We start from the raw sequence: 72089 nt of genomic DNA, 5'->3' as shown, positions 1-72089 counted from the left end.
ACACACATGTATCTTTCCTATTCTTGCTGATTCTTTGCTTTAATTATTCTCATTAATTTGCCTTGCTATTACTTAACCTCCTCCCATCTACGGAACTCTTCCTTGTCTTCTTCCCACACCACTTGCTCCCTTGTCCATCCAACCTCCATCCTTATTTCTTTATAGATTTTGGAAGGTGCTATAGCCTTCATGATATATATGTAATGCTGTCAATTTAACCCATTCTTGATGTAAGTAGATTTGCATAACTCCAAACCCTCCTGATCCTCTGATGCTTCTGAGATTATTCTTTCTCTGTGCTTAATTTTGATAACATTAATATTATTTTTAATTAAACTCTGTTTATTTTATATAGGAATACATACCATATGTTTAAGATTGACATCCTCAGTAGAGTAGTTGAAAAGGAAGATTGAAACAGAGTTTAATTAATCCTTGTTAAGTTCCTTGAAGCTGATATTTTATATTTGTTCATATATATTAAATTGTCTATTGAGTTTGGGTTTGGTTGATAGAAAAATCTACAAGTTTATTGAATGTTCAGTTTTTCTCACTCAATAATATGAATGATTTCACTAGATATGGTATTTTTGCCCATTTGAGCTAGTTCATTTTTAATTATATCTTTTTAGTCTCAAAATATATGCAAAGATAGTTTTCAACATTCACCCTTAAAAAATGTGTGCTCAACATTTTTCTCCTTTCCTTCCCCTCATTCCCTCCCCTAGACAACAAATAATCCAATATGTGTTAAACATATATACATTTCTATACATTTCAATATTTATCATGCTACTCAAGAAAAATCATATGAAAAAATTTAGGAAGAAAACAAAAAGCAGGCAAACAACAACAAAAAAAAAAGCTGAAAATGGTATGTTGTGCTTCACATTCAATCCTCTTCTTTCCGGATGCAAATGGCTCTCTCCATCACAAGTCTATTCAAATTGGTCTGAATCATCTCATTGTTTAAAAGAGCTAAGTATAAGAGTGGATCATTACACAATATTGTTGTTGCTGTGTACAATATTCCCTTGGTTTTATGCATATTATACAGCGTCAGTTCATGTAAGTCTCTTCAGGCCTCTCTGAAATCATCCTACTGATGATTTCTCATGCAACAATACTCTTCTATAATATTTGTATACAATAACTTACTCACTCAATCCCCAATTGATGAATATTCACTCAATTTCTAGTTCCTTGCCACTACAAAAAGCACTGCTACAAACATTTTTCCACCTGTCTCCTTTTCCTTTTATTATGCTCTCTTTGGGATACAGAGACACTGCTGGATCAAAGGTGTACAGTTTGATAGCCCTTTGGGTTAAGCTCTCCTGAATGTTTGGACAAATTTATAACTCCATCAACAATGTATTAGTGTCTCAATTTTTTCACATCTTCTCCAACATTTTTCATTATCTTTCCTGGTCATCTTAGCCAATCTGAAAGGTGTGTAGTGTTAGGATTACTAGGTGAGAACTGAGGTTTTCTGGACAATTACAAGGTGAGAACTCAGGTTGACTTGATAGAGGGGGCAAGCTCATTGGCTGGGGTGGTTCTTCCCAGAAGCCCTTGCATTATCCCACGCCCATTCTCTGGGAGGATAAAAGACACAATATTGGGCCTGGAGAGCAGATCGGCCTGGAGAAGGATAAGAGCTGGAGGAGATTCAGAGCCAGGATTCAAAGAGAAAGACTCTGCATTGCATCAGGCTTGACGGGGCTCTCTGCAGGAAGGGAAGTCACTTCTAAGGACAAGAGTTAACAGCAACTACCTGGAGACAACGGTTCACTACAGGAAGAAGAATCTGTCTGAGAGATTTGAGTAGACACAGCAGATCTCTTCCCAGAGAGCGATCCGGCAGCTTCTGGAGACGTCAGCTCGCTACAATTGGCGCCCAACGTGGGGCAAGGACTTTTGCTTATCCTGACAAGAGGAGCTAGACCAGACCTTCGCAATTTGGCGCCTGAACAGGGACAGACACGTCCTGATTCCAGTGGAAAAGCCTCCCATCCAGATCTCAGTCTCTCTAACCCAGAACCGTGAGTAACGAGGAAACTTTGTTAAAGATTAAGTGAACGTGCTAATAGATAAATAAGGAACTTGTTAAGGGCTAAACCAGCAATCTCTTATAGTGAAATGGGGCAAACACCTTCTGTTCAAGGAAAATGTTTAGAGAGCATCATCAAGGTTATGAAAAGCCAAGGCTTGATTATAATTTTAGAGGAGATTACTGAACTTTTAAGAACTGTGAAGGTCATATGTCCTTCTTTTTTAGCTTTTAGGTAAAAAAAGGAGAATCTCCCCCTTTCTTTTGATTTAGAACATAGGACAGTCATGATCTTGAAACATAAATCCATCAATATGGGAAGTATTACACATAATTACATAAATTACATAAGCACATAGTAACATAGTAACATAATACATGCTAGAAGTATATGACAAATAACATAATCAAATAATCATAAATCGAAAATTTATAAATGTCCATAAGTCCATTGTCCATTAGTCTCATCTTGTGTGAGGAAGTCCAATGATTCCTGCTGGTTTTTAAAGTTCTTTAACAGTCTTCTTATTATCCATGCTCTTTCAGTGTCAGATGTTTCTTAGATATTCTCCTTTATTTTGAGGTCTTTCTCTTTTTCTGTCTCTCTCTGATGGACAAGGCGAATACGACTCGTTGGCACCCATCTGATTCCTTCTCCTGCTGAGGAAATACAAGCAAACCCTCTCTCCCAGGCATTTAACCTATCTAATTACCTTCTATTTACCACTTTCTAAATCTCTTCTCATCATCTGGCAATTACATTGGAATTGTTTGCACTGGACACAGCCCTGTTGGTTTAAAAGGCCTGTATTCTCCCCAAGTGTAATCCATTTTTGCAATCTGATTGCCTTTTGGCTCACTTATCAGGTAATCCCTTTCTGCCATGTGATTGCTTCTCTGCTGATTGATTAAATCAGAGTCCTGGCCTTCTAAAGGTTCTTTGGGTGTAACATCAGCTGCCATCATGCCCCAAGTCTTTTTTGCCTGGGGCCCTGGACCTGGGCCCCTCATCCCATTTCCCTGAATTATTCTACACTCTGATGCCCAATGGAGTCCTCTGTTGCATTTTGGACATGGGGTTTTAGGTCTTCTTTCACCCTGTCTTCTCACTGTATCTCCATACCTACACTGAGCTCTTAGATGCCCAATTTTTCCACATTGAAAACATCGCCGAGTTTCTCTAGAAGGCCCTTGCCAGGAGGGACCCTGTCTTTCCACATTCATCATTGTCCGGGTGTAAAAAGCATTTGTTCCCACTGTAGCACAGCGTCTTATGATCTCCTCTAAAGGAGCATCTTTGTCTAATCCCCATATAATTCTTTTGCAAATCTCATTGGCATTTTCCTTAGCCAGATGTCTGGTCATTATTTCTGTAGCTGAATTTTCTCCAATAGTTCTTTTGACAGCAGTTTGCAAACGTCCCACAAAATCTGCAAAAGGTTCATTGGGACCTTGCTGTATTTTAGTGAAAGCCTCTCCACGATCTTTCTGTCCAGGAAGGACACCCCAAGCTTTTATTGCAGCCTTAGCAATTTGTTCATATATTGTCATGGTATAATTAATCTGTTCCGAATTCTCTCCGTACTGACCTTCGCCAGCTAAGTGCTCAAAAGTGAATTGTGTGTTAACTCCTATTTCCAAATTGCATCTGACTTGAATTTTACATAATTCATGAAATTCCGCAAGCCATAATAAATTTTCTCCAGGTTCCAGACATGTCCTTGCTATGGATTTCCAATCATTCGGGGTTAGGACTTCATAAGACAAACCATCTAGTAACATTTTGACATAAGCTGATGTAGCCCCATAAAGGGTACAACCTTTTTTCAAATCCTTAATTTTATTCAAATCTAAAGGTGCATATCTTCTCCTTTTATGGCCTACAGAGTCAATCTCTTCAATCACAGGATATGCATGTATAAAATCACTTATATCCTGTCCTTCTTTTTTAGCTTTAACCAATGCTTTTTCTAATCTTGTCATAGGCTTAGACTGCTTCACAGACAATTCTGTTTGTGTTTCTGCCTCTTCCTCTCCTCCTTCTTGCTCCACCCATGAAGGGTTAATTGAGGGAGGAGATGGGAGGTGCTCCTGTTGCTGTTGCTCAGAATTGTACTTAACTTCATTGGTATCTGATTCATCCTTTTCACCTAGTTTAGTTGACACTTCCCCATTTTGCTCCTTCATCTCTTCCTTTAAAATAACATTTTTTAAAGCCATTTGGATTAAATTGTAGGTATGAATTGTATCTTTGGAAACTGAGTTTGGTCTGGAACCAAAGGGTAAAATGTCACAAAGGTAATTGTACTGTTCACCTAATTGCTCTCCTACTAATTTCCACTCATCTGGATCCAATTCTTCTTCCAGAGAAAAAGAAGGACATATGACCTTCACAGTTCTTAAAAGTTCAGTAATCTCCTCTAAAATTATAATCAAGCCTTGGCTTTTCATAACCTTGATGATGCTCTCTAAACATTTTCCTTGAACAGAAGGTGTTTGCCCCATTTCACTATAAGAGATTGCTGGTTTAGCCCTTAACAAGTTCCTTATTTATCTATTAGCACGTTCACTTAATCTTTAACAAAGTTTCCTCGTTACTCACGGTTCTGGGTTAGAGAGACTGAGATCTGGATGGGAGGCTTTTCCACTGGAATCAGGACGTGTCTGTCCCTGTTCAGGCGCCAAATTGCGAAGGTCTGGTCTAGCTCCTCTTGTCAGGATAAGCAAAAGTCCTTGCCCCACGTTGGGCGCCAATTGTAGCGAGCTGACGTCTCCAGAAGCTGCCGGATCGCTCTCTGGGAAGAGATCTGCTGTGTCTACTCAAATCTCTCAGACAGATTCTTCTTCCTGTAGTGAACCGTTGTCTCCAGGTAGTTGCTGTTAACTCTTGTCCTTAGAAGTGACTTCCCTTCCTGCAGAGAGCCCCGTCAAGCCTGATGCAATGCAGAGTCTTTCTCTTTGAATCCTGGCTCTGAATCTCCTCCAGCTCTTATCCTTCTCCAGGCCGATCTGCTCTCCAGGCCCAATATTGTGTCTTTTATCCTCCCAGAGAATGGGCGTGGGATAATGCAAGGGCTTCTGGGAAGAACCACCCCAGCCAATGAGCTTGCCCCCTCTATCAAGTCAACCTGAGTTCTCACCTTGTAATTGTCCAGAAAACCTGAGTTCTCACTTAGTAATCCTAACAGTGTAGTACTAATTTAGAGTTGACTTAATTTGCATTTCTCTGAAAAATAGTGATTTAGTACATTTTTTCATATGATTAAAATTATTTTAATTTCTTCATTTGAAAATTGTCTTTTCATGCACTTTGATCACATCAATTGGAAAATCACTTGTATTCTTATGAATGTGAGTCAATTCTTTACATATTTTACATATTAGGCCTTTATTAGAATTTTTGGAAATATAAACATTTCCCCTGTTTTCTGCTTCCCTTCCAATCTTGCATGCATTAGTTTTATTTGTACAAAAACTTTTTAATTTGTTATAAATTATTATCCACTTTTGTATTTCATAATGTATTCTAGTATTCTTTGACTAAATGCCTTTCTTCTCCACAGATCTGAGAGATAAACTATCCTTTGTTCTTCTAATTTTCCTATAGTATCACTCATTATGTCTAAATCATGAACCCATTTCAGATTTATGATGATATTGGGTGTTAGGTATTGATTAACACCTAGTTTGTGCCATACCATTTTCCAATTTTCCCAACAATTTTTGCCAAATAATGAGTTCTTATTCCATTAGCTGGGGTCTTTGAGTCTATCAAACACCAGATTTCTATAGTTATTGACTATTGTTTCTTATGAACCTAACCTGCAGCACTAATCAACAACTCAATTTCTTAGCCAGTACCAAATGGTTTTGAGGACTGCTGTTTTGTAATATAGCTTTAGGTCTGTTACATCTAGGCCACCTTCATTGGCATTTTTAAATTAGTTCCTTAAAAGTCATGACTTTTGATCCTTTAGATGAACTTTATTATTTTTTTAGCTTTGTAAAGCAATTTCTTTGTAGGTTATTTGCCATGACAGTAGATTATTTTTGGAAGTATTGTCATTATTTTAGCTCAGCCTACCCATGTGTTCTTGATATTCTTCCAGTTTATTAGATCTGATTTTTTTGTGGGTAAAGTGTTTTGTAATTGTGTTTATATACTTGCTGACTTTATCTTGGCAGGTAGAGTCACAAATATTTTATATTATCCAAAGTTATTTTAAATGGAATTTTTCTTTGTATCTCTTACTGCTGGACTTTGTTGTTAACATATAAGAATGCTGATAATTTATGTGAATATATTTTGTTTCCTAAAACTTTGCTAAAGTTGTTAATTTTTTTCTAATAGTTTTTAAACGTGATTTTCTAGAATTTCTTAAGTATAGCATCATATCATCTGCAAAGAATGATAATTTGGTTTCCTCATTACCTACTATACTTACTTTAATTTCTTTTTCTTGTCATTTTTAGAGATAACATTTCTAATACAAAATTCAATAGTAATGGTGACAGTGAAAACTTCTTTTACCCTGATCTTATTAGGAATGTTTGCATTTGTCTCCAATACATAAAATGCTGAATGTTGGATTTAAATAGATGCTACTGGTCATTTTAGGGGAAAATTCATTTATTCCTATGCTCCCTCGTGTATTTAATAAGAATGAGTGTTGTATGTTGCCAATTTTTCTTCTGCATCTATTAAGATAATCATATCATTTCTGTCAGTTTGGTTATTGATATAGTCTATTATAATAATAATTTTCCTATTATTGAATCAGCCCTGCATTCCTAGTATAAATCCTATTTGGTTATGGCGTGTTATCTTGGGAATAATTTACTGTAATCTCTTTGCTAATTTTTATTTAAGGTTTTTGCATCAATATTCATTAGGGAAATTGGTCAATAATTTTCTTTCTCTGTTTTGACCTTACCTGGTTTAGATATCAGTGCCAAAACTATGTCATAAAAGGAATTTAGTAGGACTCCATCCTTCCCTATTTTTCCAAATAATTTCCATAGTCCTGCAATTATTTTTTTCCCTGAGGCAATTGGGGTTAAATGACCCAGGGTCACACAGATAGGAAGTTTTAAGTGTATGAGGCTAGATTTGAAGTCAGGCCTTCCTGACTTCAGGATTGATTATTCACTACTCCACCAAGCTGCCCCTGGAAGTGATTATTTTTTAAATGTTTGGTAGAATTCATTTGTAATTTTAGCTGGCTCTGGAGATTTTTTTTTAATAGGGAGTTGATTAATAGATTGTTCAATTTCTTTTTTTAAATGATACTATTTAAGTAATATATTTCTTCCTCTGTTAATCTGGCCATATATAGATTTGTAAGTATTTATCAATTTCATTTAGATTATCAAATTTATGGGCATATATTTAAGTGAAATACCACTTAACATCATCTTCCCAAATAAGGATGTTCTATTCTTTTTTGGGACCATCTCAATTCAGACTTTCATCACCATTACTACCTAGTTGGCATACTGATTATAAGGGTCTGCATTCTTTTTCTCTTCTGCTTCATTTTCCCTTAGCTATCTTCCAGATCATCATACATATTCTAACTCCAATTTTGTCCATTCTCAATCTAGTTCCCATAGCAATGTCAACAGTAAAATATTTTCTACACTTAAAGCCTTTTTCATATTGTTCTATTGATAACTCTACCTTTAAAATCCCAGTGATAGGATACTGGTATCATAGCACATGCAGCTGAATAAAGTTAGATGAAGTCAGCCAATTCAACTGATTTACTAGGTCTTCTACAAATATGTTATATAATTGCACTTGGGCCTCACTACTGAAAGGAAATTTTAATAGTATTTTATTTTTCCAAATATATATAAAGATCATTTTGAACCTTCATCTTTCTAAAATTTTGTGTCCCCATTTTTTTCCCATCCTCCATTACATATATATCCCTTTTCCAAGGTAGCAAGCAATCTGATACAAGTTTAATATGCCCAATTCTTCTAAATAATACATTCTATATTCCTCATGCTGTGGAAGAAAAATCATATGAAAAGAAAAAAAAAACAAAACAAAAGAAAAAATACCACAAGCAAACAAACCAAACCATCTAAATAAAAGGTTAAAATTATATCTTTTGATTCACACTCCATCTTCAAAGTTCTCTCACTGGATGCACATGACATTTTCTATTAGAAGTCTATTGGAATTGCCTTGAATCATCTCATTGTTCAAAACAACTAAGTTTTTCAAAGTTTATCATCATAAAATCTTTTTATTGCTCTGCACAATGTTCTCTTGATTTTGCTTTCTTCACTTAGCATCAGTTTATATAAGTCTTTCCAGGATTTTCTGAAATCAACTTACTTATATTTCTTATAGAATAATAATATTTCATTATATTACATTAATATACCATCACTTCTTCAGCCTTTCCCCAACTGATGGGCACTTACAATTTCCAGTTCCTTAGTACTACAAAAAGAGCTGCCACAAATGGTTTTGCACACATGGGTCCTTTTTTTGAATAATGTTTGTGATACAGACACAGTAGATATACTGCTGAATTAAAGGGTACAAACAGTTTTATATTTCTTTGGACCTAGTTCTAAATTTCTCTGCACCACAATTCAACCAACAATGCATTAAGGTCCCAGTTTTCCCACATTCCCTCCAATATTTACCATTACCTTTTCCTGCCATTTTAGCCAATGTGTGAAGTGGTACCTCAGAGTTGTCTTCATTTATATTTCTTCACTTAATAGTGATTTAGAGCATTTTCATATGACTAGAAATGGCATTAATTTATTCATCTGAAAATTGTCCATTCATATCTTTTTGACCATTTATTACCTGGGGAATGTCTTGTAGTTTTATAAATTTGAGTCAGTTCTCTGTATATTTTAGAAATGATGAAAAAATGCTTTTACTTCTCACTAATTAATATTCTATTTATTCCTCACAGAGTCCATTTCAAACTTCTTGTATGATATAGTAGATAGGGTACTGGACTTTATGTCAATAAAGTCCTGGCTTCTAATCCCACCTCAATAACCTAAACTCTTTATGCCTCATTTTTTTTCAGTTAAAAATGAAAGGATTAGACTCAGTGAACTTCAACATTTCTTCTAGACCTAAATCAGTAGTACTATTATTTACCCTATTCAAACTTCAAATATTATTATTTCTTCCACTCTCTAACCTGATCACAGTACCTCAACATTACTGAATACACAAAGACCATTCATTGTGAGTTTCCTCTTCTCTTAATCTCAAATTCTCCAGAAATCCCTATTCTCATCTCATTTCCTATAATTGCCTGTCATCTTGGCAGTAATAACCCCTCTAAATTCACATATATTTTTCTCTTTCTCTGTATCCTTCACACTTTTTCCAATCATTCTCCATTAATTATTTATTTTATCACTTCCAAAAATCATGATCATATCTTTACCTTTCATTAAAATAGAAAAGCTAAAAACTTCAATAAAATATAATATATGATATGCCCAATTTCTTCCTCCCTCTCCTTCTCTCTCTGCTTTCTTTCTCTCCCTTTCTCTCTCTCTCTCTCTCTCTCTCTCTCTCTCTCTCTCTCTCTCTGACTCTCTTAATGTTTTTCTGTCTCTCTCTGTCTCTGTGTTTACACACACACACACACACACACACACACACACATATATACATACATATATATATATATATATATATATATACATGTATGTATACATGTTTTTTCTTCAAAGCCAAACTCCTATGAAAAAGCTGCCTATATTTCTTCCTTCCTCTTTCTCTTCCAAGTAGTTTAATTCATTGCACTGCAATTTTTTCTCCATTTGAAGCTATACTTCTTATAATTATAAACATGATTATGAGCTTTCATTCTGTTAAATTTATTATTCATTTATCTACAATTACACATGAATTCAATGGTTTTTAAAATTTGAATTTCAAATTTTCTTCATTCCTCCATCTTGACCCAGCATCATAGAGGAAGTAAGCAATTCAATATGTGTTATACATATGTACTCACGAAATTCATATTTCATTATTAATCATTTTTGAAAGAAAACATAGCCCCCCTAAAATGGCAATCATAAGAAAAACAACATAAAAAGAGCAAAGTCTGCTTCAATCTACATTCAGGCACCATTAGTTCTTTAACTGTGGATGGATAACGTTTTTCATCTAAAATCTTTCAGAGTTGTAATGGACCATTTTATTACTAAGAATAGCTAAGTTATTCACTGCCAATCACCTTATAATATTTCTATTATTTTGTACATAGTACATTTCATTTTGCATCAGTTCATGGAAGTCTTTCCAAAATTTTCTGAGAGTATCCTGATCATCATTTCTTATAGCACAATAGTATTCCATTATAATCACATTGCATAATTTCTTCCAACCATTTCCCAATTGAAGAGCATCTCTTCTAATTTGTAACTGCCCACCTCAGAAAAGAGCTGCAATAATTAATTTTCGCACATAAAAGTTTGTTTCCCTTTTAAAAAAAATCTCTTTCTGGATATAGACCTACTAGTGACTCTGCTAGGTCAAAGTGTAATTACAATATTATAGTGCTTTATGCATAATTTAAAATTACTCTAAAATAATGGTTGAATCAGTTCACATCTCAATGATTCTATTTTTCCACAACCCTTCAACATTTTTCATTTTCTTTTTCCATCCTATTAGTGAATCCATCCTAATTAGTGAATTAGTGGTTGTTAATCATTCTCATTTGTATTCCTCCAATAAATAGTAATTTAAAAACCATTCTCATATGGCTTTAGATAACTTTGATTACTTTATCTGAAGGCTGTTAATATCTCTTCTTTATCCACTGGAAAATTGCATATATTTATATTTGACTCAGTTTTCTATTTATTTGAAAATTAAGGTCTTTATCAAAGAAATTTGCTTAAAATATTTTCCCCAGAGGTAGAACCAAAATGGCATAGAGTAGACCGGACTTTTTGCCTGAGCTCTCCCTGGCTTTCCTCAGAATCAACACTAGATCAGCCCTCTGAATGGATTTTGGAGTGACAGAACCCACAAATATTTATTTTCCAGCATAAAATGTCTTTTAAAAAAAAATGAGAGCAGCTAGGTGGCACAGTAGATAGAGCACCAGCCCTGAAGTCAGGAGGACCTGAGTTCAAACTTGGACTCAGACACTTAGCGCTTCCTAGCTGTGTTAGCTCAACAACAACAACAACAACATTAATAATAATAATAATAAAAGATTAAGCATAAAATTATCTTGGAAGGACTTCCAGACATGGAAGGAGGGAAGTTAGCCCAGCACAGGTGCTGCATGGGGAGGCCCAGGGTAGATAAATACAAGATGGGGACCCATCTGGGGGCTCTTAGCCAAAATTCAGCAGCATTGCCTACATTGTCCTTTTACAGAAGGCCAGTGGATTAGCTGTGAGAACCCCAACACAACTACAGAGGTCAAATTGTGATCTCATGAACTCCAGCCTAATAGACAGGACTTGGCCAGCACAAAAGTGAGCACCACAAAGTCCACGTGAGAAACCCTTATTATATTGTAGAGAAAGTTTGGGACAATCTCTCCTATACCACAGGACCAGAGTTCAAACTTTAAAAAGAGAAAAAAAGCAAAACAGAAACAATCACAGGCAACTACTACAGCAATAGGGAAGAAAAAACATAATTCCAGAAAAAGATACCAAAGACAAAATGCCTCCAGGTGAAACCTCAAAGGAGGCTTTCTGGTCTCAAGCTTGAAAGGTTCTCTTGGAAGAGGTCAAAAAGGATCTTTAAAAGAGAGTTAAAAGAACAATGGGAAAAAGAAATGAGAACTTTTCAGGAGAGTTTGGGAAATGAAACAGAAAAACTGAGAAAAGAAAATAACTTAGACAAGGGTAAATCTGCAACTATATGAGTAAAACTATAAAGCACATTCCACACAAATAAAATCAGATCTAACCAATTGGAAAAATATCTAATGCTCTTGGATCGGGCAAGCAAATTTAATAAAGATGACAATACTACCTAAACTAATCTATTTATTTAGTGCTATACCAATCAGACTCCCAAGAAACTATTTTAATGACCTAGAAAAAATAACAACAAAGTTCATATGGAAAAACAAAAGGTCAATAATGTCAAGGGAATTAATGAAAAAAAATCAAATGAAAGTAATCTAGCTGTATCAGATCTAAAATTATATTATAAAGCAGCAGTTACCAAAACCATTTGGTATTAGCTAAGAAATAGACTAGTTGATCAGTGGAATAGGTTAGATTCAAAGGACAAAACAGCAAATAACTGCAATAATCTAGTGTTTGACAAACCCAAAGACCCCAACTTTTGGGATAAGAATTCACTATTTGACAAAAAATTGGTGGGAAAATTGGAAATTAGTCTGGCAGAAAATAGGCACTGACCCACACTTAAGACCATACACCAAGATCAGGTGAAAATAGGTTCATGACCTAGGCATAAAGAATGAGATTATAAATAAATTAAAAGAGCATATGATAGTTTAGCTCTCAGACCTGTGGAAAAAGAAGGAATTTATAGAACTAAAGAAGAACTAGAGGTCATTATTGATCACAAAATAGAAAAATTTGATTATATTAAATAGAAAAGTTTTTGTACAAATAACACAAATGCAGACAAGATTAGAAGAGAAGAAATAAAACTTGGAAAATATTTTTACAGCCAAACATTCTGATAAAGGCCTCATTTCCAAAATATAAAGAGAATTGAATCTAATTTATAATAAATCAAGCCATTCTCCAATTGATAAATGGTCAAAGGATATGAACAGACAATGCGCAAAGAAATTGAAACAATTTTTACTCATAAGAAAAGATGCTCCAAGTCATTGTTAATCAGAGAAATGCAAATTTAGACAACTCTGAGATAACACTACACACCTGTCAGATTGGCTAGAATGACAGGGAAAGATAATGCAGATTGTTGGAGGGGATGTAGGAAAATTGGGATACTGATACATTGTTGGTGAAATTGTGAATATATCCAGCCATTCTGGAGAGCAATTTGGAATTATGCTGAAAGAGTTATCAAACTGCGCATACCCCTTGACCCAGCAGTGTTACTACTGAGCTTATATTCCAAAGAAATTTTAAAGAAGGGAAAGGGACCTTTTTGTGCAAGAATGTTTGTGTCAGCCCTCTTTGTAGTGGCCAGAAACTGGAAACTGAGTGGATGCCCATCAATTGGAGAATGGCTGAATAAATTGTGGTATATGAATATTATGGAATATTATTATTCTGTAAGAAATGACTAACAGGATGATTTCAGAAAGGTCTGGAGAGACTTACATGAACTGATGCTGAGTGAAATGAGCAGGACCAAGAGATTTTTATATACTTCAACAACAATACTATATTATGGTAAAATCTGATGGATGTGGCCCTCTTCAACAATGAGATGAACCAAATCAGTTCCAATAGAGAAATAATGAACTGAACCACCTACACCCAGCAAAAGAACTCTGGGAGATGACTATGAACCACTACATAAAATTCTCAATCCCTCTATTTTTGTCCACCTGCATTTTCGATTTCCTTCACAGGCTAATTGTACATTATTTCAAAGTCCGATTCTTTTTGTACAGCAAAACAACTGTTTGGACAAGTATATAGATTTTAAGTTATTTAAGTGTATGTAAGTTATACTTTAACATATTTAACATGTATTGGTCAACCTGCCCTCTATGGGAGGGGAAGGAGGGGGAAAATTGAAACAAAAGGTTTGGCAATTGGCAATGCTGTAAAATTACCCATGCATATATCTGGTAAAAAAATTATTAAAAAAAAAGAAAAAGAAAACAATTTACAGATAGATTTTAAAAATTGGACAAACAACTCCTTGGAAAAAAGAATTGACAAAATGGGAAAAGATAAAAATTCCTTAAAACATGGAATTAGTGAAATGGAAAAAAAAATCCAATGAACAAAAGAAATCATTTAAAAGTATAATTGCCCATGTGCAAAAAAAAAGGTTTAAGAAGTTAACTGAAGCAAATAAATCACTAAAAATTAGAAGAGGACAAATGGAAGTAAAAGACATATAAATAGATGGACATATGAAACATCCATAATCAGTCAAACAAAACAAAATGAAATGTAATGATATAAAAAATGTAAAATATTTTAAGAGAAAAAGCAACTGACTTGGAAAATAGATTCAGGACAGATAATCTAAGAATTATTGGCTACCTGATATGATTAAAAAAAAGAGGCTGGACAAACTTGCAAGACATAAAATAAATATACAAAAATCATTGGCATTTCTATTTGTTACCAAAAAAGTCTAGCAGAAAAAAGATAGAAAGAGAAACCCCATTTAAAATAAGTGTCCATAGCATAAATATAAAATTTTTGTTCCTCAATGACTAGCCTAGTTACTGTCACATACCACATGCTCATTAATGTCTTTATTTATTTATTACCACTACCATATAAATTGCATTTAGCCTTTATTAATGTTGATAAGATGGTGGACCTAGGAAACATTTCCTGGGTACTAATATTTATTAATAGCATTTCTCCTTTTGTAGCATAGAAACAATGGAGCCCATTAGCTAGATAAGAAAACTATCTTATTAAAATAAGAAGTCTATAATAATATATTTCCTTTACTGCCACAACATATACTTTGCTCCCTTAAATTCACAGTTGTTTTCTCCTGAGTTGCTTTCTTAATCCATCTTTTCAAGTGTTTACATAAGGTGAGTCTCTTCTACTCAGCTAAACTACATTGGCTATAGGTATGGCTTGGCTTTGCTACTCATGTAATTATTTTATTATTTTTTTGAATTTTTCCCCCTAGTAGTCATCTAAGAAACTCCAAGTTCAAGTTCTTCATCCTGAGGTGTTCAGAATGTTGTCACTTAGTTTTGTTTCATTATTATTTTTTTGTTTCTATTGTGAATTCTAACTTTGTCATCCACTATTACTGAGAAGGCAAACAATTTGATATAAATTGTATCTATAGTCTCTCTATATAAGCAGTCATGCAACAATTCTATATTAGTTATATTGTGGAATAAAAAAATACCCAATTCCCCTACTTTCCCCTGCACAAGAGAGAGACAGAGAGAGAGAGACAGAGAGAGAGAGAGAGAGAGAGAGAGAGAGAGAGAGAGAGAGAGAGAGAGATAGTTAAAAAGTTAAAAATACAATGCTTTGATTTTCTTTCACATTTCATCAGTTCTTTCTCTGGAGGTAGAAAGCATTTTTCTATCATAAATCCTTCAAAATTGACTAAGGCTATTATATTACATTGAATAGCAAATTGCCATTGATCATGATAAAATATTGCTCTTACTGATTTCACCCAGTCCTTCTCCATTCATTTTGCATCAGTTCATGTATGTCTTTCCAATTTATTATTGTTGAGTTGTTTATTCTTCAAAGCATCCTGCTCCTCATTTTTAGAACACATAAATATTCCGTGATAATCACAGACTATATTTTCTCAACCGCTCTCGAATTAATGGGCACCCCTTCAATTTCCAAACAGAGCCACTATACTTTTATGTATATAGATACTTTTCATTTATTAAAAATATATGTCTTTGGGATATACACCAATATTGATATTTTTGAGTCACAGGGTTTTAAAGTCTTTGGCTATAATTCCTTTTTTTTTTTTTTTTTTTTTTTTTGCTGAATCTTTTCATAACTACACCAACAGTGCTTTATAATAGGATATTAAGAGAATCTCTGGGATTCTCTAAATATACTATGATATCATCTGTAAAGAGTGGTAGTTTCCTCATTACCTATTCTAATTCCTATAATCTCTTTCTCAAGTCTTATTGCCGAAACTTGAATACAATATAGAATAGCAATGGTGATAGTGGGCAACCTTGTTTCACTCTTGAATTTATTGGGAATGGTTCCAGTTTATCCACATTACATGGATACCACTGACTATTCTAAGGAAAATTTCACTTATTCCAGTACTCTCAAGTGTTTTTTAATAGGAATGGATGTTGGATTTTATCAAATGCTTTTTCTACATCTATTGAGATGATCATATGATTTTTGTTAATTTGGTTATTAATATGGTCAATTATATTAATAGTTTTCCTAATATTGAACCAGTCCTGCATTCCTGGTATAAATTCTACTTGGTCATGATGTATTATCCTGGGGATGATTTTCTGTAGTCTTTTTGCTATTATTATATTTAAAAGTTTTGCATCAGTACTCATTAGGGAGATTAGTCTATAATTTTTTTCTCTGTTTTCAACCTACCTGGTTTAGGTATCAGTAACATGTTTGAGTCATAAAAGGAATTTGGTAGGATTCCTTCATTCCCTATTTTTTCAAATAGTTTATATAATATTGGAGTTAATTGTTCTTTAAATGCTTGGTAGAATTCACATGTAAATCCATCTGGTCCTAGAGATTTTTTCTTAGGGAGTTGATTAATAGCTTGTCCTATTTCTTTTTCTAAAATCGGACTGTTTAACCAATTTACTTTCTCCTCTGTTAATCTGGGAAGTCTATATTTTTGGAGGTAGTCATCCATTTCACTTATGTTAGCAAATGTATTGGCATAATGTTGGGTAAAGTACCTCCTAATTATTGCTCTAATTTCCTTTCCATTGGTGGAAACTTCTCCCTTTTCATTTTCAAGACTAATAATTTGATTTTTCTCTTTCCTTTTTCTAATAACATTTACCAAAGTTTTATCTATTTTGTTGCTTTTTCATAAAGCCAACTCTTGATTTTATTAATTCAATAGATTTTTTTATTTTCAATTTTTTCAATTTTATTAATTTTTCCTTTTAATTTAAAATTTTTAATTTTAGTATTTAATTGGAGGATTTAATGTGCTCTTTTTCTAACTTTTTAAGTTGCAAGCCTAATTCATTGACCTTCTCTTTCTCTATTTTATTCATGTAAGCCTCTAGTGATATATAATTTCCCTTTATTAACAATATGGCTGTTTCCCAAAAATTTGGATATGCTGTCTCATTGTTGTCATTCTCTTGGGTGAAATTATTAATTGTGTCTAAAATTTCCTGTTTCACCTATTCATTCTTTAGGATGAGATTATTTAGTTTCCAATGACTTTTTGATTTATTTATTCCTAGCTTGTTGTTGAATGTAATTTTTATTGCATCGTGATCTGAAAACAATGCATTTACTATTTCTACATGTTTTTTGTTTAATTTTGAGGTCTTCATGTCCTAATATATGGTCAATATTTGTATAATATCCATGAACTGCTGAGAACAACGTATACTCATTTCTGTCTCCATTCAGTTTTCTCCAAAGATATATCATACCTAATTTTTCTAATATTCTATTTACCTCTTTAATTTCTTTCTGATTTTTTTTTTTTTGTGTTTGTGTGGTTTGATTTATCTAATTCTGAGAATATAAAGTTGAGATCTCCCACTATTATAGTTTTGCTTTCTATTTCTTCTTACAACTCTCTTAACTTCTTCTTTAGGAATTTATATGTTATACCACTTGGGGCACATAGCTTTAGTATTCATATTGCTTCATTGTCTATGCTACCCTTTAGCAAGATATAGTTTACTTCCTTATCTCTTTTTAATTAGATCAATTTTTGCTTTTGCTTGATCTGAAATAAGGATGACTACTCCTGCTTTTTTTACCACTTTTTAATAAGGTAAGAAAAGTTTCTCTGTAATCCATTCTATTGCCATTCAGTTTTCTCCAAATGTCTATCATACCTAGTTTTTCTAATGTTCTATTTACTTTTTAAATTTCTTTCTTGTTTGTTTTGTGGTTTGATTTGTCTAAATCTGAGAGTGCAAGGTTGAGATCTCCCACTATTATAGTTTTACTGTCTATTTCTTCTTGCAATTCTCTTAACTTTTCCTTTAGAAAGTTAGATGCTATACCACTTGGTGCATATATGTTTAGTATTGATATGGCTTCCTTATTTATGCTACCTTTCAGCAGGATATAGTTTCCTTCCTTATCTTTTTTAACGAGATCTACTTCTGCTTTTGCTTGATCTGAGATAAGGATAGCTACCCCTGCTTTTTTGGCTTTACCTGAAGCATAATAGGCTCTGTTCCAACCTTTTACCTTTACTCTGTATGTATCTCCCTGCTTTAAGTGTGTTTCCTGTAGACAACATATTGTAGGGTTCTGCTTTTTGATCCAATCTGCTATCCGTCTCCGTTTGATGGGATCGTTCATCCCCTTCACATTTACAGTTAAAATTACTAATTCTGTATTTCCTGCCATCGTATTATCCCCAGATTATGCTTTTTTCCCTTGACCCCCCTGATCCCCCTCCCCGATATTTAATTTACAGACCCCCATTGTGACACACAACCCTCCCTCTTTTTTTTTTTTTTTAGGATCCCTCCCCCCTCCCTCCAAGTCCCTTCACTTATTCTCCTTTTCCTTTTCCCTTTTCCTCTCCCCCCTTTTAATGAGGTGAGAGAAAATTCTCTGAAAAACAAATATGTTAATTATTTACTCTTTGAGCCTCTCCTGATGAGAGTAAGATTCACAGGATGATTCTCCCCCTCACTAAGTTCCCTCAGATATGGTGTATTTTCTATGTCTCTTCCTGGGATGTAGTTTCCCTCTTTTTATCATTCCTTCCCCTTTTTCTGAACCGACCTCCTTCCCTTTACTACACCCCCCTTTTTTTCTTTTATATCAGTAAAATCAAATTATCCTTGAGTATTTTTTATATACCCACAACAGAGTTACAGTTCTCAAGGGTTCTGTGTACCTTTTTCTGTTTCTCTTCAGTCTTGTGGATGTAGATCAAATTTTTTGTTTAAGTCTGGTTTTTTTTCTTAGAAACATATAGAATTCCTCTGTTTCATTGAATGACCATCTTCTTCCATGGAAAAAGATGCTAAACTTAGCTGAGTAGTTCATTCTTGGTTGCAGTCCTTGATCTTTTGCCTTACGGAATATCAGGTTCCAGGCCCTTCCATCTTTTAATGTGGAGGCAGCCAGATCTTGGGTGACGCTTATTGTGGCACCTTGGTATTTAAATTGTTTTTTTCTAGCTGCTTGCAGGATTTTCTCCTTTGTGTGGTAATTCTGCAGCTTAGCCACTATATTCCGTGGTGTTCTTATTTTAGGGTCTATTTCAGAAGGAGTTCGATGAATTCTTTCCACATCTACTTTCCCTTCTGTTTCTATTATCTCTGGACAGTTCTCTTTGATAATTCCTGTAAAATAGAATCTAGGCTCTTTTTTTGGTCATAGTTTTCGGGAAGTCCAATAATCCGCAGATTATCTCTCCTAGATCTATTTTCCAGGTCTATAGATTTTCCCAGTAAGTATTTGACGTTGTTCTCAGCTTCTCATTTTTTTTGTTTTGTTTGACTAATTCTTGGGTTCTCTGTGAATCATTCATTTCTATTTGTTCCATCCTGACTTTTAAGGAGTTATTTTCTTCTTTCACAGTTTTTAGTTCTTTTTGTAAATGCCCAATTTCGTTTTTAAATGAATTATTTTGCTCTATTGAATTTTTTTCCATTTCCTTAATTTTTTTTTTTGAGAATTATTTTCTTTTTCCAATTCAGAAATTCTATTTTCTTGAGACTTTTTTATCTTTTCCAATTCAGAAATCCTACTTTCCTGTGTTTTTTTAACCTTTTCTAATTCATAAATTTTGTTTCCCTGCATCTCCTGTGAATTCTTTATTTTTTCCAACTCCAATTTCAGGACGTTGTTATTTTCTATCATAGCTTCCCCTTCCTTTCCCCATTTTTCTTCAAACTTTCTTAACTTTTTAATAGCCTCTTCTAGGAGAGAGTTATGTGATGGGGGGCAGGAATCGTTCCCCTTTAGGTTGTTATCTGCTGTCTCTCTACTGTTAACTTCCTCGGGGTTGGATACCCGCTCCTTCTCTGTATAGAAGGAATCTATAGTTTTTCTGGCTTTTTTGCTCATATTTAAAAAATCTTTTGGGGTCTGTCCCTGTGGTAGGAAATTATTTATTTACTTCTTTACCAGCTTCCTCCCAGACCGGATGGATGCAGCGGCTCCTGCACCTGAGCTAAGATAGAGCTCTGGGAGAGAGTTCCCCACCCCCTCCCTGGAAGTGCCTCAGAGGTGATTAGCACTACTGTGCCCGAGGGCGCTGAACAGTAAAGACAGCACAAAGCCCAGCCTACGTGTCCGGGTGGGGAGTGGATGTCTGCAGCAGGTGACATGAAAAGCCCCTGCGCTCAAACTGGAAGTGTCTGCCAGAAACCACGGTCCCTAGTTCAAAGGTTCCGCTTCTCTGGGACTTCCTGGAGCTGACTTCCACTCCCTCCAGCTAAACTAGGCAGTGTGTGTTGCCTTGGGCCATATCCACCCACTTGTCAATCTCTTAACTATTCTCAGGTGGTAGCTGAGGCCACACCCCCTGGTGCCGAGATCTGCTGAGTCACCTCCAGGATCCGGGGAAAATCTAATCTGAGTTTTTAAAGTATTTTGGCTTTCTCTTCTGAACTGCTAAATAATTAGCAGAGAAGAGCTAACAGCCTGTGCCAGATTCCTTTATCTCAGTGGCTTCTCTGATCCCAGAGCCCTTCCCAGCGCGATGGGCAGAGTATGCTAGCACCCAGCCGTCTGTGCTGGCCTCTCTTCTTCCTCCCCTGGGGACTGACCTTTTCTGTTGAAACTCCAGATTCTCTTCAGCTGGTAAGTCGTGCTTCCAGTCCTTGTGGTATCTATCAGTCCTGGGCTTATTTTGAGACTTAATTTATCTAATTGGTTGTGAGGGAGTGAGGACGTTCACAGAGTCGTGTGTTTCTTCTCCGCCATCTTGGCTCCGCCCCCTCTGTAATCCAAATATGTCCAATATTTTCTCTTTGAGTCAAATCTGATGAGAGTAAGGTTCACATAATGATCCTCCCCTTCCCTTAATTCCTTTAGATGTAATATGTTTCCTTTGCTTCTTTGTGGGATGTAATTTCCTTCTTTTTATCTCCCCTTTTCCCTTTTTCTGATACAATCCTCTTTCCACTTCTACTTCCCTTTTTCTATATTATAACAGTAAAAATCAAATTATACACACACTCTTTATATATGTCTGAAACAGAAATACAGTTGTCAAGAGTTCTTTTTTATCTTTTATGTTTCTCTTGAGAGTCCCATATTTGGATGTCAAATTGTTTGTTTAACTGTGGTTTTTTCATTAGAAATAAATGGAATTCACCTGTTTCATTGAATGTCCATCTTCTTCCCTGGAAAAAAATGCTCAGCTTCTCTGGGAAGTTTATTCTTGATTGCATTCCAAGTTCTTTTGCCTTTTGGAATAGCATATACTAGGCCCTTTGATCTTTTAATATGGAAGCTAATAGATCTTGAGTGATCCTTATTGTGGCTCCTCAGTATTTGAATTTTTTTTCCCTGGCTGCTTGTAATATTTTTCCTTAATCTGATAGTTCTGAAAATTAGCCACAATATTCCTTGGAGTTTTTATTTTGGGGTCTCTTTCAGAAGGTGTTAGATGAATTATTTCAGTGCCTATTTTACCTTCTATTACATCTGGGCAGTTCTTTTTGATGATTTCTTGTAAAATAGTATCTAGGCTCTTTTTTTTTTTCATTATAATTTTCAGGAAGTCCAATAATCCTCAGATTATCTCTCTTACATCTATTTTCCAGGTCTGTTGTTTTTCCAAGTAGATATTTAACATTTTTTTTTCAATTTTTTTTTTTTTTTTTTTTTTTTTTTTTTTGCTTGACTGATTCTTGATGTCTCAATGAATTGTTCATTTCTATTTTTTGGTTCTGATTTTTATTGAGTTATTTCTTCACTAACTTTTTTTCCCCTTCTTTTTGTATGTGTCCAAATGAGTTTTTAAATGAGTTGTTTTGCTATATGGATTTTTTTTTCATTTCACTAATTTTTTAATGAGTTATTTTCTTTTTCCAATTCACAAATCCTATTTTCCTGGGAGTTCTTTTATCTTTTCCAATTCACAAACCCTACTTTCTTTGGGAATTCTTTATCTTTTCCAATTCACTAATTCTGTTTCCCTGGGAGTTCTTTACCTTTTCCATTTTACATTTCAGGGAGTTGTTTTCTTTTTCAAATCATTCTTTTAATGAGTTACAAGCCTTTTCTGTACTTTCTTGCATAGTTTCTCTTTCTTTTCCCCATTTTTCTTCTAGATCTCTTTTAATATATGTTATAATTTCTTCTAAGAGTTTTTTGTGATGGGGACCAAGTTAAATCCCCTTTTGGGGTTTTGTCTGCAAAATGTCTGCTATTAGTCTCCTCGGGGTAGAAAACCTGCTTTCTTTCTGAATAGAAGCTATTTATAGTTAGAACTCTCTAGGCTTTTTTACTTGTCCTTTTTTTTTTTTTTTTTTTTTTTTTTTAAGCCCTTGGGTCTGTCTACAGGACAAGGAGTTTCTCAGCTTCCTCTACAGACAGGGATAGAAGAACAGTAGCGGTCATGCTATTGTGCTGTGAAGAGCGGCCCCCTGCTGCAAAAGTATTCCAGCTCTGGGCAGAGCCCCTGCTATGCCGGAAGTACTACTGCCTTGGGAAGAGCCCTACTGTGCAGATCAGCAGCTGCTCTGAGACAAGCAGCTGAGCAGCAGAAGTGTCACTGCCCTGGCAGAACCCTGCTGTGTGGATCAGCACAGCTGAACTGTGGAAGTGTGACTGCTCTGGGCAGAGCCCCACACTGTGGACTGGAGCTGTGCAGCTGCACTGTGATTGTGCTGAGTCACTTCTGGTGCTGGGTGGATGTGGCCAGGTCCAGCTTAACACGGGGTTTTGGGGGTACACCTCTACCCCTGGTGTTTAAGTAACTTCTCTGATGATCTACTGCTTTGCAATCAAAGCAGAGCACCAACCTGTGGTAGAATCCTCCCTACAAATTCTCCACTCATGGAGATCGTACCTGCCCCTGGTCTGCTCAGCATGGGCTAGCCTCTGTGCTCTGTCTCCCTGCCTGTGCTGGCCTCCTCCCACCTGGTCAACACAGACCTTTTCCAGCAATCTTCCACTTTATCTTCAGCTGATAATCTGTTGTACTCCCAATATTAGTGGATTTTACCAGTAAGCACTATTTCTTAGGCAGAATTAGGTTACAATCTTAGCTCCACCCCTGATTTCTTTTTGATATTTATTTTTTATACATATCTTGAGTTTTATAAATTGAAAACTAAATTTTCTATTTTTGTTTTATTCATCAAGAATGATTGAAATCTCTTTGTTTCAACATTTATTTATTTATTTATTTTTTCTTGAAGGATATGCTTCAGTTTTCTGGGTAGATAATTTTAGTTGTAATCCTACCTATGTTTTTCTACAGAAAACCTCATTCTAAGACCTCTGATTCTTCTAAGTTAAAAAATCAGGTCTTGTAATGTGGGGATAGCTTAGAGGAGTACCTATCTTTACGGTACCTATGAGGCCATATCTTTACCCATATCCACCTGTAAAACAAAGACTCTTAACATTTTTGTGTGCATGTCAAAGATTTGACCATCTGCTGAAATGAGTGAAGTTCTTCCAATAATAATATTTTAAATGACTTAAATGAGACAAATAGAAATATATGGGAGGCTAATTATATTGCATGCATTCATATTTTATTTATTAGCTACCCCTATGTCCATTTGTATAGAAATCTATAAAATTTAATGGATAATGATTTTGAAAAGAACAGCTAAAAATGATTCAAATATCACTCTTTATGATATTCTTCATCTACATAGTCACTAATAAAAATTTTGCCCCTTTAAACTGAAATACAATCTAATAATCTAATGTCATGTTAAGTGACTTGAATCAGATTATAGATGGTAACCACTTTAAAAACCTGAAAGAATTATATAAATACTATTTATATCCTACAACATTAGATGAATCATAGTATGTCCTACTAAAATTTGAGATTGGGAAATTCAGATTCATGTTGCATTTCTAATCATGCAACTTTTTCAGCATTTGAACAGTTCATTTATAAGGTAAGTCATAAATTGGGATCTTTGCTGCTAACAAATTCACATATACGTCAAGTGTTTTGCACTTCTCCCTACTAGAAGGAAAGTAACATAAGGATAGGGTATATGACTTGTCTACACATTTCATATCTTATATTATCCAAGACATTGTTCAAATCCATAAATATTTTTTCTTTTTTTTAAATTATAACTTTTTATTGACAGTACATATACATGGGTAATTTTTACAACATTATCCCTTGCAGTCACTTCTGTTCTGATTTTTCCCTTCCCTTCCTCCACCTCCTCCCCTCGTTGTTACATAAGTTATAGTATATCCTAGATACAATATATCTGTGCAGAACCAAACAGTTCTCTTGTTGCACAGGAAGAATTGGATTCAGAAGGTAAAAATAACCTGGGGGGAAAATGCAAATAGTTTACACTCATTTCCCAGTGTTCCTTCTCTGGATGTAGCTGTTTCTGTCCATTATTGATCAACTGGAACTGAATTAGATCTTCTCTTTGTTGAAAATATCCACTTCCATCAGAATACATCTTCATACAGTATTGTTGTTGAAGTGTATAATGATCTCCTGGTTCTGCTCATTTCACTCAGCATAAGTTCATGTAAGTCTCTCCAAGCCTCTATGTATTCCTCCTGCTGGTCATTTCTTACAGAACAATAATATTCCATAACATTCATATACCACAATTTACCCAACTATTCTCCAATTGATGGGCATCCATTCATTTTCCAGTTTCTACCCACTACAATGACTATCACGAGCATTTTGGCACATACGGGTCCCTTTCTCTTCTTTAGTATTCATTTGGGATATAAGCCCAGCAGTAGCACTGCTGGATCAAAGGGTATGCACAGTTCGTTAACTTTTTGGACATAATTCCAAATTGCTCTCCAGAATGGTTGGATTCGTTCACAACTACATCAACAATGAAACAATGTGCCAGTTTTCCCACATCCCCTTCAACATTGATCATTATTTTTTCCTGTCATCTTTGCCAATCTGATACGTGTGTAGTGGTATCTCAGAGTTGTCTTAATTTTCATTTCTCTGATCAATAGTGATGTGGAACACTCTTTCATATGAGTGGGAATAGTTTCAATTTCATCATCTGAAAATTGTCTGTTCATATCCTTTGACCATTTATCAATTGGAGAATGATTTTATTTCTTATAAATTAGAGTCAGTTCTCTATATTTTGGAAATGAGGCCTTTATCAGAACCTTTAACTGTAAAAAATGTTTTCCCATTTTGTTGTCTCCCTTCTGATTTTGTTTGCATTAGTTTTTTTTTTTTTTTTTTTTTTTTTTTTTTTTTTTTGTACAAAGGCTTTTTAATTTGGTGTAATCAAAATTTTCTATTTTATGATCTCTAGTTCTTCTTTGGTCACAAATTCATTCCTCCTCCACAAGTCTGAGAGGTAAACTATCCTATGTTCCTCTAATTTATTTCTGATCTCATTCTTTATGCCTAAATCATGGACCCATTTTGATTTTATCTTGGTTTATGGTGTTAAGTGTGGGTCCATACCTAATTTCTGCCATGCTAATTTCTAGTTTTCTTAGCAGTTTTTGTCAAATAATGAATTCTTATACCCAAAATTGGGATCTTTGGGTTTGTCAAACACTAGATTGCTATAGTTATTGACTATTTTGTCTTGTGAAACTAATTATTCCGCTGATCAACTAATTTATTTCTTATCCAATATGAAATGGTTTTGCTGACTGCTCATTTATAATATAGTTTCAGATCAGGTACAGTGAGACCACTTCCATTTTATTTTTTTTTTTCATTAATTCCCTTGAAATTCTCGACCTTTTGTTCTTCCATATGAATTTTGTTATTATTTTTTCTAGGTCATTAAAATAGTTTCTTGGGAGTCTGATTAGTATAGGACTAAATAAATAGATTAGTTTGGGGAATATTGCCATCTTTATTATATTCACTTGTCCTATCCAAGAGCACTTACTATTTTTCCAATTACTTAAATCTGACTTTATTTGTGTGCAAAGTGTTTTGTAATTTTTCTCATATAATTCCTGACTTTCCTTTGGTAAATAGATTCCTAAATATTTTATGCTATCGACAGTTATTTTGAATGGAATTTCTCTTTGTATCTTTTGCTGTTGGATTTTGTTGGTGATGTATAAAAATGCTGAGGCTAATCCATAAATATTAAAAAGATAATATATACAACATCCTTAGCAACACCTTAAAGTTCTAAACATGAGCTAATATTTATAAAATTATAGAAGCATCAAATACATAATGAATATTCATTAAATTGAATTTTAATAGAACTTACCATAACAATTGAAATTTATGGGAGAGAAAATTTAACAATTCATAAAAAGATTTCTGATTTTTTTAATAGTGTGCTGTGCATTGGCACATATTCAAGATTATATAGATTATCTATTAAGTCAAAATTTTACTTCCATTCTAGTCAATACATTGTAGACAAAATGGCAAGCTGTTTATGAGTCAGAAATGAAGGGCTGACAGCTGATAAAGGTCAAACACATTAGAACTTACTTTCCCCATAGGAAAGAGCATATTGAATTTAATTGTATTTGTACTTCATATATATTTCAGATACATAGGACTGAATTTACAATTATTTTTAATTATTCCTTCTCCCTCATCTACTTCATGTAATTTGGCAATTAAACCTGCATTACATGAATTTATTTGCTTTTCACTCAAAGAAGCACTTTACTAGCTCATTTCCCTTTGCTTTTTAAACAAATTATTTTATTAGTTTCCTAACTAGTCTCTGTCCCTCCAATATTTTTTCTCCAATCCTTATTTTTTTAAAATTTGCACTTAATTTCATATATGTGTGTGTGCATACATATCTATGCAATTTTTGACATATTTGTAAAACATTTGAATGCCATTTTCCCTTCCTCATTTCCATAACCCTCTCCCAATAGCAGCAAGCAATTTAATCTAGGCTATACATGTACAATGTACAATCATGTTGATATATACTTACAAATTAGTTACATTGAAAACAAAGAATAAAAGGGGGAAACCTTTAAAATCTAACAAGCAAAATTTGAATATTGGATTTGAATTCAGAATCCATAATTCTTTCTCTGCTTGTGCTCAGAATTTTCTATCAGGAATTTGTAGGAATTATCTTGGATCATTGTATTGCTAAGAAGACTTAAATCAATCAAAACTAATCACTGCAAAATGTTTCTGTTTGCTAAATTTATTCAGCTTCAGTTCATATAAGTTTTTCCAGATTGTTGTGGAATGACCCTGCTCATTATTTCTTATAAAACAATATTATTCCATTAATTCATATGCCTTAATATTTTTAATCATTCCTCAATTGATAAGCATCCCTTTGATTTCCAATTGTTTTTCATCATAAAAAAAAGTGTTAAAAATATTTTTGTACACATGGACCTTTCTCTCCTTTACATGATTTCTCTGGGATATAGATCTAATCATGCTACTATTCATAGATCAAAAGATTTTCCCAGTTGCATTCTCCTGTTAGTCCTAAATTATTCTCTCAAGAATGATTGAATGACTACACAACTCTACCAACAATGTATTTGTGTGTCAATTTCCCCACATTTTCTCCAATATTTATCATTTTCCCTTTCTATCATATTATCCTATCTGATGAATATGCGGTGGTAGGTAACTCAGAGTTATTTTAATTAACTTTCTATAATCAATAGTGATTCCAAGCACTTTTTAATTACACTATAGATAGCTTTGATTTTTTCACCTGGAAACTACCAATTCTCATCCTTCGCTTATGAATTGAAGAATCACACACACACACACACACACACACACACACACACACACATATATATATATATATATGTATTTAAAAATGATATTTTTATCAGGGATATATGCTATAAATATTATTTCCCAGCTTTTTATTTTCCTCCTAATCTTGATTGCAATTGGTTTTCTTTCTGTAAAAGCTTTGTTTTAATTAAATAATAAAAATGTTATATTTTGCTTTTCATAATGTTCTCTATATCTTGTTTAGTCCTAAATACTTCCCTTTTCCACAGATCTGACAGATAAACTATTTCTTGCTCTCTTAGTTTGCTTACAGTATTACTTATTACTTATTACGTCTAAATCACATACCCATTTCCACCCTGTTTTGGTATAGCATGAAAAATGTTTGTATGCCTGGTTTATACCATTTTATTTTTTAGTTTTCCCAGCAGTTTTTTTTTTTTTGTTGTTGTTGTTGTTGTTGTTGTTGTTTGTTTTGTTTTGTTTTGCTTTGTTTTTTGTCAAATAGAGAGTTCTTATCTCAGTAGGTGAAGTCTTTGACTTTGTCATTCAGTATATTGTTGGTCTCTTAATAGCACCTTTGTGTCCCTAATTCCTATTCCACTGATACAGAACTCTGTTTTTTAACCTCTATCAAATAGTTTTAATAATTGTTGCTTTATAATATATAAGGTAAATTACCTTCCTTTGACTCCCTCCAAATTCCTTTGAGCGATTCTTCAATATGATTTTATAATTATTTTTAGCTCTATAAAATAATTTGGGAAAAATTTGATTGGTATGACACTGAATAAGTAAATTCATTTAGGTAGAATTTTCATTTTTTTTATACTGGATTAGCTTACTTATGAGCAGTTGATACTTTCCTAACTGTTTAGATCTGACTTTAATTATGCAAAAAGTATATTGTAATTGTGTTTATACAGTTTCTGATTTCTCTTAGTAGGTAGATTACTAAATAATTTATATTGTTTAGAGTTATTTTTAGTAGAATTTATTTCTTGCTTTTGGGCTTTGTGGCTCATATGAAAATGCTGATGATTTATGTGGTATTAATTTATATCTTACAACTTTGCTCTTGTTTAAAGAATTTTAATTTAATTGATTCCCTAATTATACCATCGTATCATCTATAAAACATGATACTTTTGTTTCTCCATTATGTATTTTAATTACTTCCATTGCTTTTTCTTCTCTTATTGCTAATGCAAATATTTCTAGTAGTGTATTGGATAAGAGTTGAGTTAACAGGCATGCTTATTTCACCTTGGATCTTATTTGGGAAGGCTTTTAACTTATCTTCATTATATAAAAGGCTTCTTGAGGGTTTTAGAAAGCTGTTCCTCCTAAGACCTCTGAGATTCACTAAATTGAAAGAAAAGGATGATGAAAATGTTGGAAAAGATATGGGAAAATTAATACTCTAATACATTGTTAATGAAGTTGTGAAATGATCCAAACATTCTGGAGAGCAATTTGGATAGCCAAAGAGCTATCAAATTATGCATATTCCTTTTACTGGGTCTATATCCCAAAGAAATCATAAAAATGGTGAAAGGACCCATATGTACAAAAATTTTATAGTTTACTCTTTTTGTGTTGACAAATAATTGGAAAATCAGCAGATGTCAATTAATTGGGGAATTGCTGAATAAATTATGGTAAAGGAAGGTAATGGAATATCATTGTTTTAATATTGATGAACAGGCTGATTTTAGAAAGGGCTGTAAAAATTTATATGAACTGATGTTTTGTGAACAAGCAGAACCATTGTACATAGAAATAGCAAGATTGTATGATGAACAACTATGACAGACTTGGTTCTTCTCAGCAGTTCAGTCTTCTAGGAAATCCCAATAAACTTTGGATGGAAAATGCCCCTACATACTGAGAGAGAAGTATGCTGGAGATTGAATATAAAATGAACACATATTAAGTTGATTTTTTTCTTTTTTTTTTTTTTTTTTTCTTTTATGGTTTTCTTCTTTTGTTCTGAATTTCTCTCCCAACATGATTCATAATAAAATATGTAAATAAAAATAGAAGTACTTGTATAAACAAACAAAAAAAGTTTTAAATAGGAATGGGTGTTGTATTTTGTCAAAATATTTTTCTGCCTTTATTGAGATACTTATATTATTTCTGGTAGTTTTGTGATTGGTTTGGTCAATCAGATTGAAAAATTTCCAAAAATTGAATCACATTTCTATTTCTGGTATAAATTCCACTTGGTTATGATATATTATATTTGTGTGATATAGTGTGATAAATTGTTACAATCTCTTTGCTAATGCTTTATTTACCATTAGTATATCAATTATGGTTAAGTTAATTTGTTTTATCATTGTTCTCCTCCATTTAGCTCTTCCTGGTTTATATAGTAGCATCATTTTGTGTCCTAAAACAAATATGGTAACAGTCCTTCTTTGCCTGATTTTTTAAAAAAATGATTCATATGGTATTGGAATTAATTTTTCTTTACATTTTTGGTTGATTCACTTATACATCCATCTAAACCTGCAGACATTTTCTTAGGTAGGTCCGTGTTGACTTGTTTAATTTTTTTCTAAAATAAAAATATTTTCTTTCCATTTCTATTAATTTGGGCAACATTATTTTAATATTCATCCATTTTACTTAGATTGTCAGATTTGTTTTATTTAGAATTACCTCTTCTCTCTAAAATTCCCTCTTGATTGTTGCCAAGTGCTCTCTTCATTTTTTATGCTGGTAATTATGTTTTTTTCTTTCTTTTTGTAAATAAAATTAACCTAAGTTTGTGTATTTTATTGGAAATTTTCATAAAACCATATCAGTTTTATTTATTCATTTAATACTTTTTTACTTTGCTTTATTAATTTTTTAGATTTAAAAAATTACAACAATGATTTGAAAACACATTTCTCTCAATATATGTATACATATTTAAACAATTATCTTGCTACACTATAAAAATCAGACCAAAAAGGAAAAAAAAAATGTGAAAAAAATTAAATGCAAGCAAACAACAACAAAAAGAGTGAAAGTGCTATGTTGTGGCCCACATGTAATTCCCATAGTACTCCTCTTCTGTTAGCCTGGGCACTCTATATTTTTGTAGATATTCCTCCATTTTGCTTAGATTATCAAATTTATTGACATGTAGTTGGGCAAAGTTCTCACTTTTCATTTTTGAGTCTAACAATTTGATTTTCTTCTTTCTTTTTCTAATCAAATTAACTAAAGGTTTATTTTGTTGTTTTTTAAACTCTTAGTTTTATTTATTAATTCAATAGTTTTGTTCTTTTCAATTTTATTAACCTCCCCTTTTATTTTCAGAATTTCAAAACTGGTATTTAATTGAGGGTTTTTAATTTGTTATTTTTCTGACTTTTTTAGTTGTAAGCCCAATTTATTTATATTCTCTTTCTCTATTTTATACAAATAAGCATCTGGAAATATAAAATTTCCCCTAATAACTACGTAGGTTGCATCCTACAAATTTTGCTGTATTGTCTCATTATTGTCATTCTCTTGGATGAAATTATTGATTTTGTCTATGATTTGTTATTTTACCCATTCATTGTTGAAAGTATTTTAAATTTTATTTAATTGGGAATTATTAATTTGATATTTTTTTGCTCTTTTAGTTATATGCTCTATTTATTCACACTCTGCTCCCAGAACTTAGAGAGCCCTGGTCCAAGCTCCTTATGTTAAAAGTGAGATGTTTGTCCACTGGCTTGCTATGCTGCAGTTCCCAGGACTAGAGACTTGTTTACTGTGCTTGGGTGACCCTGGGAGTTAATTTTTGCTTTCTATGTTCGCACTGGAAGCCTCTGTGTAGATATGCTGTGCCATCAGGCTGCTGAGTCAGGACTGTGGGGCCTCAGTTGCTTCTTGCTAGCTTGTCTGAATTGCATCTATGCTGTGCTAGATTCCCCTTTTACCCAGGTGAGACACACTATCTTGAAGTTCTTCTAAGTTATCTCAATGGAGAAAATCATTTCAATCCCTCTTTTGCTGCACTTTGTAACTCTGGAATCTATGTAGGGGATTGATTTAATGCTGTTTTGTAGCAAAACCGGGGAGTACTCCGACAATTTTTTTGCTCCCCTCTATCATCTTGATTCTGCTTCCCATTTCCTGTTAAATACTTCAATGATTGTCTTTAATTCTTATTCCATAATTTATTGTCAACAGAAAACATGGCACTGAATTTATATACTATTTTCATATATTATGTTATACTGAAGGAAGCATTGAGAATTTAGTAATTCAACTAACTGATACTCTCTTCTGTGAATTTTGTAGTCATTTAGAATATTTGATATAACTAGGTGAGGGAAGACTCCACTTTTCCCCCACAGTCTCCCCTCTCATTTCTGACACCCACACAAACACACACATATACACACACAAGAAATGAAAGAAAATACCTACACAATGATGTTATTGACTAAGGAATTTTTTGTCAATACAATATATAATTCAGAAATGAAATTTTGTTGAAGGCATTTCTTAGGAATTTTCTTTTTCTTTTTTTTTTTTTTTCTTTCTTAAAAAAAAAAATAATAATAGCAGACAGCAGAGAATGCCCCACAAAATAAAAAGTCCTGTCAGGCTCAGAGGGACATGGAACATTTTGTTGTTATTTTCAAAACACTAGAATTGAAATGGATAATAAATTTAGCCCTCTAAATACAATAGAAACACTATCCGTAGAGAATACTGTTATGTGCTTGTTAATCTCTACCTAAGTAGTAACCTATGTGCAAGTGTGATAAACATTGAATTTGTTAAAGTAGTCTTGGCCCTAATTTAATACATAAATATTTTCTGCAACAAAGATAAAACCACAAAGAGCCTAGAGGTATTGAAATCACTGTAGAATGTAGGGGAAATTATTCATCTTGGAAGAATTGGTGAATTTAAGGCCAATGTAGAAACTTGATCAATTTATCCTAAAAGAAATTGAAAGATTTAGTAGCATAAATAAAATATTTCAGAGAATAAAGTGCTTAACTCAGTATTATAGGTGTTGCTGTCTGTGGACTTACTGCTTCATAACTCAGTGAAAAGAGGGGAACTAAATGATGAATCTTTTGGAGATATTGTTGCAATTCTTCAAAAATTCTTGGAAAGAGCGCCATTACTTGCTACAGATTTAATACCAACATTTTTCTCTAGATATAGGGGCATCATAGATTTTATAGAAAGTAAAAATGGATGTGCTGTATTGTTAGACTATTTCATATTTAGATGACAATTTTCAAAATTCTTCCACAGGTGCCAGCCATGCCTGAACAAATCAAATATAATTGTCAGTAGCTGAGATTTTTTTTTAAGTTAATCTTCCTCAAAGTGTCTAATGACTTAGGTGGACAAGAGAGCAGTAGAATAATAATTTTAAAATTAAGATACTTAATCATTATATTTTAATGAACACTGAAGCTGTTTTTTTTTATTCATCTAATAATTTTTTTTTTACAGTTAAAGAGATTCAAGCTCTGAGACTTAAAAATCTTGCAATGATTTACCCAAATCCACATTTTCTATTCATAGAAACTTTAACTCCTTTCTATTCATATGAATTTGAAAGAAGCTGAAGAAAAATTGTAAAATCATGCTGTGTCCACTATGAATTTATATTTCATAATATCAATTGAATACTCAATGAATTAAGATAATTATTTTATACTATCTTTATTAATTTGCTATTCCACTAACCAGAGAGACTACCCCAGATATTTTCCTCCTTTCTCAAGCTCTTCATGACACTCCTTTTCCCCTAATCTTCTCAGCTGAGAACTTTGACTTATACTTCACTAAAAGAAATAAAGCCAGTCACTAAGATCTCCCTTGTCTTCCCATCTTCTTATCTTACAACACTAAGCCAATTTCTCCATTATCTTTTCTATCATGTCTGACTTACTTGAATAGCTAACCCTCCTCCTTTCCTTTATTTACCTTTCTCAGTAGCAGAAAGACTAAAAGTATGCCCAGCTGACTGTGACATGTATCTGTGTCTGTCTGTGTCATGGAGATCCTTTAGGGTGTCTGAAGAAGTCTATAAATCTTTTTAGAGTAACAATGTAAAATAAGAGAAGAAAAAGTAAACTTCACTTCCAGATTAGTGGAAATAAATGGGGAATTTTATTTTCCTATCCAAGTTCCTTAATTTTCTAAAATCTATCCTCAGGTGAAGAGCACCTGCAATTAAAGATATATGAGTAAATGGATTTTTTAACATCTTAAAAAAGTATCATGTGTATAAATATTTAGGGGATTTTTATTGTAAGTCAACAAACATTTATTCATTTTGATTTGTTGATGAAAGAATATTTATCAAATTCTAAGCATTGTATTAATGTTTGGTATATATAAAAAAAAAAAAAAGTAAAATAGACAAAGGAACCAAAAAATGAAAACAAAAAACAAAAACCCAGTCCCTACTTTCAAGGAGCTCACAATTTAGTAAAGAAGATAATATATAAGAAAAATTTAAAAACACGACTATGTACTTCATACATGATAAATAGGAAATAATTAACCAATGAGGGAAATAAAATGAAGAGCAGTCAGGAAAGACTTCCTGTTAAATACAGGATTTTACCTGGGACTTAAATAAAGTCAGTTAAATTAGGAGACAAGGAGAAATATTTTAAGAATGGAGGAAAGCCTTGATGTCTCTAGCCAATAGGTCCATTAGGCTGGCAATGACTGAAGACATTCTGGAATAATGTTTATCTAATACGTTTCCTTTCTCACTAAACCACATTGCTGATTTTATATTCATGGGTTTAGAGCCCAAAGTATTTGTGCTATACATTGTGAGCATAATTGCAACACAAAACAAAATTTAAAGGCAAATAATGAAAATACTCCATGAAGACATGGGGAACTATTTACTCTACAATGTTAGGGTGAACAAGACAAGTGAAGTACCTGGTATGCTACAAGGTGCTGCACAAATTTGCATGCATTATAATTCTCTTATTTTTTTTCCTTGCAAGTAATCATTAATGTGCACAGTCACCAATGTGAAAATGAAAATAAGGTTAATCAATAATATCATATAAATGCATAAATTCAGGAAAGAAAATATGTGAATATTGAGAATTGACTATATTTGTAAAGTGACCAGCACAATGCCTGAAAAATAGTAGGTATGATATAAATCTCATTTAATTCCTTCTCCTGTGGTAAAAAAAGGTTAGGAATATGCAAAATCTGAGGACAATCAGCATCAAAATAATGGATAACCAAGTTCATTGAAACTGAAGATATTTACCATCAAAATTAAATATATGGCAATAGAAAGGCCTATGATAAGGTAGGCAGTGAGTTGGACTGAGGTCTGTCAAAGGTGAATTACTAGTAAGTGGTCAAGCAGGTGGGTGCAGAACCAAGAAAAGAAGTGACAAAAACTTAAAAGAGAATATCCAAGAAAAGAGAGAGATCAATGATATTAAATGATGCAAAACAGTTAAGAATAATGTGATTTGATAAAAGGCATTAGATTTGGTAATTAAGAGAATAATGATAAGAAAACTTAGGGATAGGGAGGTTAAATAATCTTTCTAGTCAAGAAAACAGTAAATACTTGAGGGAGAATTTGAGCCCAGATCTTCCTAAAAGTTCATTGCTCTCTTCCCTACTTCATGTCACCCAAACATAGATTCAGAATGTACCATAGAGATATTTAACCTCTAAAGAAACTTAAATTCAGTCACAGGTATTAAAAATAGTATACATATTATTTGAATCCAGTACATCTTTCTCAAGATCAGTGTTCTTTTTTGCCATACTACCCATTTTCTCAACATTAAACCACTCCTAGTATGACTTGTCATACAATTGTGTATGTATACAGATATAGGTGTATATGTGTGTATGAATAATACATATATATACATATCCATCTATCTATCTAGGTATATATGTGTATAACATATACACACAAAGTCTTAGATTAAACATTTGTAAAGTTTATGTTGAAAACATATATTATATAAAGTTATATAAAGATTGATATACTCAAGACTTTTAAAAAAATGTTATAATAATAATGTATTTATATAATATAATAAATATATAATAATATATTTTAATAATAATATTTTTCAAATACATACAAAGATTGTTTTCAATATTCACCCCTGCAAAATCTTATGTTCCAAATCTTTCTTCCTTACTCCCCATCTTCCCTCTACCATAGACAACAATCAATCTAATATAGGTTAAACATGTGGAGTCTTTCCAAACATAATTCCACACTTACCATGCTGCACAAGAAAAATTAGCTCAAAAGAGGAAAAATAACAAAGAAAAAATAAGTACAAAAACATCAACCACTACCACAACAAAAGATAAAAATGATATGTTGTGATCCAAATTCAGACCCCATGGTTCTCTTTTTGGATGCAGATGGTTCTCTCCCTCAGAATTCTATTTGGATTGACTTGAATCATCTCATTATTTAAGAGTCACAAACATTACTCTTGTTCATCACATAATCTTGTTGTTACTGAGTATAATGACCTCCTGTTTCTGCACATTTCTCTTTGTATCAGTTCATGTAAGTCTCTCAAGATCTCTCTGAAGTCATCCTGCTAATCATTTCTTATATAACAATCATATTCCATAATATTAACATACCATAACTTATTCAATCTTTCTCCAATTGATGGGCATCCATTCAATTTCCAGTTTATTGCCACTGAAAAAGAGCTGCCACAAACATTTTTGCATATATGGATCCTTTTCCCCTTTTTTATGATCTCTTTAGGATACAGACCTGGGAGGGTCACTGTTGGATAAAAAGATTTGCATAGTTGTTGCATAGTCCCTTGGGCATAGTTACATACCTGATCTGGAATGTTTGGATGAGTTTATAACTCCACCAACAATATATTACTTTCCTAATTTTCCACATCCTTTCCAAGAATTTCATTATCTTTGCCTGTCATCTTAGCCAATCTGAGAGAGTTATGAAGCAGTATCCCCAGAATTGTATTAATTTCCATCTCTCTAATCAATATTGATTTAAGAGCATTCTTCATATGACTAGAAATGACTTTAATTTCTTCATCTTAAAATTGTCTATTCATATCTTTTAACCATTTACCAATTGGAAAATGGCTTGGCTCTTATAAATTTGAGTCAATTCTCTATATATTTTAGAAATGAGGCCTTTATCAGAGCCCTTAAATGTAAAACATTGCCCCCCCCCCCGTTTTCTGCTTCCATTCTAATCTTGGCTGCATTGGTTTTGTCATAACACTTTTTTAGAGCTTTTATATAAATTATGCTATTTTGCTTAAGAGCATATCTTAGTTGTATAGCGCTTTTAATGTAAAGGCTTTTTAGCAATTTTCTTGACACTGAATCTTGATGAATCAGTTAATAGATCTAGTAGAGATTAGTGTTTAAAACCTTACAAAGAAAAAAAAAAGCATAAACTATATCTTAAAGTCATTAGCACCCAAAGACTAAAATACTCCTAAATGGAAAAAATACATTATTTCTCATAATTAAATTTAATATTTTTGTCATGTATTTTACTCCATAATTCTATGCCATGCTATATATAGTATACTATATGATAAAAATCATATTACAATGTATTTTTCACTGTAGTTTATTTATATATTCATGTATTTAGATGTAGATGTGTGTGTAAATATATTCATACACACCCATCTACATATATATGCATATATTTATATATAACATATATACACAAAGTCTGAGAATTAAACACCATTTTTAAAGTTTATGTTGAAAATATATATTATATAAAGTTATATCATATAAATATGGATATACTCAAGATTTCTGTGGAGTGACAATTTTTTAATGTATTTTCTTATATAACCTAAAGGTTTTTGTAAAATTCACACATAAACTTTAAAGTTTCTTCATTATGCTTTGCAGCAAGTTATGTATTAATTTCTCTGAAATACACAATTTATTTCAATTGTATTGTTCACTTATTTGTTAGACACAGATATGTGGTGTAATAAGAAGGGAGTTGGAAGAAGCTAATTTAACTAGCATTTCAGGTTCTATCAGTCTGGAGCATGAACTACAGACAAGCACAGGCCATATATTCTGATTTGTTTGCATTATTAATGTGACAAACTAATCAGTCATTCAATTAATAAATATTTATTAAGTATCTACTATGTTTATCTTAGCACAGGTATTGTACAAAACTAAATTAGATAAGACTCCTGCCTTCTTGGAACTTTTAAGCTCAGTGAGTCCATTAAGGAAGTTTCACTTAATTTTATATAATTCAACAAAATGGCACTTAAGTCTAAATCTCATCTAATAAAATTTTGACTACTTGCCAATTTTTTGTTTCATTTACTTTTTTATTTGTTTATATAGGCCAGTCCTGAGATTTCATCCTTTGAAAGGATTTACAGAGAATTTCTTCTGTCAATGCATTTCTAAAAGAGTTTATAGCTACACTGAGCAATTAAATCACTTATCTAAAATCACAATCAGTATGTGGTGATATTAATTTTTTTTTTGCTTTTGTTTGTTTGCTTTTTGATTTTGGGACACATTTGCTATCTATTACTCTTTGTGACTTCAGTGTTTTTCTAATATAATGACTTGGTTCTGGTAGAATATTAGGTATCCCATGTTCTCAGGATTCCTAACCATACTTCCAAAGTCATACAAATTTTGAAGTGATCTAACTCTAATTTCTTTACATTTTACTGGCTATAATACCATATAACAAAAAAAAATATATATGAAACACTTAATACCTGCTTTAGAAGGAAATTAGAGATATCCCATCCCAAACCCCTCATTTTACAAATCAGAAAACTAACATACAGAGAAATTAAGTAATCTCTCTAAATTTATAAAATAAATTTAAACTCTTTAGTGAGTGTTGTATGGTAGTGAGGTCAAACATGGTCATTAATGTCAGTTGGCATATATTGGTATATATTCAGCATCAATATTTATATCTGAATGTTCAATTGGCAAACACTACAAATTAGGGCTTCATTCCTTTTATGATGATCTACACTTTAAACAAATAATGGAGGGGAAATCAATAATGTAGATCAAATGTAAAAGTATGTCTATACAGTTTTTAAAGACTTATAAAACATTTGCTTGCACACCTCTATAATAATTACTTCCTATAAACTCTGTCTCCCAAAAAGTCTGAGGAAATAGCTAGAAAATAGATACTGGAAGAACAACATACTAATGATGTAGGCTTTAGCAGTAACTACTATGGGATAATGTAGATCAAATGTAAAAGTATGTCTATACAGTTTTTAAAGACTTATAAAACATTTGCTTGCACACCTCTATAATAATTACTTCCTATAAACTCTGTCTCCCAAAAAGTCTGAGGAAATAGCTAGAAAATAGATACTGGAAGAACAACATACTAATGATGTAGGCTTTAGCAGTAACTACTATGGGATAATGTAGATCAAATGTAAAAGTATGTCTATACAGTTTTTAAAGACTTATAAAACATTTGCTTGCACACCTCTATAATAATTACTTCCTATAAACTCTGTCTCCCAAAAAGTCTGAGGAAATAGCTAGAAAATAGATACTGGAAGAACAACATACTAATGATGTAGGCTTTAGCAGTAACTACTATGGGATAATTCTTTATTGGGACAACGGTGTTCATATGTTGTCAAATCCTCAAAGAAGGGATTTGACTAGCAATATTTAAGTGATCTTAGACACTTTTTGTGCCTCAGTTTTCTTATGATAAATGAGTTGCTTAAGTTGAAAACATCAAGGGGAATGTATGCTGAGCAAATAAATGTGAAATTGCTTTAAAGCACTGAAAGTTCTGTAAAGATATGAGACATTATCATCATGATTAACAAGAAATCATTTTTAAACTACTTCAACAAAATTTGCTGTCTTATGTGAAAGTTTTTTGTTTTTTTTACCCTGGAGATTCATAATGAAATCAATTTTTCCCTAACTTTCTCTTTTCCTCCTTTTTCTAATCATAAAGTTTATGAGGACGTAGTGATTTCTATGTAGTTATCATTGTATAGCATCACATACAGTTAGCTGTTTTATGCATCTTTTTGTTGTTGTTGAAACTGAGGAATACAGGATTAAGCTGAATGTACAATTTGTCATGTGGATTATTCCACTCATGCATGACTCGAAAAATTCTACTGCTCATGGCATGATCCCTATAGTAAAGGAAAAATATACTGAATTAACAGTCAGAAACTTCATGATTCAGATTTCAGTGCTGGTACCATGTGTATCTGAATGAATCTCTTTACCTTAATATCTCTGTTTCCTCATTTCTAACATGGGAACAATAGACAAATGAGAGGTATCAAACTAAATCAGAAATGGATCCTCATATGTATTGACTTAGAAAACTACAAATTAACATTATGTTGTACTGTATTTGTATTTATTTTATTAAACATTTTCCAATTACATTTTAATCTGGTTCAGTATACCTGTGAAAAGATTGAGTCCTAAAGCCAAGTTTGAAAAATATGGACAAAGTGACATGACTCCATGGTACTTTACATCTCCAAATCTATTATCTTATATACCTACCATAAATGTTTTACATAAATTTCCTTCTACAGTCTTAATGACATAAGAAAGTATTTTCAGATACTTCTACCAACAATTCTTACCAGGGACTGAATTATGAGATTTCTACATATAATATACTTTTCTATATATGAAGGGAAGAATATTCAATACTTTTTCTCATAGTTATCAATCAATTTCTCAATTAACCAATAAAAAATTTAGCACCTGTTATGTTCCAGATACTGTACATGCAAAGCAAATCGTGAAATAGGCCTTTCTCCTAAGACATCCTCAACAAGCACTGATTCTGTGCTGAGCATTACGCTAAGCACTAAAATTTCATTTGAAAGATCTAGAGAGATTAGGGAGTGACATTCAAGGTACAATTTAAGTGGCAGTGAAAGGTTTGCATGTCCCAAAGAAATTCCTTCACCAATCAGAGATTTCCATTTAGTCCTTAAGAGGAATATAACCTCCAAAGGGTCACAGTTAAAGTCATCTATGCTTATTAGTACAAAGTAGTTTATTTCAGGAGCTCACTAACTCCTTTGGGAATGTTCTTATTTTCTGCATCAAAAATCATTTCAGATGGTCTGTCGTGATTTTTTTTTTTTTAGCCAATCCTCATTAAAAGTATATTTTTGTTTCCATTGGGACCACCTTTGAAAACCTACCATTTGTGATTGCCATAGCTATAAGGGAAATGATTTCAGTTGGATATGGGCAGAATAGTATCAGTTCCTAAATGGATGAAGATTCAAGAACAGGAAGGAGAGACCAAAGACTGTGAGGCACATGGGGAAGTGCCTAGAGATTAGAGGAAGCACTGAACAGAGAGAATAGGGTCAGAAAGCCAAACTTTGCTTGTTTCATGTTTTTGCCTTGGGCTAGGCCTCTGGTTGAATATATTAAATCAAAATTATAATGATGTCCCATTAGAGACAAACCATTCAGCATAATTTTTACAGTTTTCTTGAGCAGTTTTGCTTGTGCTATTAATATATAATAGTATTTTGAATGGGCAAAAATAGAGCAATAGATTTTGAAAATACATATTTTCATGTCTGTCATCAGTAGCCTATATGCATCTCAATTTGGATGTTTAAATTCAGTTGAGGAATGGAATAAAATATCTATGTTAATGAAATCTCTGAAACTATATATAGATAATCACAACTAATTCAAGTAGTTTTCCCTAACTCTATGCTTTGAAACTTTTAATAAGTATATGGAACATCAACAAAAATGATTTATTTTAATCTCTGTTTTACTTCATTTCCAGGGAATTTCTTGAGGAATAGCACCCCCCCAAAAAAAAAAGCATGCCCATATATGCTCTGAAGGTACTTTTAATTTATAATACTCTTAATTTATTAATGCATATATGTATGCATGTATGTATATATATATATATATATATATATATATATATATATATATATATATATATATATATATATATATAAAGAAAGAAAGAGAAAGAAAGAGCATATATAGTGTAGAAGATAGAGTTGGCCTAAGAGTGAGGATGATCTGGGTTGAATTCCCCATCTTTGACTCATTGTAGCTAGGGCTGTCGGAAGTAAACTCAGACCAGTAGCTGAAGATAAAATGCTATGAAATGTACAACTTATATTTGCCGTTTGATGGTTTGGGGTTTGTTCATTTATTTTTTAAACTATTTCTGTGGCTTTCTTTGGTTTAGAGAACTACTAATTAGAAAATCACACTATCAATGTTGTTTCTTTTGGTTTTTGTTCATTTGTTTTCCCCCTGAAATTTAAAATCTTTGAGAATTGCTAAGACTTTAAGGGATTGTGTTTTATCGCATACATATACTTGTAAACATACATAATATACATTTGTAAAATATAGATATATGAATACAACTGTAGGTAGAAAATACTCTCTAAGACAAATGAACAAACTCCAAACAGCAAATATAAGTTGTACATTTCATAGCATTTTACCTTCTTTTGAATTCTTGGTGATGTTAATAATGGGGACAACTAAAGTTGATTTGCAGTTGATGTTTTATTTCTTTTTTGAAGAGTTCTGAGAGGTCTTGAGGATTAATTATAATGATCAGAATACCCCAAAATCATGAATGTACATTTCAAATAATTAGAAATGTTTAATATAGTTCAATCATTGTCAGGTAAAATAACAACAGAATTCAAGTCTTTGCAACCAAAATTTTAAAAAATCATTGCAAGTATAGAAATAACTTAGAACATGCAATGTAACATGTACATTAGTAGATTTGTTAAATTCTACCTCCTTTATTAGATCCTAGGTTTTCTAAACAATTAAGCCAATATCATAGTCTTCCAGGAAAAAACTGTTGTTGTTTTTTTTGTTTGTTTGTTTTTTGTTTGTTTTTGTTTTTGTTTTTTTTTCAATTTAATAAATTGATAGAAACTATTTGTCTACTTTCCCTGAACCACTATCAGATTTGAAAAATATACTTTGTCCATGGTCATATCTGTAGCATGAGAGAGCTGTGAACAAACATGATGAATTCTAATAGGGTTAATGCAATCATTATTGGTGAATAAAATAGTATGATATACTATCACTCTTAAAGAAATTGAGTGAATATTTATAAGAAAGCCTTCTCCCCCAACATATATGCTTTTGCAAATGTTGCTTTTGTGCTAATTTTTTACATGAAATAATTCACATGAAATAAATGGACAATTATTGTTCATGAAAGCTGATAAATTGTGTGTTACAGCTGCATGATAATTTACATATTTATCATTTTCTGTTCCTAGTGAATTTCAAAAGGAACATTTTTTCCTCCTCTCAGCAAGGCACTGAGTGTGCAAAAATTATCTTTTTTGAACTTGAACTGTGTTTAATTTTTAATTGCTTATTAGGAAATCCCTTTCTATCAATGAAAATTACTGCTTATATAGTTTTAGAATTGTTTAGGGCGCTGACAATTTAAGACATCACTAAAGCCATTCACAACTAGTGGATGTCAATATTGAGAACAGAAGTGAATCTTCCTGAAACTGAGTCACGTTTTCTATGTTCTCCACCATGCTGTTTCTCAAACACTGAAGATAAAAAGACAAAGGGATAGAAAGTCCCTATGTTCAACTCCTTTTAGGAAACAAACATGGTACTGTTACCTAAACCAGATAGATTGAAAACTGAGAAAGAAAACTATAGACCAATCTCCTTAATGAATATTGATGCTAAAATCTTAAATAAGATATTAGCAAAAAGACTACAGAAAATCATCCCCAGGATAATACACTATTGTCAAGTAGGATTTACAACCAGGAATTGAATGTGGTTTAATATTAGGAAAACTATTAGTATAATTGACCATATTAATAATCAAATTAACAAGAACCATATGATCATCTCAATAGATGCAGAAAAATCATTTAATAAAATCCAACATTCATTCCTACTAAAATCACTTGAGAGTATTCCTTAAAATAGTCAGAAACATATATTTAAAACCATCAGTAAGCATCATATGTAATGGAGATAAACTTTCCCAGTAAGATCAGCAGTGAAACAAGGGGCCACTATATCACCATTATTATTCAATATTGTATTACAAATGCTAGCCTCAGCCATAAGAGTTAAGAAAGAGATTAAAGGAATTAGAGTTGGTAAGCATGAAATCAAACTATTACTCTTTGCAGATGATATGATGGCATACTTAGAGAACCCCAGAGATTCTAATAAAAATCTATTAGAAAAAATTCACAACTTTAGCAAAGTTGCAGGATACAAAATAAATCCACATAAATCCTCAGCATTTTTATACATTACCAACAAAATGAAACAGCAAGAGATACAAAGAAAAATTCCATTCAAAGCAACTGTCAAGAGTATAAAATATTTGGGAATCCATCTACCAAAGAAAAGTCAGAAATTATATGAGCAAAATTCAAAACACTTGCCAGAAAAATAAAGTCAGATTTAAATAATTGGAAAGACATTAAGTGCTCTTGGATAGGCCGAGCGAATATAATAAAGATGACAATACTCCCTAAACTAATCTATTTATTTAGGGCTATATCAATTAAACTCCTCTCAGACCTATGGAAAAAGAAGAATTTTATGATGAAAGAAGAACTAGAGATCATTATTGATCTCTACAAAATTGAAAATTTTGATTATATCAAATTGAAAAGTTTTTGTACAAATGAAACTAATGCAGATAAGAATAGAAGGGAAGCAATAAACTGCAAAAACATTTTTATAGTCAAAGATTCTGATAAAGGCCTCATTTCCAAAATATATACAGAATTGACTCTAATTTATAATAAATTAAACCATTCTCCAATTGATAAATGGACCCACTACACAGAATTCCCAATTCCCCCATTTTTGTAAGCCTGCATTTTTAATTTCCTTCACAGGCTAGTTGTACACTATTTCAAAGACCAATGCTTTTTGTACAGAAAAACAGCTGTTTGGATATGTGTATATATATATATATATATATATTTATATATAGATATAGATATAGATATAGATATAGATATAGATATAGATAGATAGATAGATAGATATAGATATAGATATAGATATAGATATAGATATAGATATAGATATAGATATAGATATAGATATAGATATAGATATAGATACATATTGTATCTAATTTATCCTTTGACATATGTGACATGTATTGGTCATTCTGCCATCTGGGGGAGTGGGGTAGGAGGAAAGAGGTGAAAAATTGGAACAAAAGGCTTGGCAATTGTCAGTGCTGTAAAATTACCCATGCATATATATCTTGTAAATAAAAAGCTATAATAATAAAAAAAAAGAAAATTGACTCAAATTGATAAAAATTCAAGAAGAAACACTCCAATTTATAAATGATCAAAAGATATGAACAGACAATTTTCAGATGAAGAAATTGAAACCATTTCTAGTCATATGAAAAGAAGGAAATCAGAGAAATGCAAACTAAGACAACTCTGAATCACCTCTACACATCCTCAGATTGGTTAAGATGACAGGAAAAGATAATCATGAATCTTGGAGGGGATTTGGGTAAATTGAGACACTAATATATTGTTGATGGAAATGTGAACTGTTCTAACCATTCAGGAGGATCTAACCATTTGGCACTATGCTCAAAAGTTTATCAAATTGTGTATACCCTTTGATCCAGCAGTGTTTCAGGTACCCACATGTGCAAAAATGTTTGTAGCAGCCCTTTTTGTAATGGAAAGAAACTGGAAACTGAGTGTCCAGCCCATCAGCTGGAGAATTGTTAAATAAGTTATGGTTTATGAATGTCATGGAATATTATTATTCTATAAAAAATGATCATCAGAATAATTTTAGAGAACCTTGGAGAAACTTACTTGAACTAATTATAAATGAAACTTCCATGAACTAATGCTAAATGTGAAATGAACAGAACTAGGAGATCATTGTACAAGCAACAGCATGATTATGCGATGATCAATTCTGATACAGTGCCAACAATGAAGTGATTCAGGCCAGTTCCAATGATCTCATGATGATGATAGCCATCTACAGAGAGAGAAGTCTGTGGGAACTGAGTGTGGCTCACAACATAGCATTTTCACTTCTTTTGTTGTTATTTGCTTGAATTTTATTTTCTTTCTCATTTTTTTCCCTTTTTGATCTGATTTTTCTTATGCAGCAAAATAAGCGTATAAATATGTATATCTATATTGGATTTACATATATTTCTACCATGTTTAATATAGATTGAATTATGTGACATCTAGAGGAGGGGGTAGGGGCAAGGGAAGAAATTGGAAGACAAGGTTTTGTAAGGGTCTATGGTGTAAAATTATCCTTACATATGTTTTGAAAAAAAAAAAACTTCAATAAAAAATCCCTTCTGTTATAAAGGTAAAATCTTTATGTCTGATAATTTCTCCATTTTTCTATTTTCTCATGATACCTATTATTTTATTTCTCTTCCCATCAACATTCTGAATGCATCCTTTCAATGACTCTTTGCCTTTACTACTTTCATAATTCTTTTTTGTCCCCACCATGATTTATGATCATTTTAATACTGTCAATTTATCATCACATTTCCTAAATTCATTATTTGTTTTGATCACACATACTATGAAAACATAAATCTACCTTTAGGAAAATTAGGCTTTATATTTGTAATTGCTGCATGTTTTATAAGACTTTATGCCATAAATTCTATGTGTTCTTTTTTTAAAAATTTTTTTATTATTTCTAATTTTTTTCACAGTATATATGCATGAGTAATTTTTTTGATAATATTATCCCTTGTATTCATTTTTTTCCAAATTATCCCCTCCCTCTCTCTACTCCCTCCCCTTCATGACAGGAAATCCCATACATTTTACATATGTTACAATATAACCTAGATACAATATATGTGTGTAAATACCATTTTCTTGTTGCACATTAAGTATTAGATTTCGAAGGTATAAGTAACCTGGGTAAATAGACAGTAGTGCTAACAATTTACATTCACTTCCCAGTGTTCCTTCTCTGGGTATAGTTATTTCTGTCCATCATTGATCAACTGGAAGTGAGTTGGATCTTATTTAAATTGAAGATATCCACTTCCATCAGAATACATCTTCATACAACATTGAAGTGTACAGCGATCTTCTGTTTCTATTCATTTCACTCAGCATCAGATGATGTAAGTCCCTCCAAGCCTCTCTGTGTTCCTCCTGCTGGTCATTTCTTTCAGAGCAATAATATTCCATAACATTCATATACCATAATTTACCCAACCATTCTCCAACTGATGGACATCCATTCATCTTCCAGTTTCTAGCTACTACAAAAAGAGCTGCCACAAACATTTTGGCACATACAGGTCCCTTTCCCCTCCTCAGTATTTCTTTGGGATATAAGCCCAATAGCAGCAATGCTGGATCAAAGGGTATGAACAGTTTGATAACTTTTTGGGCATAGTTCCAAATTGCTCTCCAGAATGGCTGGATTCTTTCACAACTCCAACAACAATGCATCAGTGTCCCAGTTTTCCCACATCCCCTCCAACATTTATCATTATTTGTTCCTGTCATCTTAGCCAATCTGACAGGTGTGTAGTGGTATCTCAGAGTTGTTTTAATTTGCCTTTCTCTGATCAGTAGTGATTTGGAACACTCTTTCATGTGAGTGGATATAGTTTCAATTTCTTTACCTGAGAATTGTCTGTTCATATCCTTTGACCATTTATGAATTGCAGAATGGTTTGATTTCTTATAAATTAGGGTCAGTTCTCTATATATTTTGGAAATGAGACCTTTGTCAGAACGTTTAACTTTAAAAATATTTTCCCAATTTGTTACTTCCCTTCTAATCTTGTTTGCATTAGTATTGTTTGTATAGATGTAATCAAAATCTTCTATTTTGTGATCAATAATGATCTCTAGTTCTACTCTGGTCATAAATTCCTTCCTCCTCCAGAGGTCTGAGAGGTAGACTATTCTCTGTTCCTCTAATCTATTTATTATCTCATTCTTTATGCCTAAGTCATGGATCCATTTTGATCTTATCTTGGTATATGGTGTTAAATGTGGATCCATATCTAATTTCTGCCATATTAATTTCCAGTTTTCCCAACAGTTTTTTCCAAATAATGAATTTTTATCCCTAATGTTGGTATCTTTGGGTTTGTCAAAGACTGGATTGCTATAGATGGACCCTTTTTTCTCCTTTGATATCTGTTCCACTGATCAACTGGTCTATTTCTTAGCCAATACCAAATGGTTTTGGTGACTGCTGCTGTATAATATTGCTTTAAATCAGGTACACTTAGACCAGCTTCATCTGACTTTTTTTTCATTAGTTCCCTTGCAATTCTCGATCTTTTATTCTTCCATATGCATTTTGTTGTTATTTTTCCTAGGTCATTAAAATAGTTTCTTGGGAGTCTGATTGGTATAGCACTAAATAAATAGATTAGTTTGGGGAGTATTGTCATCTTTATTATATTCGCTCGGCCTATCCAAGAGCACTGAATGTCTTTCCAATTATTTAAATCTGACTTTATTTTTGTGGCAAGTATTTCATATTTTTTCTCATATAATTCCTGACTATTCTTTGGTAGATGGATTCCCAAATACTTTATAACATTTGTTTGGAATGGAATTTCTCTTTGTATCTTTTGCTGTTGTATTTTGTTGGTGATATATAAAAATGCTGAGGATTTTTGTGGATTTATTTTGTATCCTGCCACTTTGCTAAAATTCTGTATTATTTCTAATAGCTTTTTAGCAGAGTCTTTGGGGTTCTCTAAGTATACCATCATATCATCTGCAAAGAGTGATAGTTTGATTTCCTCATTTCCTACTCTAATTCCTTGAATCTCTTTCTCTGCTCTTATTGCTGAGGCTAGCGTTTCTAGTACTATAGTGAATAGTAATGGTGATAGTGGGCAACCTTGTTTCACTCCTGATCTTACTGGGAAAAGTTCCAGTTATTTCTGTTGCCTATTATGCTTACTGACCATTGTAAATATATGCTCCTGATTATTCTAAGAAATAGTCCATTTAGTCCTAAACGCTCAAGAGTTTTTAGTAGGAATGGATGTTGGATTTTGTCAAATGCTTTTTCTGCATCTATTGAGATGATCATATGGTTTTTATTAATTTGATTATTAATATGGTCAGTTATACTAATAGTTTTCCTAATATTAAACCAGCCCTGCATTCCTGTTATAAATCCTACTTTATCATAGTGTATTATCCTTGGGATGATTTTCTGAAGTCTTTTTGCTAATACCTTATTTAAGATTTTAGCATCAATATTCATTAAGGAAATTGGTCTATAATTTTCTTTCTCAGTTTTTGATCGACCTGGTTTAGGTATCAGTACCATGTCTATGTCATAGAAGGAGTTTTATAGGACTCCTTCATCCCCTATTTTTTTCAAATAGTTTATAAAACATTGGGGCTAATTGTTCTTTAAATGTTTGGTAGAATTCTCACGTAAATCCATCTTGTGCTGGGGATTTTTTCTTGGGGAGTTGATTAATAGCTTGTTCTATTTCTTTTTCTCAAACAGGACTATTTAAGCAATTTGTCTACTCCTCTGTTAATCTAGGAAGCCTATATTTTTGGAGGAAGTCATCCATTTCACTTAAGTTATCAAATTTGTTGGCATAAAGTTGGGCAAAGTAACTCATTATTTCTTTAATATCCTCTTCATTGGTGGAAAGATCCCCCTTTTCATTTGTAAGACTAACAATTTGATTTTCCTCTTTCTTTTTTCTGATCAGATTTACCAAAGGTTTATCTATTTTATTGGCTTTTTCATAAAACCAACTCTTGCTTTTATTTATTAATTCAATAGTTTTTTTTTTTTTTTGCCTTCAATATTATTGATTTCTCCTTTTAATTTTTGGTTAGGGGTTTTTAATTTGGTCTTTTTCTAGCTTTTTAAGTTGCAGGCCCAATTCATTAATCTTCTCTTTCTCTATTTTCTTCACATAAACCTCTAAAGATATAAAATTTCCCCTTATTACTGCTTTAGCTGCATTCCACAGATTTTGGTATGACATCTCCTGATTGTCATTATCTTGGGTGAAATTATTAATTGTTTCTATAATTTGCTGTTTCACCCAGTCATTTTTTAAGATGAGATTATTCAGTTTCCAATTACTTTTTGGTCTATTTACCCCTAACTTCTTACTGAATGTACCTTTTATTGCATTGTGATCTGAGAAGAAGGCATTTATTATTTCTGCCTTTCTTCATTTAATTTTGAGATCTTTATTTCCTAATATATGGTCAATTTTTTATAGGATCCATGAACTGCTGAGAAGAAAGTATATTCCTTTCTATCACCACTCAGTTTTCTCCAAAGGTCTATCATACCTAATTTTTCTAATGTTCTATTAACTTTATAAATTCTATGTATTCTGACAGAAATGAAAAGGATGACTTAATAAAGTGGTTAGCTTAGTTGTGGCTAAAGTTTTGTGGACACACTGTGATTTTTATGTAAAAATATTGGAATGGATTATCATTTCCTTTTCCAATTCATTTCACAAATGAGGATACTGTGGCAATCATGGTTAAATGACTTCTATAGAGTCATATAATTGGTCAATATCTGAGGTCATATTTCAACTCAGTCATTCCTGATTTTAGTCTCAGTGTTCTAATCATTGTGCAACCTATCTGGTAGACTGATAGGGACTTCCATTTTAATAATCTAACAGTAGTTTAAGTTGTTTTTACTAATCTATACATTCCTTCTTAATTTAATATTTTTCTCCACAGAGATAAAAATGATCACTTTTTAGGACCAAAAGTTAGGGGAAAGGATTTTGAATGAAGGAGTTTATGATTTTGAATTAAAATAATAAAACTATTGAACACTAGAAAAACATATTCCATAACTAAACTTTGAGGATTACAACTACAAAAAAATCTGTATTCTTAGTCTGCCATAACATAGGATAAAAATGTCATAATTTCATAAAAGGGACTGCCTGTCATATAGGGGATGAGGTAGAGAGAGGGAGGGGAAAATTTGGAAAAGAAGTGAGTACAAGGGATAATGGTGTAAATAAAATTATCCATGCATATGTACTGTCAAAAATTATTATAATTATAAAATGAAAAAAATTAAAATGCCATAATCTTTTTTTTGAAACTATTATGGTATGCCAGATCATCTCACTGGACAAATATCAGTTGAATAGCTTCCCCCCTCCACCTGAAATCAATCTGATTGTATAAAATTTAACTTGATTCTATAAATGAGAGGGGAAATTTTCTAAACTATAAAAAAAGAAAATATTCTCATTTTATTCTTCATGCTTGATATAAATGTATCCCAATGAATAATTATATGGATTATAATAGAATCATAACTGAGAAGATTGGCATTCATAATTCATAGATTATGTCTGTAAATAAAACTCACCCTCTCAAAAAGGAAAGTTTAAGATTAGAGCATTGTTATAATGGGAACAGATATTTTCAGAATTAAAGTACCCACTTAAAGTAGAGATTTGTCTTGTAAATAAAATGCTAGGTATAGATAATAATGATGATGATATTGTTGTTGTTGTTGATGATGATGATGATGACAAAAAAAACAATAATAATAATAACCAATATATTACATCCCAGGCACAATGCAAAGTGATTATCAATTATTACCTCATCTATTTCTCACAACAACCCTGGGAGGTACATACTATTATTATCTCCATTTTACAGATGAGGAAACTGAGACAAAGGTTAATTTATTCAAAGAAATTAATTAATTTACTCAAAATCACACAGCTATTCTGGGAAATTAGTTGATGAACTTTTGTTAACTCTCAATAATACTCTCATTCAAATCTGATGCATAATTGAAATAAAATTCACTCATGCAAAGTAAATGTTTCTAGTATCTGTTATTCTATCTGGCATTTCATTGTCATTGCTATTATTGTCATCATTGATATTATTTATAGAAGTCTAGTTGGAACTAGTTTAAATTCACACCATTTTTATTTCCTTTTTTAACTATTTTGGTGTCATTTTTACTCTTTGTTAAATCAAATTAATGGTCTGACTGCACACAAATAGAATGACACTTTAGTAACTAGTAATTGCAGGCATGTTATGATATTAGCATTCATTTGTGTGAGTAAACAATTTTGGAAAGGAAGCATGAATAATTATAACAATACAATTGGCAGAGGGTTGCAATGTAGAAAACAAACAGTGAGAAGTACCTATAGTCAGGATACAGATATAGACATTAAATCTTTGATGTCATTGGTATAAGGACAACCAGGTATTAAAAAAATTATATATCTACTAAGGCATTCTTTTAACTTATTATTTGCCTATAGAACTTAGAGGTTAAAGTTTTGTCCAGAGTCAAATACCCAGTGTATATCTGAGGTAGTACTTAAGCCACCACTTCAGCTTTTGAGGCCAACATATATCTATTAGGCCATACTAGCTATATTGAAAAATACCAATTTATAATAAAAAACATATAATTTTTAAACCTTTTTTGCTGTACCTGTATAAGTAATAGTTATTAAGAATGCTTTTTATTTCATTTCAAATATATTGTAACTTCCACTAAAGTTGTATTGTAATTATGCACCTTGGTGTGGAGTTAAAGTGGTCAAGGTTTATTAGTCCTAACAAATGATCTCTAGGACCAAATGTGTCTGTTTTCCAAGGTCAAACCCAACCTTAGCTCTAGTAAGTTCAGTGAGGTAAATTCATCAATAGGTTGCCTAGTAAGATTTTGATCATTTGGCCATAAAAAATCATAAAACAAAGTCAAAAAACAACAAATGACCATAATACATGGTTTTATTCCCTTTTACTTCTGTAATGACAATGAAAGTATGTTAGATAATAGGAAAGAAATCATGAGGAATTACACAAATTTAGACCTAATAAAACATAAATTGCTGACCAATGCCACCCATAATCAATAACCACCAATAATCACTACCACCTAACCAAAGCTTATAGGGATTGAAGAAAATAATGCATGTAGTTATATATCAAACTTAGAACACTATATAAAAGGGATATGTGTGTACCATTGTTAGAACAAATCATATCAATATTAATGACCTCATTAGGATGATTTCATAAATATAAGAAAGTAGTAGCTAACTAAAATTGTGATTCCAAGATTCTCCTTGGAAAAACCAACACATACATACAAAAAATGTATAATATGTTCAATTCTTTAAATTTCTTTAGACTTAAGCCTTCAGAGAAATAAAAGGAGTTAGAATAAAGATTTCCAAGATACTTTCTACTTTCATACAAATGAACTGAAATAACTTATTAAACAGTTACTTTGTCCCAAATACAGATGACATATAAAGGGGTTTATTTATATATACACAAAGAGAGAATTGAATAATTCAATTGCACAAAAATACAAAGATGAGATGATGAAGTAAAGGCAAGAACTTCATATTCTCTCTTCCAATCCTGTCCAAATTACTTTAAATAATGACTGTAAATGTTTTTAAGAGTGTTAGAACACACATAAAGGGAGAATAGAATAATTTTCCAGCTGAAGACAGCTTACAAAGACAGTAGGAATAGCTAGTAGCACAAGGGTGGAATTCCAGCTTGCAGTCCTGAAGCAAATTCTCCAGACCCTGCCCCAATCTGTGGCTTGGGGAAAACAAAGCAGGAACTGGTGTAGAGGACCTCTGAATCAGTGGCAGTACTGGTACTTCCAGACATTTCAAGCCTGGAAAGTGCTAGAACTGAGCAGATGCAAGGTAACCTAGCATGTAGGGCTAATTACCAATTGGACAATGCTCTATTAACATATGCTTGGAGAATGACCCTCCCCAACTATTTTGTGCTGTATTGGTGAGTGTGTACAAAGAAGGAAAAGAGAGAGATGAGAGGGTGGAGTAGGATAGGCAGAATCATTCTTTTGGCGTTGGAGAGAGAGGAAGGAGGTGTGGAGATTGCTAGATCTAATCCCCTGGCGGAGACCCCAAAAGACCAAGAATAAAGACTTTTGCTTATCCTGACTGGCTGATTCTAAGATATCCAGGGTCACAACACAACCCAAATTCACCAAAGACATTTTTGAAGGTTGGCAGAAAAGATCTATAGAACTAGGGTGGGATTCAAGCATGCAGTCCCAGTGCAGGCCATGCCAGGTCAGATTTGGTTCTAGCTGGGTTGGCAGGAAAGTTTTCTCAGTAGGGGTAAGAGGGCCTTGGGATAATAGCAAACCAAAAGTAGGTGTGGGCAGTGGTAGTAGGGGCAGCTTCCAGAGGCCTCTGCTCACATGAGATCTCTTTGTTAGCACTTAGAAAGGACCTATGGTTTAAGCAAACTAGCTCTTATAACTGTTGAGGAGCAAGGACACTCCTGACACTTCCAGGGCAGAAGAATGTTTTTGTCCAGGTTACTAGAAGGATCTATGAAAATGGTTGCATAAAACCTTTAAAGCTTGAGACTGTGAACCCTTCTCCCTGTAAACAGAGCCCTAATTTAAAAAGAGTTAAAAAGATAAGTAATAGAGTAAGAATAAATAGATTTTGACTATATAAAGTTACTGTGGTGGCAAAGAAGATCAAAATACACACTCAAAAGAAGATATCTAAAGCCAGAAAGAAAAATAAGAATCATCAAAGATCTCAAAAGAGATTTTGAAAATCAAACAAAGGATAGAAGAAAAAGTAAGAAAGGAATTGAGAGTAATAAAAAAAAAAATGCAAAACAAAAGCTAATAAGAAGAATGGCTTAAAAACCAAAATTGGCCAAATGTAAAAAGATACAAAAGTTCAGTGAGGAAAAATAAGTCCCTAAAAGTTAGAGTTAAACAAATGGAAATCTAATGGCTTTATGAGAAATCATGATACAATAAAGCAAAACTAAAACAATGAAAAAAATAGAAAAAAGTGAAACATTTAATTGGAAAAACAACTGATTTAAAAAATAGATCTAGTAAAAATGACTTTAAAATTATTGGTCTATGGAAAAGAAGTAAGAACTCCACCATTTAAACATATTTTGGGAACAGAAATGATCAAGTTTCATCTTCAGAGGAGGACACTAGTAAAAAAAAAAAAAAAAAAAAAAAAAAAAAAGCTTTTACCCCAAAGAGTAAAGTGAAATGTCTCCCTGCCTTATGAGAATTAAAAGAACTTAAAAGATAATTTAAAAATCAAATGAAGACACAGAGAAAAAAATAAAAAGAAAAAGAAAAATCATTCAAGAAAAAGAAGATTATGGGAAAAAAAGTTAACCGACTAAAAAAAGAATTACAGAGTATTGAAGATGAAAATAATTCTTCAAAAATTAGAATTGGACAAGGGGAAGCCAGTGAAGCTATGAGAGACCAAGAAAAAACAACACACATTATGAAGAATGAGAAAAAGGAACAGAATGCAAAACATTTTGTAAGAAAAACAACAGATCTGGAGGACAAATCAAGAAGAGAAAAATATAAAAATAATTGAAATGACTGAAAGTTGTGAACAAAAAGAGAATCTAGACAACATAATGAATGAAATAATCCAAGAAAATTGTCCTGGATTGATAGAATAAGATGGGAAAGTAGAAATAGAAAAATTCTACATATCACCACTTCAAACACATCCTTTATGGAACACACATAGATATGTTATTGTGAAATTTCAAAATCCCCAGATCAAAGGGAAAATTTTGCAAGTACAAGAAAAAAAAATTCACATACACTGCAGCTTCAATTAGAATTGTTCAAGACTTCTCAGCAGCTACAATAAAAGACTGCAAATTCTGGATTCATATCTAGCAACAATCAGAAGAAGTAGGCCTGTGTCCAAAAAAGAGCATATCCAGTAAAATTATCTAAAATTTAAATCAGAAAAAATGGACATTCAAAAATCTTATAGATTTTCAGGACTTCCTATCAAACAAATCAAACGTAACAGAAAATTTAACATATAAGAATCAATATGAAAGATCAGTTTTAAAGAATTTAAAGAATCAATATGAATAGATCAGTTTTAAAGAATTTAACATCAAAGAGGAAATAACATACACACATATATTATATAAATACAAGAGGGTGATAGAAGAGGGGAAATACTGGGGGAGGGAGTGGTCAGTAGAAAAAACACTCTTGAGGAAGGATAGGATAAAAAGAATGAGAAAAGAATAAATGGGGAGGGAGAAAATAGCAGTAAATTTTTAAGATATTTTGAAGGAAGTTTCTCACACATATAGGGAATTGAGTCAACTTTATAAAAAATGTCACCCCTGCCCCAACTGATAAATGATCAAAAGATATTAACTATACTTAAAGGGCTATAAAATCATGCATATCCTTTGACCTGACAATACAACTACTAGTCATTAATCCCTAAAGTGATTTTTAAAAAAAAGGAAAAAAAAGTTCCTATATGTGCAAAAATGTTTATAGAATATAGCAGTTCTCCTTTCAAGCAAAACTTAGAAACTGGGAAGAAGCCTGCCAATTGTGGAATGATTGTGGTATGTGATTGAAATGGAATATCACATTTTTCTGGGAAATGATGAGCAGGATGCTTTCATAAAATATGAGTCCCCTCTATGCAGCCAACAAACTTTCCTATACTGTACTCCTCTGCTCTGCTTTCCCTTCCTCATTTATTCTTCTTATTCTAAAACAAGATCATTAAGTTAAATCCTGTATATGTTAGAAAAGATTCAAATTATATAATATTTGACTACAGCTGACTTTTTGGATTAGAAGTTAATGTTTTTATCTAGGAAGAGAGGCTCAGGAGTATATGTGTATATTTCACCAAACTTGCCTTCTCTAAAATTACATGCTAGATGAGCTGTCATCATCATGCAGAAAAATGAGAGATGCCTGGTTGAGGTTTCAAGAATTCTTGTCACCAAATTTGCTATTGTGGTTAACAGAAAAAAGCAAAAGCAACTTCGTTTTATCTGAAATTTTTTTTTTTTTTTACAAACCTCATTTGTATTGCAACCCTCACCTTGTCTGCCACCTTCCTTCCTACTGAAAATCTAGGACAGTCATATTTATTAGGAGCAGAATAGAATAGATAGCTAACTTTAAGACTCTTTCCCATTTCAAGCCTTCAGCAAGAGGTCCTACTTAATCAGAAAATATCAGCTCCACTATTTCTACCCTCACAACCTCTCAGTAACAACATTGCCCAATCCTGAGGTATCTTATACCCAGTTCATCTCCCATCTAAATTGAAACTTCTCTAAGCTTTGTCCTTGTTCCTTCTAGGTGTGGGTGGGGTTTCCTTGATATCTAATTAAATAAATTCCAATTGGTTCTTAAATTGGGGTAGATTTGTGATTTGGGTTTGATATTATATCTGATTCTGATTTATTGATAATTGGCTTACAATTTTCCCTAAAATATCTACATATCCATCAATCCATGTTTAAGAACTTGGGGAAATACTCTTAAAATTTTAAGTATGTTGATGTCAAGTTAAACAATTGTATTAACCAATAAGACTAGACAGTACTCCAAATGACCACTTAAGAAAACAGAATTTGAAATCAAAGTCTCTGAAGCAGTAGTGCATACATAGTGGGATATCTTCTATATAGTCTAAATAATGCTGCTACATATATTTTTTGCTGCAGATGATATCTCTGGGGTCCCAAGTCAGTCTTACCTACCTTTGAACTTGGGCAGAGTTTGGATATGGGATATTGGATAATGGTGATAAAATAAATGTGTGTGTGTGTGTATATATATATATATATATGTATATATATATATATATATATATATATATATGATTTCTTTTTTCCTCTACATTATTTATGTATATAATTAGAGATAAAAAAATTCCATAAGAACTGCTTTGGCTACATCCCATAAGTGTTGCAATATTGTCTAATTATTGTCATTCTCTTGGATGAAAATATAGATTGTTTCTGTGATTTTTTTTTACACACTCATTTTTTAGAATTAGATTATTTAATTTCTAATTGGTTTTTAGTCTATCTTTCCCTGGTACCTTTATTGAATATATATTTTAATTGCATTGTGGCCTGAAAATAAAACATTTAATATGTCTATATTTCTGCATTTGATTGTGAGGGTTTTATGTCCTAATGTATGGTCAATTTTTCTGCAGGTAGCATGTTCTGCTGAGCAAAAAAAAAAAAAAAAAAAGGTTGTATTCTTTCTGTCCCTATTCATTTTTTTTTCCCCCAGAGATCTATCATATCTAAATTTTTGAAAATTGTACTAACATCCCTTGTTTTTTTCTTGTTTATTTTGTGGTCAGATGTGTCTGATTCTTAGCGGTAAAAGTTTAGGTCCCCATATGGTATAATTTTGCTGTCTATTTCTTCCTTTATTGGCTTAAAATATTTTCAAGGAACTAGGCTATTCTACCACATGATGCATACACATTTAGTGTCCTTACTACTTAATTGGTTCATGGTAACTTTTATTAAGAAATACTTTCACTCCTTGTCTCATTTAATAATATCTATTTTTACTTTTGCTTTATCTGAGATTTTTTTTTTTTTACTTCATGAAAAGCAAAATGAATTCTGTTTCAGCCTTTTACCCTTACTCTGTATATGTCTTTCTTTGTCAGATGTGTTTCTTGTAAAAAAGCATATTTTAGGATTTTTTTTTTAATAATCCAGTCTCCTATTTGCTTCTGTTTTATGGGAGAATTTATCCCATTTACATTCATAGTTATGATTACCAGCTCTCCATTTTCCTCCATTCTATTTTCTCTCTTTGTCTCCTCTTTTTCTACCCTGTGCTTAGTCCTGTTATTTTTACCCACTCCACCCACAATCTTATCTCCTATCATTCCTCACTATTTTTCTTAGTAGTGTTTCTTTTTTACCCACTCCACTTACATTATTTTCTATCAGCTTTTCTCACCTTCTTTTACCTTTTCCTTTAGGATGTCTACCCTCCTTTCTATTTAGCACCTCCCTTTTGTTCCCTCTTATCCTTATACTTCTTTATAGGGATACATAAATTTCTATATACAAATTAAAGATTGTAATGCCCTCTTGGAGCCAAAACTGATGAGATTATGTTTCAGAAAATGTTCACTCTCCTCCCTTCTTTTTCTTGATTTTAATAGACCTTTTGTATCACTTAAAGTTAATTAATTTTCACATTATACTTTCCTCTATTTCCAATAACACACCTTTTGTCACACTTAATGTCTTTTTTTTTAATTGACGTTATCACATCAGAATCCATTCATAGCCACATATGCAGCCCTTATTATATCTTCCTTGATCTGCACCAGTGACAAAATTTATATCTCCAAATAACTACGTGAATAAAATAAAGAGAAGATCAAGGAATTGCACATGTAGCTAAAACTAGAAAAAGAACAAATTAAAACCCTCCAATTAAATAACAAATTAGAAATTCTGAAATTCAAAGGAGAGATTAATAAAATTGAAACTATTTAAAGTATTGAATTCATAAAACTAAGAGTTAATTTTGTGAAAAAACAACAAAATAGATAAACCTCTGGTTAATTTGAAAAGGAAAGGAAAGGAAAAAAAAATCACCAGTATCAAAAATGGAAAGTGTAAACTTACCACTAATGAAAAAAAAAGTAAAACAGTAATTAGGAGCCATTTTTTCCCAAATAAGTGGCAGCAAATACAAAAAATCTAATCAAAATGAATGAATATTTATGAAAGCATAAATTGCTCAGTTTAACAGGAGAGTAAAAAAAAAATGACTTAAATAATTACATTATAGGAAAAAAAAAATAATAGAACAAGTCATTAATGAACTCCCTAAGAAAAAATCTTCAGGGCTAAATGGATTCAAAAATAAATTCAACCAAATATTTAAACAGCAATAAATTCCAAAGAAAGCAAACTATTTGGGAAATTAGTTAAAGAAGAAGTCCTGCCAAATTCTTTTTAAGACACAAATGTTGTACTGATATCTATACCAGGAAGATCCAAAACAGAGGAAGAAAATTACAGACCAATCTCTCTAATGAATATTAATGAACAAAATTGAATAAAGTATTAGCAAAGACATTGCAGTAACTTATCAGCAGGATAATACCCTATGACCAAGTGTGATGATGCAGGGCTGGTTCAATATCAGAAAAGTTATTACCATAATTAACATATCAATAATAAAACCAACAGAAATCACATGATAAACTCAATAAATGCAGGAAAACCTTTTGATGAAATACAGCACACATTCCTATTAAAAATACTAGACAGCACAGGGATAAAGGGAGATTTCTTCAAAATAATGAGCAGCATCTATATAAAATCACCAGCAAGCATTATTTGTAAAGGGGAGAAACATTCCCAGTAAGATTGACAAGGATGTCGATTATCACCACCATTATTCAGTACTATACTAGAAATGTTGTATTTAATATTAAGAAAAGAAAAATTAATTAAAGGAATTAAAATAGGCAATGAGGACATAAAACTATCACTCTGTGCAGATGATATGATGATATACTCAGAGTATACTACAAAATTATTCATTAACCTACTTGAAACATTTCACAGCTTTAGCAAAGTGGTAGAATATAAAATATACCCACACAACTCATCAACATTTATACATATATATATATATATATATATATATATATGTAATATATTATATATATATATATATATTACTGACAAAACCAATCAGTACAAGATAGAAATAGAAATACCATTTAAAATAAACGTGGACAAAATGAAATACCTGGGTGTCTGTCTGGCAAGACAAACCCAAAACTATATGAACACAATTACAAAACACTTTTCACACAAACAAATTAATTTCTAAACAATTGGGAAAATGTTAACTGCTCATGGATAGGCTTAACTAATATAATAAAATAACAATTCTGCCTAAATTGATCTACTTCTTCAGTGTCATATCAATCATTGCCAAAGATTATTTCATAGAACTAAATAAAAATAACAAAATTCATCCGGAAAAATAAAAGTTCTATAAGTTCCATATCAAGGAGACACATGGAAAAAAAAAATCCAAAGAATCATGGCCTTGCAGAATCAAACCTAAAATATATTATAAAGCAGCAGTCAACAAAACCATTTGGAACTGGCTAAGAAATAGAGTGGTAAATTATATATATATGTATATATATATATATGTATATATATATATACATATATATATATACATATATATATATGTTTATATAAATCAATTTATTAAATTTAATGATAATTAAATATAATTCAATAAATATATCATAATACAGTATTTGTTATTAATGATATATACTTATTGTGTAATTGTGTGACATAAAATAATTCTATATAATATATAATAAGTATCACTAATATTTATTATGTGACATAATAAATATGAATAATGAAATTCTTTAGTGACTCAGTTTTCTCACATCTCCTCCAACTAATTTAACATTTATCTTTTCCTGTCATCTTAGTCAATCTGACAGTTGGTACCTCAGAGTTGTTTTAATTTGTATTTCTCTAATCAATAGCAATTTAGAGCTTTTTATTTTATTAGAGATGTATTTAATATTGAAGTTTGAAAATTGTTCATATCCTTCGACCATTTATCAATTGAGTAATGATTTTTATTCTTATGAATTTTACACAATTCTTTGAATATTTTAGAAATGAAACCTTTACAGAAACACTATCTGTAAAATATTTTCCCAGCTTTGTACTTCCCTTTTAATATTGTTTCCATTGGTTTTGTTTGTGCAAAAACTAATATTTTGTAATCAAAGTTATCTATTTAATTTTCTATCATATTCCCCTTTCTTTATTCACAAATTTATCCCTTCTCCAAAGATATGATGGGCAAATCATCCCTTGCTCTCCTACTTTTGCCTATGGTATTAAGCTTTATGCCCAAATCATGTATTCATTTTGACCTTATTTTCATATGGAGAGTGCAATGTAGGTTTATGCATGTTAACTTTTCTTTCTATCACTTACTGATGGGCTTTTTCAGTAATATGGAGAAATGCTGATGATTTGCATGGGTTTATTTTATATCCTACGACTTTGTTAAAGTTATTTCCAGTAGGTTTTTAAAGAGTTTTTTTTGTTTGTTTTAAATTTCCAATTGGTTTTTAATCTATCTCTCCCTGGCCTTTTATTTAATGTAATTTTTAATTCCATCATGGTCTAAAAAAGAACCATTTATTACTTTTGCCTTTCTGCATTTGATTGTGAGGTGTTTATGCCCTAAAACATGTTTAGTTTTGTATAGATGCCATGTTTTATGGAGTAAATAATGTATTCCTTTTTCTTCCTATTCAGGTTTCTGTAGAGCTCTATCATATCTAGGTTTCTAGGATTCTATTAACTTTCCTTGTTTCCTTCTTGTTTATTTTGTAGTTAGATTTGTCTGATTCTGAGAGGGGAAGGTTGAGATCATCCTCTAATATAACTTAGATGCCCATTTCTTCCTATAACTGGCTTAAAATCTAATAATTTGGTTGCTCTACCTCTTGGAGCATATGCATTTAATATTCTTTCTACTTCATTCTTTATGGTGCCTTTTATATATATATATATCTTTTCTTATCAGTTCTAATTAGATCTATTTTCACTTTTGCTTTATCTGAGATCAGAATTTCTACCCCTGCTTTTTACTTCAGCTGAAGCATAATAAATTTTGTTCCAATCTTTTACTTTTACTCTGTATGTTTCTCTCTTTGTCAAATGTTTTTTGTATATAACATATTATAGAATTATACTTTTAATCCAATGTGCTAATTGATTCCATTTTATGGCAGAGTTCATCTTATTCACATTCACAGTTATGATTATCTGCTCTGTATTTCCCTCCATTGTATTCTCTCCCCTGTGTATACTTTTGTTATCTCTTTCCACTGTCATTAGAATGATTAACTTATTCTCTATTAGAGCCAAAACTGATGAGATCAATCTTCAGAATATGCCAGATTTCCTCCTTTTTTTACCTGGAATATAATAGTTTTTTGGGACATTTTCATGTGATCTAATTTTACCTATTATAACTCACATTTCTTCTTCTTCCAGTACAGATCTTTTTCTGCACCTTAATGTCTTTTTCTTGGATATATTATCACACCATAGTTCATTCACAATCTTCTATCCAGGTGATGCCCTACTATGTCTGTCCCACTAACAGATAAGTTTGCAAGAGTTGCTGGTATTATTTTCCCATATAGGGATATAAACAATTTAAAGATTAAATTAAACTATATGTATATTTTCCTATTTATATTTCTATTTTTGAGAACTGTGTTTATATATACAATTCTGTTTAAGTCTTTTTTTTTTTTTTTTCCAATAGCAATGACTGAAAATCTCTTATTTTCTTGAAGATCCATCACTTCTCCTCAAAGTTCGTGCTCAGTCTTTATGGGTAATTACCTCTTGGTTGTAACTCTAGGTCCTTTGTCTTCTAGAATATGATATTCTGGATTCTGATTCTTTATGCAGAAATTTCTAGATCATGGGTAATCCTAACTGTTGCTCCTTGATATTTGAATTGTCTTTGCTGGCAGCTTGCAGTATCTTTTCCTTGAGATTGCAATTCTGGTGTTTTACAATGTTGCTTGAGGTTTTCCCTGTGGGATCTCTTTCAGAAGGTGATTGATGGATTCTTTCAATGTCTATTTCCTTCTCTGCTTTCAGAATATGAGGGTAGTTTTCCTGGATGATACTTTGAAGAATGCTATTCAAGATCTTTTTTTGGTCATAGACTTCAGGTAGACTAATAATTTTAAAAGTTGTTTCTTCTGGATCTATTTTAAAAGTCATATTTTTTTTTTTCACTGAGGTATTTCACATTTTCTTCCTTTTTTCATTTTTTTTTTAGTTTGTTTGACTGATTCTGTTTCATAGAGTTCATTTCCCTCCATTTGTCCCATTCTAATTTTTAATGTGTGATTTTTTTTCAGGTAGCTTTGTATCTCATTTTCTTTTTTGTTCATTATAATTTTGAAGGTGTTGTTTTCTTCAGTGGATTTTTTTTTTTTTTGCATTTGGCCAGTTATATTTTTAAGGAGTATTTTTCTTCAGTTTTTTACTTCCTTTTCTTTTTTTTTTTTTTTTTATAGAGAATAGCAGATTCATTTTTAATATCCAGGGCATTCAAGGTGTTCTAAGCATATTGATCAAACCAATTAACATTGACATAGGTTTCTGATACTTTCATTGTATTGGAATACAAATTCATTTTAGAAATTATTCATTTCACTGATATTTCTAAAAAATAGCATTTCCAAGGCCACAGAAATCATTAGACCCAATCTAAATTTCAATTTGGAAATTCTTTTCTCTGTTACAATATTTATGGGCACTAGGTGGCTCACTGGATAGAGTGCCAGGTCTGGAGTCAGAAAGATTCATCTTTCTGAGTTCAAAAGCAACCCCAGGCTGACAGGTTGCTTAACCTTGCTTGCCTCAGTTTCCTCATCTGTAAAATGAGCTGGAGAAGAAAATGGCACTCTGTTCCAGTATCTTTGTCAAGAAAACCCCAAATGAAGTCACAAAGAGTCAGATACAACTGAAAATAACTGAAAAGTGAACATTGCACCATTCTATGAATACAATTTAACTTGTAATACAAAATTTCTAAAATGAGAATGTGAAATGAACTATGTGTTTATTTAATTTAACAAGACCTTTCACTAAATTCACTTTTTTCCCAGAGATTCTAAAAGTTTTATAAATAAGTTTTATAATTAAGTTAATAAGTTTTGAAGTAAATTTATAAGTTTTATAAATAAGTTTTTAAGTTTTGCTGATTGTCAAATTGAATAAAAATAAGGTTCCACCTACTTATCAGTCACTAGGAATCATATTTTTTTATCAATTGTAGGCTCAATTTATTTCATAGAAAAATCAGCCCATAGCAAAACACATGTTAATATTTGTGACTTCAGGCAGAATTGACCCAATATCATTATCTTACCTCTAGCCTGAAAACTACTTCCAGAGCTATCAACTCTTTCTGGGCATGTGAATAGGGTCTTAAAGCTTAGATATGATAATAGAGAGAAAGTATATTCCAAGACGAACATATATTAATCACCTACTGAGTTTCTGGGCATAATACTAGATACCAGGGAGACAAAGATAAAATTAAAAAAAAAAAAAGCCTATTTTCCCTGAAGGAGCCTATATTATTTTTTTTTTATTTTATATATATATATATATATATATATATATATATATATATATATATATATATGTATATATATATATATATATATATATATATATTTTATAATATTATCCCTTGTATTCATTTTTCCAATTTACCCCCCCTCCCTCCACTCCCTCCCCCCGACGACAGGCAATACCATACATTTTACATGTGTTACAATATAGTCTAGGTACAATACATGTGTGCGAATATCACTTTCTTTTTGCACCATAAACATTAGAATCCGAAGGTACATGCAACCTGGGCAGACAGATATCAGTGCTAACAATTTTCATTCCCCTCCCAGTGTTTCTTCTCTGGGTGCAGCTACCTCTGTCCATCATTGATCAACTGGAAGTGAGTTGGATCTTCTTTATGTTGAAGATTTCCACTTCCATCAGAATACATCCTCATACAGTATTGTTGTTGAAGTGTACAGTGATCTTCTGGTTCTGCTCATTTCACTCAGCATCAGTTGATTTAAGTCTCTCCAGGCCTCTCTGTATTCCTCCTGCTGGTCATTTCTTACCGAGCAATAATATTCCATAACCTTCATATACCACAATTTACCCAACCATTCTCCAACTGATGGACATCCATTCATCCTCCAGTTTCTAGCTACAACAAAAAGAGCTGCCACAAACATTTTGGCACATATATGTCTCTTTCCGCTCTTTAGTATTTCTTTGGGATATAATCCCAGTAGTAGCGCTGCTGGGTCAAAGGGTATGCACAGTTTGATAACTTTTTGGGCATAATTCCAGATTGCTCTCCAGAATGGCTGGATTCTTTCACAACTCCACCAGCAATGTATTAGTGTCCTAGTTTCCCCACATCCCCTCCAACATTTGTCATTATTTGTTCCTGTTATCTTAGCCAATCTGACAGGTGTGTAGTGGTATCTCAGAGTGGTCTTAATTTGCAATTCTCTGATCAGTAGTGATTTGGAACACTCTTTCATGTGAGTGGATATAGTTTCAATTTCTTCCTCTGAGAATTATCTGTTCATATCCTTTGACCATTTATCAATTGGAGAATGGTTCGGTTTCTTATAAATTTGGGTCAGTTCTCTATATATTTTGGAAATGAGACCTTTGTCAGAACCTTTGTTTTTAAAAATATTTTCCCAATTTGTTACTTCCCTTCTAATCTTGTTTGCATTAGTATTATTTGTACAGAAACTTTTTAGTTTGATGTAATCAAAATCTTCTATTTTGTGATCAATAATGATCTCTAGTTCTCCTCTGGTCATAAATTCCTTCCTCCTCCACAAGTCTGAGAGGTAGATTATCCTCTGTTCCTCTAATCTATTTATTATCTCCCTCTTTATGCCTAAATCATGGACCCATTTTGATCTTATCTTGTTATATGGTGTTAAGTGTGGATCCATATCTAATTTCTGCCATACTAATTTCCAGTTTTCCCAACAGTTTTTTCCGAATAATGAATTTTTATCCCTAATGTTGGAATCTTTGGGTTTGTCAAAGATTAGATTGCTATAGATGTACCCTTTTTTGTCCTTTGTATCTAATCTGTTCCACTGATCTACCGGTCTATTTCGTAGCCAATACCAAATGGTTTTGGTGACTGCTGCTATATAATATAGCTTTAGATCAGGTACACTTAGACCACCTTCCTCTGAGTTTTTTTTCATTAGTTCCCTTGCAATTCTTGACCTTTTATTCTTCCATATGAATTTTGTTGTTATTTTTTCTAGGTCATTAAAATAGTTTCTTGGGAGTCTGATTGGTATAGCACTAAATAAATAGATTAGTTTGGGGAGTATTGTCATCTTTATTATATTCGCTCGGCCTATCCAAGAGCACTGAATGTCTTTCCAATTATTTAAATCTGATTTTATTTTTGTGGCAAGTGTTTTGTAATTTTTCTCATATAATTCCTGACTTTTCTTTGGTAGATGGATTCCCAAATATTTTATACTCTCAACATTTGTTTGGAATGGAATTTCTCTTTGTATCTCTTGCTGTTGCATTTTGTTAGTGATATATAAAAATGCCGAGGATTTATGTGGATTTATTTTGTATCCTGCCACTTTGCTGAAATTTTGAATTATTTCTAGTAGCTTTTTAGCAGAGTCTTTGGGGTTCTCTAAGTATACCATCATGTCATCTGCAAAAAGTGATAGTTTGATTTCCTCATTTCCTACTCTAATTCCTTGAATCTCTTTCTCGGCTCTTATTGCCGAGGCTAGCGTTTCTAGTACTATATTGAATAGTAATGGTGATAGTGGGCAACCTTGTTTCACTCCTGATCTTACTGGGAAAGGTTGCAGTTTATTTCTATTGCATATTATGCTTACTGACGGTCTTAAATATATACTCCTGATTATTCTAAGGAATAATCCATTTATTCCTATACTCTCAAGAGTTTTTAGTAGGAATGGATGTTGGATTTTGTCAAATGCTTTTTCTGCATCTATTGAGATGATCATATGGTTCTTATTAATTTGATTATTAATATGGTCAATTATATTAATAGTTTTCCTAATATTAAACCAGCCCTGCATTCCTGGAATAAATCCTACTTGATCATAGTGTATTATCTTGGAGATGATTTTCTGAAGTCTTTTTGCTAATATCTTATTTAAGATTTTAGCATCAATATTCATTAAGGAGATTGGTCTATAATTTTCTTTCTCAGTTTTCGATCTACCAGGTTTAGGTATCAGTACCATGTCTGTGTCATAAAAGGAGTTTGGTAGGACTCCTTCATCCCCTATTTTTTCAAATAATTTATATAACATTGGGGCTAATTGTTCTTTAAATGTTTGGTAGAATTCACATGTGAATCCATCTGGCCCTGGGGATTTTTTCCTGGGGAGTTGATTAATAGCTTGTTCTATTTCTTTTTCTGAAATGGGACTATTTAAGCAATTTATCTCCTCCTCTGTTAATCTAGGGAGCCTATATTTTTGGAGAAAGTCATCCATTTCACTTAAGTTATCAAATTTATTGGCATAAAGTTGAGCAAAGTAACTCCTTATTATTTCTCTAATTTCCTCTTCATTGGTGGAAAGATCCCCCTTTTCATTTGTAAGACTATCAATTTGATTTTCCTCTTTCTTTTTTTTGATCAAATTTACCAAAGGTTTATCTATTTTATTGGCTTTTTCATAAAACCAACTCTTGGTTTTATTTATTAATTCAATAGTTTTTTTACTTTCGATTTTATTGATTTCTCCTTTTAATTTTTGTATTTCGAGTTTAATTTTTGGTTGGGGGTTTATAATTTGGTCTTTTTCTAGCCTTTTAAGTTGTAAGCCCAATTCGTTAATCTTCTCTTTCTCAATTTTCTTCAAATAAGCCTCTAAAGATATAAAATTTCCCCTTATTACTGCTTTAGCTGCATCCCAAAGATTTTGATATGATGTCTCATCATTATCATTATCTTGGGTGAAATTGTTAATTGTTTCTATAATTTGCTCTTTCACCCAGTCATTCTTTAAGATGAGATTATTCAGTTTCCAATTACTTTTTGGTCTATTTACCCCTAACTTTTTACTGAATGTAGCTTTTATTGCATTGTGATCTGAGAAGAAGGCATTTATTATTTCTGCCTTCCTACATTTAATTTTGAGATCTTTATGTCCTAATATATGGTCAATTTTTGTATAGGATCCATGAACTGCTGAGAAGAAAGAATATTCCTTCCTATTGCCATTCAGTTTTCTCCAAAGGTCTATCATACCTAGTTTTTCTAATGTTCTATTTACTTTTTTAATTTCTTTCTTGTTTGTTTTGTGGTTTGATTTGTCTAAATCTGAGAGTGCAAGGTTGAGATCTCCCACTATTATAATTTTACTGTCTATTTCTTCTTGCAGTTCTCTTAACTTTTCCTTTAGAAAGTTAGATGCTATACCACTTGGTGCATATATGTTTAGTATTGATATGGCTTCATTATTTATGCTACCTTTCAGCAGGATATAGTTTCCTTCCTTATCTTTTTTAACGAGATCTACTTCTGCTTTTGCTTGATCTGAGATAAGGATAGCTACCCCTGCTTTTTTGGCTTTACCTGAAGCATAATATGCTCTGTTCCAACCTTTTACCTTTACTCTGTATGTATCTCCCTGCTTTAAGTGTGTTTCCTGTAGACAACATATTGTAGGGTTCTGCTTTTTGATCCAATCTGCTATCCGTCTCCGTTTGATGGGATCGTTCATCCCATTTACATTTACAGTTAAAATTACTAATTCTGTATTTCCTGCCATCGTATTATCCCCAGATTATACTTTTTTCCCTTGACCCCCCTGATCCCCCTCCCCGATATTTAATTTGCAGACCCCCCTTGTGACGCGCAACCCTCCCTCTTTTTTTTTTTTTTTTTTTTTAGGATCCCTCCCCCCTCCCTCCAAGTCCCTTCACTTATTCTCCTTTTCCTTTCCCCTTTTCCTCTCCCCCCTTTTAATGAGGTGAGAGAAAATTCTCTGAAAAACAAATATGTTAATTATTTACTCTTTGAGCCTCTTCTGATGAGAGTAAGATTCACTCAATGATTCTCCCCCTCACTAAGTTCCCTCAGATATGGTGTATTTTCTATGTCTCTTCCTGGGATGTAGTTTCCCTCTTTTTATCACTCCTTCCCCTTTTTCTGAACCGACCTCCTTCCCTTTACCACACCCCCCTTTTTTTCTTTTATATCAGTAAAATCAAATTATCCTTGAGTATTTTTTATATACCCACAACAGAGTTACAGTTCTCAAGGGTTCTGTGTACCTTTTTCTGTTTCTCTTCAGTCTTGTGGATGTAAATCAAATTTTTTGTTTAAGTCTGGTTTTTTTCTTAGAAACATATAGAATTCCTCTGTTTCATTGAATGACCATCTTCTTCCATGGAAAAAGATGCTAAACTTAGCTGGGTAGTTCATTCTTGGTTGCAGTCCTTGATCTTTTGCCTTTCAGAATATCAGGTTCCAGGCCCTTCTATCTTTTAATGTGGAGGCAGCCAGATCTTGGGTGACCCTTATTGTGGCACCTTGGTATTTAAATTGTTTTTTTCTAGCTGCTTGCAGGATTTTCTCCTTTGTGTGGTAATTCTGCAGCTTAGCCACAATATTCCGTGGTGTTCTTTTTTTAGGGTCTATTTCAGAAGGAGTTCGATGAATTCTTTCCACATCTACTTTCCCTTCTGTTTCTATTATCTCTGGACAGTTCTCTTTGATAATTTCCTGTAAAATAGAATCTAGGCTCTTTTTTTGGTCATAGTTTTCTGGAAGTCCAATAATCCGCAGATTATCTCTCCTAGATCTATTTTCCAGGTCTATAGATTTTCCCAGTAAGTATTTGACGTTGTTCTCCAGCTTCTCATTTTTTTTTTGTTTTGTTTGACTGATTCTTGGGTTCTCTGTGAATCATTCATTTCTATTTGTTCCATCCTGACTTTTAAGGAGTTATTTTCTTCTTTCACAGTTTTTAGTTCTTTTTGTAAATGCCCAATTTCGTTTTTAAATGAATTATTTTGCTCTATTGAGTTTTTTTCCATTTCCCTAATTTTTTTTTTTTGAGAATTATTTTCTTTTTCCAATTCAGAAATTCTATTTTCTTGAGACTTTTTTATCTTTTCCAGTTCAGAAATCCTACTTTCCTGTGTTTTTTTAACCTTTTCTAATTTACTAATTTTGTTTCCCTGCATCTCCTGTGAATTCTTTATTTTTTGCAACTCCAATTTCAGGACATTGTTATTTTCTATCATAACTTCCCTTTCTTTTCCCCATTTTTCTTCGATCTCCCTCAATTTCTTAAGAGCTTCTTCTAGGAGAGAGTTATGTGATGGGGGGCAGGAATCGTTCCCCTTTAGGTTGTTATCTGATTCTCTGCTGTCAACTTCCTCGGGGTTGGACACCCGCTCTTTCTCTGTATAGAAGGAATCTATAGTTTTTCTAGCTTTTTTGCTCATACTTAAAAAAAATCTTTTGGGGTCTGTCTCTGGGGTAGGAAATTATTTACTTCTTTACCAGCTTCCTCCCAGACCAGATGGATGCAGCGGCTCCTGAGCCCGAGCTAAGAGAGAGCTCTGGGAGAGAGTTCCCCACCCTCTCCCTGGGAGTGCCTCAGAGGTGATTAGCACTACTGTGCTTCGAGGGCGTAGAATAGTGAAGACAGCAAGAAGCCCAGCCTATGTGTCCGGGTGGGGAGTGGGTATCTGCAGCAGGTGACGTAAGAAGCCCCTGCGCTCAAACTGGAAGTGTCTGCCAGAAACCGCGGTCCCTAGTTCAAAGGTTCCGCTTCTCTGGGACTTCCTGGAGCTGAGTTCCACTCCCTCCAGCTAAGCTAGGCAGTGTGTGTTGCCTTGGGCCGTATCCACCCACTTGTCAGTCTCTTAACTATTCTCAGGAGGTAGCTGAGGCCACACCCCCTGGTGCCTGAGTCACCCCCAGGGTCCGGGGAAAATCTAATCTGAGTTTTAAAATATTTTGGCTTTCTCTTCTGAACTGCTAAATAATTAGCAGAGAAGAGCTAACAGCCTGTGCCAGATTCCTTTACCTCAGTGGCTTCTCTGATCCCAGAGCCCTTCCCAGCGCAATGGGCGCAGTGTGCCCCTACCCCACCGTCTGTGCTGGTCTTTCTTATTCCTCCCCTGAGAACTGACCTTTCCTGTTGAAACTCCAGATTCTCTTCAGCTGGTAAGTCGTGCTTCCAGTCCTTGTGGTATCTATCAGTCCTGAGCTAATTTTGAGACTTAATTTATCTAATTGGTTGTGAGGGAGTGAGGACGTTCACTGAGTCCTGTGTTTCCTCTCCGCCATCTTGGCTCCGCCCCCTTTTACTTCCTTTTCTAAGCTATTGACTCTCTCTTGAATATCTCTCATTTCTTTTCTCATTTTTTCTTCTATATCTTTTATTTGCCTTTTGAATCTTGTATGAGCACTTTCAAGAAGCCTCTTTGGTCTTGAGAACAATTCTTATAGCTGTTTGACATTTTCTATGTGGATATTTTGTCTTTGTCTCAGTTCTTGTTTTGGTCTTCCCTGTTACTATAGTCGTTTTCTCTAGTCAAGGTTCTTTTCTGTTTCTTATAGTTGAGCTCTATTCCTTGCATAAAGAGGATGCAGTCCAAAACTTTCTATGCAACTCTGAGTTTTTGTTTTGAGCACAGGGCTCCTTGCGTTTGTCCTGGGTAGCTTTGCCTGGTCTTT

This window comes from Sminthopsis crassicaudata, chromosome 3 (genome assembly GCF_048593235.1).
Source record: "Sminthopsis crassicaudata isolate SCR6 chromosome 3, ASM4859323v1, whole genome shotgun sequence".
Lineage (NCBI taxonomy): Eukaryota > Metazoa > Chordata > Mammalia > Dasyuromorphia > Dasyuridae > Sminthopsis > Sminthopsis crassicaudata.
This window is presented reverse-complemented; position numbering follows the sequence as displayed.